Genomic DNA, 72,089 nt, shown 5'->3' on the forward strand with positions numbered 1-72,089 from the left:
CATTTATTTCCCTCAACAAGGAATGAACCAGATGTTTATCAAATAAAAGGTAAGAATTAAAGAGTCCACCAGTAAAAGAAAAGGAATTTAGCCTCTAAAAACTCTCATTTCAAATGGACTACCATCTCTTAAATTTCTAAAACAAAAATTATAACGATAGCAATAGCTGCCTATTGTACCCTCATAATTTGTTAAGCATAGTTGTCGAGCATACTAAAGTACTACTTTGCAAATATTATTTAATTTCTGATGCTATGTAATCAGGTATTTAAAACAGCCGAGGCAGCCATTTCTCCTCGTTTTATGGATAAAAAACTTGGACCATGATAAATTCAACTGAATATCAAGACTCAAATATGAGCCTCACCTTTTACTACAACTTGCTTAAATCCTCTGAAAACAATGTCGCAGATGCCGTGAGAAGATGGCATAGCTGTTGCTGTGGTATGCAGCAAGGACAGTATCTGAAGATATAGTAAGGAGGAAATAACCATGAAATAAAAGTCTGTTTCTGCTGGGTGCTGTCTTGTTCCTCCTATCATAGATATCAGGAGGAAAAGTCAGAACTCAAGTAATGAGAGGGGGGGAAGAAGCCACGGGGAGTTAGAATGGTTGCAGGCTTTTGGAAGCACCTGTCACCCACCAGTGTATACACAAGTGCCTTCATCACTGGTAAGACTGTGGGGTGTGCAGAGCTGTATCTGCTCCAGGCATGCATCACCTTGTGCAAAAGCTTCAGGACACTGCAGATTCTTTGGCCTAGATTCTGAGTTTTGTCCAGCCCCACAGAGCCTTTAATGCTCCAGAGTTATTTTCTGTTCTTTCCAGGAACCAGAAACATTTCTTGGAATTGAAAAATACATGTATCACAATAGAAATCATCTGTCAAATTCATTTATGACAAAGAACTAAGTGCTTGCTGCATGGCACATACTAAAAAAAAAAAACACAAAAAACAAAACAAAACAAAAAAACCAAGAAACAACAATGGTTTGGCATGTGGAAAAAAAAAAAAAAACAGTTTAAAGCCACTAATGTGTGAAATATACAGATTCCAGAAGGAGCAGAAATGTGTTATAAGCCAACTTCCTTCATTATCATCATCAGACATGTTTGTTAAGAGAAATCCTGTTACCAAAATGAATGATCCTTGAGGCAGTTTCTCCAAATCTTTGAAAAATGCCTAGGAGGTGATTAGACCCAAAACCTCAGGTTCCAATGGGGACCTAATCAAACTCTGCTCTTCAGATGGCTGAGAACCTTAGGGTTTGAGATGTCATATTTTTTTCAAATTCTGGCAAGTCCAGAATCCTACATTTAAAAAAACTACTATAGATTTCTAACATCTTCTGCAAGTGTAGGTTTTCTAAATTGGAATCTCTGGCAGCATAAGAAAAAGCTTTGTCACACATTATCTTCCATGATACCAACGTATTGTTGACAATGGTTACAATAACGGTTAAGCTTGTCACAGTATATGTGTAAGTCAGTATTTATGCCATTTTATAGATCTGATAAAATATTATGAAAACAGATGAGCTCTTCATATAAATATCATGTGAATTACAGCTAACCTACTCAAAAGTAAAAATACATTTTGTAGGGCAGATAAACTTGCTTCATGAATATTCACTTTCTGGAACATGCATATATATATGCTTCATATATGTATGTAACATTAAAGCACAGAAAGGCACACAAACATCACTCCCATATAAGAAGATTTAAAAACTATAGACATAAAAGATCAGTAAACTAAACAGAAATAGGGCTTTTAGCAATGCTGTCCTTAGCAGAAAGATTTGCACAGAAAAAATGTCTCCTCAATAAACTAAGTTAAACCCTGCTTCTATTAACAATACAAACTCACACAGTAGAACTGTTCTTCTACTTATATAGAAAAACATCCCAAGGGCAATTGATAAATATTAATTACATCATGTACAATGGACTAAAGCAGACAAGATTTTCAAGAGAGCTGGCTACCAGAAGAAAAGATAAAAGAAGGGGCCCCTTCTCTGAAATAAGCAATATATTTGATTGCGGTGAAATTGAATTTTAATGTAATTATTATTAGTATTTCTCTGATGACTAAGGATTTTGGAGATTTTTCCATATATTTGTTGGACATAAAGCAGGGTTATATAGAAAGTTCCTTCAAGGCAAACAAAACAAAAATAAAGAGACAATCTATGGAATAGCATCAGTACTTTCCAAGGCCTATGCAGAGTGAAAGCTCGGAACTGGGGAGCCATCATCATCATCAGTTCCCCAGGTGTGAAGTACTGGAGTTTTCAGAAGAGTAGTTGGCATTCATACATAACAGCGTGTAAATCTGACACAGGCCGCGGTGACCGGATTGCATCAGAAATACTCCTCATGGGGAATAGTCCTAATGCAAAAAATGAAACTGCATTGACTCTTCATGCCAATTCAGTCAAAATGGCCAAAGAAACAAACAACATATGATTGTAAGGATGTGGCGGGGGGGGGGGGGGGGGCCAGGCTGGAGATTCATACTCTACCAATGAGAGTGTGAGTGAGTCCAACCAACATGGAAACCAGTACAGGTGGAGGTCTCTCAAAATGCTAAAAGTGAAAGGAGCATATGATCCAGCTCAACTACTTCTGAGGACTTAGCTTACCATGCAGAGCCCTGTGTACTGTGTTTGCCATGTCGCTATTTACACCAGCCAAGTTATGCAGTCAGCCATAGTATCGGTCAACATGTAAATGCATAAGAATATGACATAGACACACAAGACACACTCAGCTAGAGGACTAAATGATAACTTCTTCATGATTGCCTTGTCGGTTGAAGAAAGCCAAACTAATAGAGATGGGCATCACATAGATGGAATCTAAGGGAAAATAAATGAAAGTGGGAAGGGGACTATTGGGGAAAAGGATGCTGATTGGAGGAGCAGGAAAACAAGGTGACGGTGAGAACAAATGTGATCAAAGTGCTCCATACTCATGCCACAGTGAAGATTAATATATACATGAAAAAGTGTTTATCTAATGCTTTAGTGTTGGTAAGTAGCATTGACAATTTCATATAGGATTGGGCTGGGCCCCCCCACACTCTCTCCATTATCTTAGCTACAAATGGTTCTGTATCACCTGGTTCAAGTTCATGGCATGGCCTGAGGCAGGTGGGAGAGCTGGCTCTGAGGTCATAAGAATGGGAGATCTGGTCCTGCCCCACATCAGCTGCAGCACCTATACTTCGCCTGGGCAACACAGTAGAGCTGGTCATGAAGGTATGGGTATGCAAGAATCAACCCTGAAGGCCACAAAAGCCAGAAAACTGATACACCCTTTGTCAGCAGTAAAAGATACCCATAGTAGACCATTAGTAGATGAGTATCTTTCCTTTAAAATATATGTGTATATATATATATATATATGTGTGTGTGTGTATATATGTGTGTATATATATATACATACACACACACACACACACACACACACACACACACGCACACATATCATCTTGTTAACACCTAAATGGATGGAATTGGTCCCACCTTGACTAAATGTAATTAACAGGAAATAGTCCTGTGTACAATCTGTATAAAGGTTAACAAACCCCCCCTCATTAACATTTTAATAAAGGAATGCTCAATGGAGTGACCACTGTGTTCCATCATCTTTATAATCAGGTAGAGGACACTGAGGAGGAAATAGCTGTCCTTTATTTCCAGACATTTGGAGCATTTACTAGCCACATGCTACAGCTGTTTAATACGATGGAAAATAAGTCCGTTGATGCTAATTCAGTCAGAGTGGTTCTCAACGTCGATGAATCAGTCTCCATTTAGTCAAACTTGTGTCACATTTTAAATTTCCTTTTTGGAAAATTCCCTTCTGCTGTTCTGAGGCTGTGTCTGCAGAAATTTAGTTATCAGAAGTCAGGTTATTGTATGATGGAACTCCTACCTCAGACTATTCCTAAATAGTCCTACTATAATTTCTCCAAAGGCCTACAGATAGAATTCTAATCTTCCTGCTCACCTCTTTTCATGTGCTGAAAGTTATCCAAAAGTGGAAACATTGAATTATGTGGACATGATGACGGGGTACTTTGGCACTTGCCACTTCCATTACAAAAGGTTTTCTCTCAGAGTGACTCATTTCTAAGATAAAAGTTGATTTGAAAAATCTAATATTAAACTTTTCTTTGGGTGAGAAATATCTTATCCTGAAGATAACAGCAGAATGCCTGCTCTTTTCCTCTCTGAAAAACATAAGATCAGCTCAGCACAGAAGGAGGCAGCTATCCTGTTGGTTTGTTCATGGGTAATTAATTATTGGCACTAAGATTAGAGATAATATTCATAGCTGAGTATTGCTGCACATGGTTTGTTTCATATAATATATAGCACATGTTAAAGAGTCATAAATAATCTCTTCTATGCCTATTACCTTAATATCATCCTAGCCATGAGAACTGGAGAGGGAGATGGATAGTTCATGTAAACTATAGTATTTGTCTTTAATAAGCTCATAAATGCCAATATCTTAAAATACCTACTTCATTGGATGCTTATATGTGGTTTCATATACTGAAAAGTACAGTGATCATTCTACAAGGAAAGTTTCCTGGTTTTCTTTTATACCAAGATCAAACTAAGTGGAAACTTGAGGCCTTGTTCTGAATTATCAGACAATGTTACCTCTTTGAATTCTAACTTCTTTGGCTGTAGAATACAATAATATCTACCCAAAAGAGTTGTGAAGATCCATCTTCTATGGTATATAATCACTGAGCCCTTGCATAATCCAGGTATTCTACTAGAATCTTCTTGTACAATGTCTATAAATCAGAACAAAGTCCTTCACTCTTCTGAAATCTCAAAGGAGCATGAGACATTAGGAAAGTGATTGCACAGCTCCCACAGGTTTTAAAATGATAAAGCGGGTTAAGCATACATAAACATGGTTTCACCCAATCAAATGCCTCAAAAAATGAATGTTTGAGACAAATCATATGGCTCAGTACTAAGATGCAATGAGAGGAAGAGGAAAAATAGCAAGTAAAGAAATTAAAATCCAGGGGGAACTTAAGATATTCAAGAAGAATGTCAAGGGACTTGCAGTGAGTGAGTAAATGACGTAAATAAGAGCAAATCATGTAAGCTCTTTCAGGTAGGACCAAAAATTGTTTGTGCTCACACAATAATAATAAATCTCCATTAGGGGCAAATATTAAAGTCTATTCTTAATAATGAAGAATTAATACATTTTATGTATTAAAGTACTAAAATGTATTTAGAGCAGAGAGCAAGATATATAAACAGATAAAATTCATTGGATTTAAAGATGGCTCAATGGTAAAGAGAATATACTGCTTTCATAGAAGACCAAGGTTCAGTTCTCAGCCCCCATAATAAGTGAGTCACAACTGTCTTTAACTACAACTCTGGGAATGCAACACCCTCTTCTCACGTCCATGAACACCCCACACATGTATACATACCCAGACACAGTCACATGCAAATATATATACTTGAAAAAAATGTAAGTAGAATTTAAGTTAGAAGAACCCATTATTTTTATATGACCTGTCACCATGACCTATTGAAACTATACACAGCTTCACATTAAAATGAATATAATTACAATAATTAATATAGTTCTTAAAGGTCGTATCAGAGACTTTGGCCCAGCCACATAATGCCAGGTGCAGGTAAAATTCCATTTTCACTGTGTCAGATTGCTCAATCAAAAGTCCATGGTTTAACTAGGATGTTCTGTTTGTCTTGTAAACTGTGAGGGCAAATAATACAAACTAAAAATCAGAAACTAACATTCCCGGTTGAAAATAAGGAAAGAGGCAACTCACAAGGCATTTGCTTAGAACAGGTACATTAGAAAACATGTAAACTCCTTCTATGATTCATTAAAATCTATATAAAGCCTTATTTTAAAAGTAAATCAACTTCATGCTATCTTTACAATTCAGGAATGATGTTTTTTTTCATATCTAAAAGCTTTCTTCTTGAAATTTCTCAACAAAAAAGGAAGACAGCCTTCCTAGTTTCTCTTGGAGAAATAGCCTAATCTCACCAAGTGCTTTGATCTGAAACACCCTCCTGTCTCAAACACAGAGAGATTCCAGATCACAAATACGGCAAAATTTTATATGCATGCACACTGTCTTACTCGAGGACTAGTTGCTACTTATGTTGAAAACATGTCTATAATGGTATGGATCTGGCTGGCTGCACACTGGGCTAGGGTTTCTTTCTGACTTTCACTCCCTCCAGCCTGTTTTCTTTTTCTTTTCTGTCAGCTTTGGTAAGAGTTTTTATTTATTGATATGGAGGATATTTGGTGCTTTGACTATATTTTCCCAATAACACTCACTTCAGTCTTCTCATTCCTCTTTTGTAGTCAAATACCTTGAGGGAATTACCCTTCAACCAGCATCTAAACATCAAGAACTATTTGGTACTGAGTTCCCAGGTCTTATCACAAGTCTGGCTGGAAACTGAGCCTGTTACTTCAACTTTAGCTGCCCCAATGATTGCGCTGGGGCTTTGTGCCTTAGACCTTCATCTGGAAGAGTCTAGATAATGCCTGGGAAGAAATGGTCTTTCATTCATTCTTTTAACATTCCTTTATTATACATGCTACGTGCTCATTTCCAGGCTCTAGATGTAAAAGAGCAAACCAATTAATCCATATTTTAAATTCTTCTCTACTCTAGGGAATGAAAGTAATAAGTAACTAATCATTTTTTTTCATCTTAACATTCTGAACATTTTGAAACTGGCTGTAGTGGCTGCAGAGATAACTTACTAGACAGACAGAGGGACTGCATGACAATCCTGCTTCAATTTTAACTTGGCCTGCTTCAATTCTCATTAGCCTGGCTTTGTCACAGTAATGACTTTCTCACAGCTCAAGTTGACACCTTGGATAGGATAATCTCACCCAGTATGCCACACTCTGTCAAGAGAAAATGAGGGGCACAGTACAAAGCCAGGTGGCAAAGCCATGGCATCTCCCTGTCAATTGCTAGCTGATTGATGGAGAACCAACCACTGCAGTGCAAACACAAATGTGAACTCACTGGATCTCAGTGTGGAGAATTCTCAAAAACAAATCTACCACATGGCATAGATATAGCACTCCTGCACAAATGCCCAAGGGACAGATACCTGCTCAGCCATATTCATTGCTGCTCTATTTACAATAGCAAGGAAATAGAAACAACCCAGATGTCCTACAACTAATGATGGACAATGAAAATGCATTACATGAACACTACGGAATGCTCTTCAGCTATTAAAAAAAGTGAAATCATTAACTTTGCAAGTAAATGGGTAGAACTAGAAGAGACCATATTGAGGGAGGTAACCCAGATCCAGAAAGATAAACACTGTGTTCTCTCTCATTAGAGGACCTTAACTACAAATCTTGTGGTGTGAGTACATGTGCTGGAATAACTGCAGAAACCAGAAAATTAGAAATGGACCAATGCTGGAGTATAAGGGTAGGGAAGTAATACAGGGGGGGAATAGCTGGGTACAAGTGATCTAATGTAGGAAATGGGGGAAAAGAAATGGAAGAACATAAAACATAAATACAGAAGGAGCAGGGAGGAGGGTAAAATAATAGTAAGGGTGTCTGAAAAGGGCATAAGGAATCATTCTATTAACTACCTAAAAAATCTTATAATATATGTAAGTCTGTGGTGTGTGTGCATGCGCGAGTACGTGTGTGTGTGTGTGTGTGTGTGTGTGTGTGTGTGTGTGTGTGTATAGCTGAAATGAAATCTCTCATCTAAGCTGACAATGCTCCCTTCAAGAGCCAAACACCACCTGTTTTCAGTTATTAGTGAGGATTGTCCAAGAGACTCCTCAAACATACAAACTATTGTTACTGCCCTTAATTGTCCCCTAGAGGTGGAAGGTGAAGTGCATACTGCTAAAGACACCATGCACTTCATGCACAGTGCCTCAAGGCCTCTGACACACATAGCCTGACAGAAACCAATGGCTCAGTAGTTGAACCCAAGACCCACTTGACAAGTAAGAAAACATGCCTGGAGCTGTAAGCTATCCAACTACCAAGGGTTTAGTAAAGTTGTGCATCTTGGAGGAGAACCTACAAGAGCTGCTTTACTACCCCGACACAACCCTAACTATATCCTAAATACATGTCCTCATATGACATCCACAGATAAGCATGGTCCACATCTCTCACTAATGAAATTTCTCTTTGCAACAGGCAGAGACCATTCCATAAAACCACAACCAATCAAAATTCAGGTGTGGAGCTCAGTCCCAGTGGATGCATCTGAAACCAAATCCTGTATCAAAAGTTCAAGAGACACTGTAGATGAGGGGGTGGAAATATTGGGAGGGCCAGAGGATCAGGGAGTTTTGTGTGAGACTGTGTCTTCCTAATAATGTTGGAAGCTACACCCATAAAGCCTCACCAACATGGCTGCCTAAACAAGAGCTGAACAAGAACAACAAAAGCAAGCATGACAAAGTGTGTGGCTGAAAGATCATGAGGTCTAAGAACCAAAGACTACTCAGCAATAGCCTTCTCCAGGGAAGAGCAGACCGATTGTTTCTAATACCCAGTGGTCAACCCTGAAGACGCATATGTAAGTAACATTACATAGGCTGAGCGGGTTATGTTCAGGAACATATATATGCATATAACAATGATTGTGGGGAAAGTGGCTGAGAACTTGAAAGAACAAAGAGCACTCTGTGGAAAGGTTTGGAAGGATAAAAGGGAAAAGAGAAATTACGCAATTATATTATAATCTCAAAAATAAGAGAAATAGGAAGTGGAAAAGCAGGGGCTGAGAATCCAGGAAACTGTCCAATGCAGTCTTTCATTTATATAATTCACACAATTTTGTGCCTTATATTAAATCCAATAAGTCACCAACAAGCCACATTGCCCGTTGCTATAATTTGTCCTGAGGCTATTGAAAGCTCATTACTTTTCTCTTCCATCACACATTTTAAATTGCCTGAACTCTTGCGGAACAATTCAGTCCCTCCAGGTTCCTTTCCTAATGAGCTCACACAGACATCCTAGAGAGGTCAAAGCCTTTTCACTGCACGGTGGGTTACTATAGCTGCAGACATTGTATTTGTAACTGGGTAGAGAAGTACCAACATGTTCTCCTGGCTTCCAGGTGTTTCCCTTCTTGCCCCTACTACATAGTCTGTCTTCCATGGGTACTGAGGACTACTCCACCCCTACAATAATACTGTTAACTCTCTAGAGGTTCGGCAGCATCAGGAAGTAAGATGGTAAGATGGGATGTGGCAGAGTCCTGCATTTCCTGATGGGAAACAGGACTCTACATCATCCTAAAGGTAGAATGCTTGGGAGTGGGGCCAAGTATCTTTTGGTTATCTTACTCACGTCAGAGGAGGGCATGGCAATATTCAGTTCAACATATGCGCCTAATTCTGAAAGACAATCTCAAAACCAGTGGTTAGTGAACTGACTTTTTGCCAAGGTCATTTCTTGTTCTAGGCTGTTTTTTTTTAAATTATCATTATTTTATATAATTTTTTATTTAAATTAGAAACAAGATTGTTTTACATTCAATCCCAGTTCCTGAACCCTCCTGTCCTTCCCTGTTCCCCCCCAACAACTGCCATCTCATCCCCTTTCTGCTCCCCAGGGATGGTGAGGACTTCCATGGGAAGTCTTCAAAGTTTGACATATTATTTGGAGCAGGGCCCCATGTGTCTAGGCTGAGGGAGTATCCCTCTATGTGGAATGGGCTCCTAAAGTCCATTCGCATACTAGGAATAAATACTGATCCACTACCAGAGGCCCCATAGTTAGGAGGCTCAGGCCTCCTAACTAACACCCACATTCAGGGAATCTGTCCTATGCTGGTTTCCAAGCTATCAGACTGGAGTCCACGAGCTCCCCTCTAGGCTGTTTTTAAACTCAGATGACTTTCAAGTCATGATAGAAAAGTCAGAAAAGTCCTCCAAGTGCATTACATGTCACCCTTAAAGAACATTCCTGAAGATCAACAACTAACTTATCCATGGAGCCCTCAACTAATGCCTGTTGGAAACAGAAGCAAACACCCATACATAAACACTGAGTCGAAGTAGAACTCAGATGCAGAGGGAGAGGACAAGACCAGGCAGCAGAAACACATAGAGACAGCTTACCTGAACAAGGAGGAGCTAAGGGCCCCCAGACTGATAGCTGGGAAGCCAGCATGGGACTGACTCAGGGCCCCCTGAATATGGATCTCAGCTAGAAGAAATGAGCAGAATAAGAGACCTCAGACAGTGGAGCCAGGATGTATCCCTGGAGCACAAAAGGACTTTGCGAACATATCCCCCATGGAGGGATAACTGCCTTAATCTAGAGACAGGAGAGAAGCCCTAGTCCCTACTTCACATGACCCCTCCTGGATGACATTCCCCTACATATGGAATTGGGATGGGGGGATGGGAGGGTGGTTAGAGTGCATATGAGAGGGCAGAGAGGGTAAAAGGGAGGGAAGGAGGGAGAGAGGTAGGGAAGGAGTGAGGGAGGTTGGGAGTGAGTTGGGAGGGAGGGAGGGAGGAAGGGAGGGAGGAAGGGAGGAAGGAAGGGAGGGAGAGGGAACTGGGATCGACATGTAAAATAATAAATTAAATTAAAAAAATGCTTTGACTCCAAAATTTAAGTTGAAGGACAAGTTACTGGGGAAAAGGATTTCTATTTTTGTTTCCACAGAAAATGAAAAGATGTGGATTCCTTCCAGACTAATGTGGTTTGATCAAGCCAGACCACCTTACCAGGTGATCCTACATTCAAACAGCTGGACAAAGCAGCCTGATAGACTACAGCCAGGATTTCTGAATCTTCTTCGAATCCCCCATGACAGCGCCCCTTACCAGCAGGAAGTAGTTTGGAAAGAACAACGTCCAAATTCCCAAATATTGTCTATAAATGTTTTCATTTAAATGGACTTGGTTATATAAAATAAAAAAAAAAAAGAACTTAACTGAAGACTGGGGCTTTTTAATGACAGAATGCCTGGAGTTCTCTGAGACTTCCTGAGTTTACCCTTCACCCTGCCACTCATGAACCCTAGATAACAGTATATACCCACTTCTGCTTAGCACATCCTACTAGTCTAACCAGCATGCCATTCTGCAGAAGGCTAGAAAACACATGGGTTATGAGAACTCTATTGTCACCAAGAAGCAGAGAATGAATGTGTCCCCGGACAGGATAATGACAACAGACTTGGGGAAATGGAATTGACCATGTCATGAGATGTGTAAACACTCTTGGAGGAAATTTTTTCTGAGCTTCCCAACATGACTATGAAATGATGAGAATAAAACTGAATCTTTCTGCTGTTTTTACATTCTTTCTCAAGCATTTAACAAAACTGACCAGCTTCACCTTTCCTGTCACTTGGCTAAAGTCAGTCATTATTTTAATGATGCCTCCTGAGGGCTAGCAGCATCCCACCCTGAACTACCCTGGGTCGGGGGTAGGGTGGGGTTTCACCACTAGGTTGATTATCAATGCCAGAGATCTCGCTTGAGGTCTGGTCAGAAGATACCAGAGCTTCTAATATTACCAGCTATCCTACCCTCCAGCAACAATGCAACACAACTTCTATAAAATATTTTTAAATTTGGAGACAAGCTCACACTCTAGAGTGTTTCCCTCAAAGGGAATGTTTAGAACTCCTAAATTCTGTCTGTGGTAACAAACTCATCTCATAGATGCTGTTCCCCTCATCCATGTAGCTTGGAGCATGTGTCAGAATGACAAAGTTTCACAGATGTCCCATGGAGATGTAGTACGAATGTCCATAGGAAGCAGATAAGAGTTCCTAATGCAGAGAAGAGGCATGTGATCAGATTTTACCTGTTCCTTCTAGTTTCAACAGCAAGGATGGCAGCAGGTAAGAAGGATGAAAATAGGTTGAGAGAATGGAGCTAAGGCACAGTGACCCCAGAAAGCCATATACCTATAAGAAAAGGAGGCATAAAAATTCTGGAAACTACTATCGAGTACACCACAGGGCACATTAAACTCATAGCAACACCACAGTCTGAACCACATTACTAAATATAAATATCTGTCTTATTTTTAAGAAGTGTTGAATGAATGAAAGAACAAGTGGATAAGTAACCAATGGTGTTTACCTGTATTATTAAACGTGTAACTCTTCACAGTCAAGTAATAGAGAACCCAAATATCTTACCATGCTTTATAAAATACATATTACATAGGCATCAACCTCATTCTAAATAATACATAAGAGACAAAATAGACCAATTTCAACAAGTTTAACCAATATAGTTAATATATTTAGGAAAAATATTCAGAAAGCAAGAGATCAAATTCTCAACTCACCCTCAGTTACAGAATTGGCCCTGCCACATAGAAATTTGGTGGAACTTTGCCTTTTTATTTTGTAAATCATTTGAGTTTATATCCCTGTTAACTTTCTTTCATTTTCAAATGACTTTTAAGGCAAAAGCTCAGATTGTGATGGTCGATATTGCTGGAAAAGTAGCCAGAAAAGAGAATTTTTAAAGACTTATTTCTATTGTGTGTGTGTGTGTGTGTGTGTGTGTGTGTGTGTGTGTGTGTTTGCTTGCATGTATGTCTGTACACTGTGTGCTTGCAGGACCCACAGAAGTCCAAAAGGGCACCAGATCCCCTTGAACTGGAGGTTAAGACTGGTTTTGAGCTAGCACGTGAATGCTCTGAACTCAGGTTCTGTGTAAGAGTGGCAAATGGTCTTAAGCACTGAGAAATCTCTCAAGCCCCCATAAAGTATGTCTTTATAGGAATAGTGTGGAAGACTTAAATTCTGATCAAATGACACCAAAGTCAACACTATTATCTCCAACTTTGGGGAATCAGAAAGTTTTAGGTATGCAAACGTTTTTTTGCTATCAAAAATGTATACTTGCCAAACCAATAATTACCCTTAATTAAATTTTCAGGTGGAGGTGTACCTCACTCATTAGAATATCTGAATATAAGTGGAACATTAAATTATGGAAAATATATCTCACCAAAGTCACTGCCTACTGGTGGCAAAATATGGGCATAGGAATGGGCTCTGGGTCAAGATTTAATTCCAAATTCAGATCCTGCTCACTATAATTCTTTGTACACCAAAGCTGTCTCATGTTAAAGACATTGTATTCTCTGACTGTTGTAAAGACTAAAGAGAGATTCTTATAATGTGTTTAGCATGACATATGTTTTTCACTATATGTTAATTAATGTTTTTATCAGTATGAATATAGACCTACTGACTGTTTGCAACTATCTGGCAACTTCATTCTATAAAAGAGTTGGGTAAAGTGCCTGAACTAATTTTTCTAGCCTGTTTAGGTTGCTTATCAAAGAGCATTTAGATTATAATAGCAAAGGAAAGAAATAGATATTACTATTTAAATCAGTATGTAGTCTTGGAATGTTTTGGTTAGTTCACTGATAATTTTATTAAGATATCAATATATTCTGTTGGAAGTTGACAATATTATTTCAAATTGGATATATAAGTTAACAATTAAAATATAATATTATATAATATTTAATTAAATTAATAACACATATTTGTATAAAATATTATATAAAATGTAGAAACATAAGTTAACCACTAAAAGCAGAACCTGATTTAGACTATCCCTCCTTATTCATGATACACCACAAATCAGCAATCCTTTTAATATGAACTCTGTGTTTCCATAGGCACTAAGGGTAACCAATATTCCCTTTAAAAGCTAATGTGAATTCTTAACAGCCTAAATGTCTTAGGTAATATATCATAAAGTCAACATAAGAGAGACGAGATAGAGGACATATAGTAAAAATGGCCACTGTTTTCTGTGTGTGTGGGGGGGTGCTGTTTGTGTAATGTTAACGCAGTTGTCAAGCAGTTACTCCCCAGGGTTCTCCCTGCTGATGAATGTGTGCTCTATGTCAGTGCCAGAGGCTGTTATGTTCTTAATTTTTTTGATTAAGCTAAAAATAATACATATTGATTCAGTGCTCCTAGGTACTTAACAGTTGTTTTTAAAAAAGGAAAAGCATACAAATTTTGGATTTTTTTTGTTGTTTTGTTTAAATATTTTTTAATTTCATGCATAAGAACTATTACTTCATTTCTACTCCTCTCCTCAACCCCAGCTTTTACTCTGCTCTCTCATACCATTTCACACACACACACACACACACACACACACACACACACACACAGCCCACAGAAGATTTCAAGCCATGCTACATAGCACAATAATAAAAGGCAGCCCAGAACTGCCATACACAGACTGACAGACCAATGGAACCACACAGAAAGTTCAAAAGTAAAACCAGTGTCTTCAGTCAACTGATTCACAGAAAGACAAAAACAAACAAACAGCAACAAAAAAATAAACAACAACAACAACAAAAAAAACCCCACACATTTGAGGAAGGACAGCCTCTTCAACAAATAGTGCAGGAATATTGGATACTCACATGTAAAAGATGGAAGCAACCTCCACCCCTCACACTACAGAAAATCAACTGCAAATGAAACAAATATCCAAAGGAAAGGCCTAAGACTACAAAACTACCTGACAAAAACACAATGGAAATACTTCAAACAATAGCTACAGGTGAATGGGGTTTTCCAGACCCAGGTGCAAGAACAAAAGCAAACTCAAAAGTATAAATGCACTCATAACAGGCTAAGAGGCTTCTGCACAGCAAAAGAAACAGCTGAATGAAGATAAAGAATAGGGGAAAATCTTTTCCTATCTGTCACCAAAAATGTTTTTCTTTCTTTCTTTCTTTTTTTTTTTTTTTTTTTTTTTTTTTTTTTTTGGGCCACACAATTTCAAAAGAAAAAGGGCTGATAACATGGCGAAACAGCAGCCTCCTAACTAACTAGCCTTAAGTAATTCTCTTTGTTTCCAACATTTTTCTAACACTCAGATAAGACACTACTGAAGTCTACCTATTCAAAGCCTCTCAAGGCAGGGTCTGTGTTTAAAGATTTGAAGTTGTCACTCCCTTTAGATTCTAGGTGTGTGTTAAATTGAGAGACATTGAGAAGAGCTTGTTGTTTTGTTTTTCTGGGCACAGAAACTTAACTTGAATAATCGTCAGTGAAAGGGAAGGATCGGGTGGAAAGCACATTTGGAACTTCTCACAGAAGTCATGACTAGGAAAATGGCTCCAGCAAGAACACCCTGAAATCTAAACCACCCTCTGTTCTTCTCTATATATATCAACTTCTAAGGCATAACTGCTGCCTCTGCTCCTAGCTACTGTCACAAAGGTGAATGCCAGAAGGTGTTGCTGAGAATGGAGAGAAGGGTGGACTCTTTGGGTAGGAATATCGATTAGTACAGCCAATGTGTAAAATAGCAGAGCAGACTCTCAAAACTAAAATTAGTGATTATTGGATCAAGAACTATGACATCCAGGTACATAGCCAAAGAACTGAAATCAGTATACCAAAGAGCTTTCTTTACTAATAGGTTTATTGTAGGATTATCCATAGTAGGAAAGATATGCAAGAAGGGTTAATGCTCATCCATCCCTGAACAAATGAAGGAAATTACATGTTTGTATATTTGTGTGTACATATATATATATATATATATATATATACACATATGTATATATATATGAGAGAGAGAGAGAACATTGTACTCAATGTCCTTAAACAAAGGAACGGAATCATTTGCAGTGTTAACGCACATACAAGCATCGTGTAATCACTATTACCCTTAGAATTAAAACTAAACAAGCCTCATATAAAAAAAAAATAAAAAGGTTGTAGGTATCAGAGGATGAGATTGGATGAGGGCAGGCTGGCACAGATATGTTTCTCAAAGGGCACAACGTTTCAGTTATGTTAGAAAAATACAATAAGCAATCTGTTGCACCACATGGTAATTACTGTTAGCCATTAAGAATTTCCAAATTGCTAAATAGATTTTACCATCCTAAATAATGACTTAGGAGCTGGTATATTGATTTAAAAGGTGGTATATCATAAAACATTAATATCCATTTCATCGGACAAACATTAATAGAATAAGGGCACACTGGCAGACTTGCTCCCAGAAAGGAGATCATTCCTACTGGAGTACAGTATTGGGTGCATTTTTCAGCAGTCTTTTACAGCATCGGATGCTACAGGTATTTTGGAGATAATGAGTGTAAGATGTATTACATTTCTGCAGAAGAGAAATGTGATAGAAAGAACTCAAGAATGGCCTTGCCTACTTCCTCTCTCCTTTGGTCTTCCCCTGCTGAGAAAAAGAATCTAAGTTTCCTCTAAAACTAATGGAGGGACAGAAAAACAAAGACGCTGTTCTGTTTTTTATATGCTCTTTAAGATTTAAAGTGTGTGTGTGTATGTATGTATGTATGTATGTGCACACGCGTGTGCATGCAAGTGCCCATAGAGGTCAGATACGGGCATTAGATCCACAGGGGTTGGAGTTACACATGGTTGTGAATGGCCAACACAAGTGTTTTGATCCAAAGACCAGTCCTCTAGAGAGCGGCAAGCACTTTTAAACATTGAGCAATCTCTCCAGCCCTAAATATATTATTTATAGGAAAAAGAAGCTTGTACATGTTCACTGCTTAAATATTTAATTAAGTGTATATTTCTGTAATAAATTCAGTTTCTACAACTGTCGCTGTAACAGACTCTGACTGAAGATTTGTGTTTATTTTTTTCAGAGTTTTCTTTACAACAGATGTACTACCAACAATTGTCATACAAGGTTTTGTTCAGGCCACTTAGGGAGTATTTCAGCTTAGGATAGTATATGATCACCTTGTAGAAGATTAAGACAAGTCACAAAAGTAAGAATTAAATCAATGCATCCGTGCTGATTTCCAGTTAGAAAAAGACAGATACAGGCAAGAGGATAGTTTTGGCAGCTTGTATGGAGATTTCTCAAGAGCATGCCCAAATGAGATGTTGAAATTCTTGCAACATGTAGTTTATCATTAAATATTAGGAGTGAATTCCTAAAACACAGATAAAGTTATAATTTTAAAACATGAAGGAATGGGCTGGTCTTTAATTGTATTGCAAGCACTCATGGAAAATAGTCTAAGTGTATTTTTGAAAAAACTAATTAGGAGAATATGACTGAAACACTGGGTAGATTCTAAAATATATTTATAGTGTAATCTTGACATGAAGAATATAAAAGTATACAAATGTGTTAACAATCATATTGATGTCTGTGTTCCTAGTAGTCTTGGTATTTTGGGACATCTGTTCCCAAATAGTTTGTAGTTAAGAATAAGATTCCCTTTAAATTAACTTTCCCAAGGGAAAGGGAAATTGTGAAGATTTGTCCTAGTCATGAAATTGATCTTTGCACAGTACACAGCTAGTGTGCGAGCAGGAAGAGCAGGAAGCTACCTCCCATGTGTCTTCACCAACACTTCCCACCTCTGCTGTGTAAGTTTCCACTGGCTTTACAGAAATACTTCCTGTTTAATTCTGCTCCATTAGATTTCCCAACTATCTAGACTCCATTTTCTGAACCTAACACTCATGTACTTTCCATAAGATCAGGGATCCGACTGAGAATGTAACTGTTTACTGTGGTTTGAGATGTTGGTGGACTCTGTCTGCACAATTAATCTTTAGCTGCTGAATTGATTAGTAAGGGTATTCAAAGAAATCTATCGTTCAGAACCCTGACATAGGATTGAATTTTAAATCTTCAAATGGATTCCAGATTTCAGTGATGCCTATGATTTCTCCAGACATTGTAAGCATGAAGAGCAACATTAATATGTGTAAACATGTGTTAGGTGTCATGCTAAGCTCTGCACATGGCTTATCTTAATTCCACACCAAAGAAGTCACAAAGGAACTGAGTTATGAATACATTCCACAAATGAACAGTGAGCTTAGAGAGGAGGGATAACCCCTAAGTTTACACAGCAATAAGAGCTAGGTAAGAATGTGGTTCCTGAACCTACCAGTACAACTGACACCTGAGCTGACCTCAGTGTGCAACATCAGCACCTGACACTTGGGGACAAAGTACAGGATCCACATCAGGGGTCTGCTTTTTTCTCTAAGATGAAGGCTTTGGTGTTCCACAAGGTCACTGTGAGTTCTCTAGTTACACTAGCATAAAACACACCTGTCACATAGTAATTGAGGGAACTCTAGCCTAACTGGAGTGAGTACAAATTTTTCACATGGTGTGTGTGTGTGTGTGTGTGTGTGTGTTTGAGAGAGGAAGGGGAGGGGGAGAGAGAGAGAGAGAGAGAGAGAGAGAGAGAGAGAGAGAGAAATTGAAGACAAGCCATTGAAGCTCTGCATTTATTATTTGCCTCACCTCAATGGCAACTTGGCAACTCTAAACATACATTCCAGGGCTTTAGATAGTATCCTAAACACACAAATACAATGCAACCAAAACTGTCCTATGACATTGAATTCATGAATTTAGGGAGTTTCCATAAATGAACTGGCTTCTTGCTCTTTATTCATCTTCTTGCTTAAAATATCTAGCCTGTGATAGCCTAAAATAATCCAAGTGGTAGACTTGGAGTAAGAGAGGGAGAAAAGGAGAAAAAGAAAGGTAGAAACAATCCCCAAATTTTCTACCAATACAGAAGAATGGTAGGAAGTAATCAAAGAAGATACATCTTTTCCTCCTTACAGAGGAGGAATTGTGCCCCCAGGGGAACATTAAGTCCATTCAAGTGGGAAAAACTGCAGTGGGAAAATAGCCTATGCTTTGGCTCTTTCCTACTGACAAAGTTAATGATTTAAATTTCCCAGACTCTCCTCCACACTTCCCTCGAGCTATCTATTTGCTTTGATGATGATATTTTCTTTCTTTGGGGCCAAGGCTGACAGTGTGGAGATTAATAATTGATGAGTTCCTAGTTAGGAGAGCTTGTAAAAGCAACTGGTAACTCAGTGCTTCTGTCCCTTTCACAGTGACCTGCAGATGAGAGGAGGTGCTACAGGACTTCCTGGACACAACATGAAGAGGGTCCTAGTTCTCCTGCTGGCCTTAGCACTTGGGCATGCTCTAGAGCGAGGTAAGGTTTCCCCTGGTGACTGACAACTATTATTATTTAATTTTCTAGTCCCATTTTAAAAACTGAAGAGGTAAGTAACACAGAAGAAATGGTGAATTATTTGAAAGACCGCATGAAAGAAGGACAAAGTGGGGTTGATCTGAGCTCAGCCGCAACACACAGCAATGGAAAGGAATGTTTCCCACACAGAATAAGTATCTCACTCAAGACAGAGCCAGATGTGGTGGCACAAGTCATCAACCTCAGAACACAGGAGGTGGGAGCAGGAGGAGAGGGGTTCAAGTCAGTCTGGGCTGCCTGAGACTGTCTCGAAGCAAACAATAAGACTCATGAAAGGAAGTGGAGTTATAGAAGCTTTCAATTACCCCTCACACATTGGATAAATAAGATCTATAATGTAACTGGAGACTCTGATATACAACTAAGCATCCCCTACCCCAATGTTTATCCTGGTTGGCAGCATTGTATTGCCAGTGGTACCAGGAGCTATTGGAGAGATGTCTTTGATCCTCATTAAGGAATATTACTCTTCAGCATTTGGAGGGAATGAAAGTTTTTTTTTTAAACATCTCTCACATTAAAAAAAAAAGAAATTTTGGTAACTGCAAGAAAATGATAAAATAATGGAGCTCATTTCTCATGGAAATTACCCTTAGATTGCAATATTCTGACAGTATTAGAGACTACATGAATCATGTCACTTTATAAACTCTGCAGCTTGAACTCTTTCCATAGGAGCTTCAATTTATTTTCCTGTTGATCTCTTAATCCTAGTTTAATCCATTATTGCACAATTTTGGTGTTACTTTATGCTTTTCTATGAGTAATTTTGTTTTGTGACTTATTTTGTGATGCTTAAAAGAAAATATGTATACACCCTTCTTTGTCAAATTAAGGTTTTCATATAGTACTCTCCTTTAACAGCCTCATCCAGGTCATCCGTTTATAGTCATAGTAGTAATATATTTAACCACTGATTTATAGCTTCCCAGGGATTATCACTTACTAATTATGGCATGCATGAACTCAGTTTTGACTTTATCTTATTCTTTTGCATTCGAATTTCTTTTAAAGATTTATTTACTTTGTGCATGGGTGTTTTGCCTGAATGTATGCTTGTATGAGGGTGTCAGATTCCCTGGAATAGAGTTATAGACTGTTATGAGCTGCCATGTGGGTTCTCTGGAAAAGTAGCCAGTGCTCATAACCATTGAGCCATCTCTCCAACCCCTACCTTCATATTTCTCCATGTTATTTTTTTTATCTGATTGTGCTAAATTCAGTTTTATCCATCCATCAGTGCATAAGTCCGATATAAGTCATTGGCTAAGACTACAAAATCTTGGGAAAGAGATAGAAATGAATAAATGAGTTGTGTATGTGGTACTTTCAGAAGTGTCTTTGCAGTGGAGTTTCTGGGGAAACAGATAACCTTGAAAAATTCTAGTTCAGACTGAATCTCCAAAATCCTAAGTCCAGCAGTAGCTAGATCTTAGAAATGTATGTGGAGAGCATAAGTTGAGAGGAGTCCTGTTGACTCAGCAGGTGCGACCTCCCCACCCCCACCCCAGTTCTGCCTTCTGTCACAGACATCCTCTGTCAACATGCATTTTCCCATCTCTATTGCAACATTCTCAGCAGCCATAGTCCAAGAGGAAACAAATGCCAAAGAGTAAGAAATCAGTAACCTCAACGATCACAGCAACTTCAGTCTTACAGCCCATATCCTATAGGCCGGACGATACCCAGAGCCATTTAAAACACATTTATAAAGGGAAGCCACTCAGAATTTGCTAGGAGATGCTTCATCCATAGTTCCCTTCTATAACATCAATCATCAATCCAGAGCCCAATTCCCTAATCAGTAACACGAAACGCATGTATCAGGCAGACATGCTATGATCTTTTGGAGGCTGAGCATGCCCTCTGCTGGTTGGAAGTGACAGAACACAGTCTGGGGGGGGGGGGGGGGGGCACAGAAGTCTCCTAGTTCAGAATAACCACAAATGCAGGTTTAGGGGTAGAGATGGGGAGTGGCTGTTGTTCTCTAAATTTGTCACATTCCGGGAGACCTAACAGTTTCCTAAAACACTGTTCTAACTACTACGTGCTAGAGACACATCTTGAAAACTGCTCCTATGACCTAGCATACTTAAGGAACCAGCCACTCTTCAGTGGTTCACCATCAATGCCTTCACCGTCTTCAAGGCTCTGATAGTTTTCTAAACACCCTGGACCTTTCCTGAGTGCTGATATTTTTGGAGTTGGTTTTGGAAACCGGGTCTGAATGATATCTGCTGCAGATGCCCTATCCTATTCCGCCAGAGGGCACTTGGGAATTAGACACATCTTGGGAGAAAACGGACTTAGCAAATCTGCCAAATCATGGTGATATCTTAAGTCACTCACTTCTGTTGGCCCAAGACAGGTACAGTCAGTTCTTACTAGCTGATCTATGTTCTTTCCCAAGAACTAAACTGCAGCCAGCAACAACCTACTGCTGTCTTTTCTTCACCCCTTCTCACACCAAAATAAGAGAACTAATGGGCACAGCTTTTGTATTTACTAAGGTAATGCTCACCAATAGGAAATGAACAGCTGCAGGCTTTTAAACTATTAAGTATAACACCACAATGCAAAAAAAAAAAAAAAAAAAAAAAAAAAAAAAAGGAAGATCCCTTAGAATCGGGAAATGAACTGCCTTCCTTCTTCTTCCTCTTCTTTACAAAATAGCTCCAAACAAGTTAGAGAAGTAACTACTGTGATCATCAGAAGAAGTATTAGCCCACTTGAAAAATCAACAGCAATGTCACAGTTCACTGTTACAAGGCACAATGGTAGGTATGCAGCCACCATTATGTGCATAATACAAGAATCAACATGCACACCCTTTAAAAGATCATGGGTTCAATCTATGTAGGAAGAAGATAAAGATGTCTCTCAAAATAGTATATGAGGTTTCCCCTCCACTGTCTGTTTCCATCTTGTATTACAGACTACCTCCATTCTACTTTTCCATATACTCTGCTCCAGACACAGTGGTCTCAACCATTCCATAGTGTCTATCTCTGCATCCCAGAGCTCATCACGAACTCTTTCATCTCCTAGGGAATTGATCCTCCAGAATCCAGATGACTACGACAGCTTTCAGTTGTCTTGTTAATGTCCACTTACAATGAGGGTCTCCAACCACCCTCAGTACCAACCACTCCTGACGTCCATCCATTTATCCTGATTCCTCTTTCTTCTTACCATTCCCTACCTCACCTTCTCTCCAGCTACTCATGTATATTATAACACATGTATCATATGATTATCAGCATGAAATAGAGAGCTAGATTTTAGACCCCACTGTAATTTTCTGGCTCAGAACTCTGCTTAGCGACAATGAGTAGTCAATAAAATTTTCGTATAATACCACAAAATTTGAGTACCAACTTCAAATGTAGTTTTTGTTATTATAGGAAAACTTAAAGCCAGATTGTATGGTTCATGCTGTAATCATGGAATTTCAGCACTACAAGTGGAAGGCTATGACAGGAGTAAAATCAAATATTAGTATGTAATTTATGTTCTAAAAAAATATAGTCTGCAAAAGTGTCTACCATTGTTATCATGCTTATGAGATAGAGCATCTGTTAAGACACATTAGACTAAGTTCTATGTTCTTTTTTAAAAAGTCTCAAGACTTATTCCTCCAATCTAACTGAAACTATTTGACCAATGACTCCATTCCCACCCACACAGCCTGTAGTCCCTAATAAACATGATTATGCTCATCATTTCTGAGTTTGAATCTACATTCAATGGATAGAATCGTGTTATTGTCTTAATTTTTATGATTATAACGTTGCTGCAGTATGAACATGGAAATTCAAAGATTTCATCAATGTGGTGACACCATTTCTTTGTCTCCCTACCCAGAAGCAGTATTGCTGGATAATACAGTACTATAATTGCATCTTTAATTCTTTCAGGAATCATTAGCATTGCTTTGTCTCTGCATCCTTACACTATCTTTTTTCTCTTTAATGATCGCCACTCTAACAAGTGTGAAACGGCATCTTTCTGTGGTTTTGGTTTTCATTTCTCTGGTGTTTTTAATGATACTGAGAATGCTTCAAATAACTGTTGTAATTTTTTTGTATAGCTGCTAGAAATTGTTCATATACCTGTATTTCTTCTTTTATGAAATTCTGTCATTTTATGCTTTTTAAGTTTTATTATTTGTTTCTTGATATGAAGAGGAGTTTCTTATATTTTGGTTAGTAATCTCATATTTAAATACATAGCTTTAAATATTTCTCTCACTTAGTGGGTTATCTCCTCATTTTTTTCCTTTGCTGTCTTAAATACTAAGTGTGGGGAGGAGCTGGAGAAGTGGCTCAGGATTTAAGAGCACTGGAAGCTCTTGCAGAGAACCTGGGTTCAATTCCCAGCACTTGCATGGTGGCTCACCACCATCTAAAACTCTAGTGTAGGTGATCCAATACCCTCTTCTGGCCTCCTCAGGTACCAAACATGCACATGAGTACACAAACATACAATCACAGCCCTATACACATAAAAATAAATGAATAAAAATAAAATACTTCTCATGGGTTCCTACTTCAATTGTTCAATTATTTTGCTTTGCATTTCTTGTTCTTTTGAAGACATATAAAAAAACATCATTGCTAAACCCAACATGATGCTTCTCCTATGACTGTTTTTTTAGGAGTTTTATAGTACTAAGTCTTTTATTTGATATTTAATTTATTTTAAGTTATTTTCTGGAGTTATGAAGCAGATCAGACCATCAGCACTTGCCATATAAGATGTACAATACATAAACAAAATCTTGACATCCTCATTGGACAATTCTTAAAATTTCACAATGAAGGGTTAATAAATTGGCTCTGTGAAATTATATGTGCTGTGTACAAAACCATGACAGGCAACAAAGATTTAGAATTTTACATTAGTTTACTTAGTTTAGAAGTTTACTTAGAAGTGTATTATAGGGAAGTTCCCTTTCCAATAATGCCTTTTATAAAATAGAAGTTTGCTTAAAGGGAATATAATTAGCACTAATCTCCTTTATAAGACTCATTCATAAAGACCCAATGTTATTTCAAGTCCTTGTATCTGCTGAGACCAAAGAAATTCACTGAGAAATTCAGTCTATTTTCCTGTGCCAAAACCTGTTAGTTTGTCTTTTAAAAACAGAAGTGAGGGTTGAGTATGAAAAGTTATAATGAACTTTTGAAGACATGATAATCATAACTAGAACTTCAGAAAGACATTTTAATGATGAGTCTTTCAATATCGTAAAGAGAATGGTGCCGAATCTAAAAGTGATTAACTCACAGAAACAAATGTATTACAAAAAGTTATGCTAAGTGAGAAACATAATTTTCTCTAGAAACATCTCACAAACAAAGATGGAGTTCCTGGAGCTGTAGAAATGTCTAGGTAGATAAGAGTGCTCATTGTTCTTGAAAGAGAACAGAGTTCATTTTCCATACCAAGCAGCTCCCAGCCACTGTAACTTTATCTCCAGTACATCTGACGCTCTTTCAGTACTATCTATGGATGCCCACAAACACATACACATTCACATGTGTGAGGGAGAACACACAAGTAACTGCCTTGAAGTTTCTGGAAACCCACATGCATGTAGCAAGCATGCACGCACACACACACACACATATTCAAATAGTACAATAAATCTAATTTTTTCAAAAAGCATTCCATTGTTATGAGAACTCAATGTACAATAATTATATTACAAATCAACATATCTATCTACACTAGATATTGTCTCCTATATAAATTAATTTTGTCAAAATCTGAAAGATGATAACAATACCTCCCTCTGCAGGTCATTTAAGATTATACTTTGTACCTTAATTTCTATGCCATTGCCACCATTAAGATTTCATTTGTGCCCTCTCCCACCCAAGGCTAAATGCTCCAGCAAAGACAGTTCCAAAATGATGTTCTCACACAGTCCAATTTCTCATTTTTCTCTCAGTAGTATTCTCCCTAAGTAAAGCAGTACATAATTCCTATGAGATTCAAAACACTTGTGTGCAACAAATATATTTTAATTTACTCAAAACTACTGAGGAGGTTAATAAGTAATACTTATTTACAGTACCTTCTCATGCATTCTGCCTTCCTGTAACATGTTAAATGAAACTCGACATGTTTAGTGAAATGAGAATTCTGAAGTTGAAAAGCTAGAAACAACATATTTCTCAAAATATGCATCAATACTACCACACTTTCATACAGAATTTACTATGCATATTACTGGATTGTCAATATAAGTAGCAACACAAATCAGACTTGTTTGATAGGGGAAGTTTATTAAAAAAAAACAGTTTCTTAGTGTTCATTAAAAGGAAAACCGTTTTTTAACAGAACTGTTTAGTGGTTTTTGAATACTAGAGGTTTAAGGGAAAGTTTTACAATTTCTACCTGTGACTAACTGCTTGTCTCTAGGAAGGAATCATAAAGATCACAAGGATATTCTTGTACTAAATACAGGACCTTGAATCAATTATTCAAACCAATTTCAAAATTTTCAGTGACTAAAAAATAATCTCATTTTTTTTCAAAATGCTACACTTTTAGTTACTCATGAGCCATGATTAGAATAAGGTTTTCAGATTGATTAGATGACACTGCCATACAAGTACCAGCCGTCCTTCCTAATTTTGTTTTAGGAATGACACAGAATACCTCTGTTGATGTCCTAAAGTATAGCTCTTCTTCTCCTGAGGACAATTGTATACTGTATTCTTTTGCGCTTCAGTCTCCAGGCCTACTGACTACCAGCATTGATTAATGAAAATTTTTTTTGCCTTGCTTTAACCTTTCAAACCTGTCACAATGTCCAACCTTCCTAACTGCAAGAAAAGTTTCAGTAGGGGATGAATGTACAGGTCTTTAACTAGAGCTGAGGATGTTTGCCTGGATCGTTTGTATACCAGTGACCACTGGCCTTACCTTCCCATGGCTGCATCCTCATTTTCAGGGTTCAACCCCAAATAGAAAGAAACCTATCAGTTCTTGCATAAAATTTTGATGGCTTGTGATTTTGTCCCTCTTTATAAAATGATGTGAGAGGCAGAGACTATGAAGTAGAAGCCAGTCTGGGCTATGAAAAGAGACCCTCTCTTTAAAAAGGTTTGACATCTCTCACCTCTGATCTTTCTTACTCTATTGATCTATTTTGTGTGGGCCACCTGGAAAATGTACACTATTTTCATCAAAAATATATTAATACTAAAAAGAATTTTAAACACACACACATAAATATACTCGCAGGTTTACAGCCATCCATCACCGGTGCCATTTCAATAAACACACACACACACACACACACACACACACACACACACACACACACACAAACACCATTTCCACCCAAGTCCCTCCAGACTAAGCCAAACTTTGAAAGGCAAGGCCATCTTAAAGATGGAGCAGAGTATTGTGATAACCTTTAAGATAGCTTCCCTAGTACTTTAAGTAAAGTGGATACATCACTTAAGGCTATGTAGAACTGAGACAAAGCCTTCTTATACTTGTTAACGATTATTCAAAGCTGTAGTATCCAGTGTGCTGAGAAACTTCCTGGCTTTATTGGTGTAGCTATTGAGTCACAGAAGGAAAACCCTGATGGACTTTCAGTATCCACCCTCGGACACATGGGAGTATGTGCACAAGGTCTTATAATCAGTAAGAAACTCATTTCTAAAAACACAGAAAAAAATTGTGCCTCAGGAATCTTGACTATTCTGCTGCTCAAGTAGACTTTAGAAGGAGTCTCGTATTTTTCTCTTCATTCCCCAACTGCAAACAGGTCCTCTTGTACTGCTGAACCCTGAACATCAATGTCATTGATGGTGTGAGAAGTCTTGTTGCATTTAAACCCAGGTCATAAATTCATGGACATTGACGCTGCTTTCCCAGTCAGGCCTGTGATGGGAAAATATGAGTCCTTCATGTCTTTTCTGTCTTATCCCCCTTTGCACTCCCCCCTATCTAAACTACTTCTAGTATCCCTTGTGAAGACACTGGCAGGTGAGGTAGAAGCTTCTCTATTTCCTTTAGTTTTTTTGTCTTGTTGAGGCCATAAGACAATAAAAAGGAAGAGAGAAAAAAAGGAGAAAGGAGGATGGAAGAGAGAGAAAGGAAGAGGGAAAAGGAGGGAGAGAAAGAACAATCAATCCCTTCAGCATTTTATAGACTAAGGAGGATGGTTTTCAAGTTGGTGATTCTAACTCCCTAACCAATGTGTAACATCTGACTCATTCTTAGCATTCCTTTAGCTGTTCTACCTTTTTTTCTTGCTATACAGTAAAAGATAATAATAATAATAATAATAATAATAATAATAATAATAATACAGAACATTGAGGCTTATTGTGAGAAAATAGCTGAAAACATTCCTTCAAATGGAACCGATATTAAAAGATGCCTTTACCACAGATCATTTTGAAGAGCACTTTATATGTATATATTTAGTGTAATATTCATTAAGATGAAAGAGTCACCTATTTTCTATGTCTGATTTCTAGGTCGAGAATATGAAAAGGATAAGGTTTGCAAGGAATTCACCATGCTGGGGAAAGATGACTTCAGATCTTTGTAAGTTGTAGTATCCATGTATTTCTCTTGGGTACTTGACCATGAACAAAACCGAGTACAAGTTAACTTCCACACTGCTGTCCTGGTCTATGAGATGAGGAAAGAGCCTTGGGTCGCTGTGGACTAACCAGTCAAGCAGGTAGAAGTCAGCCAGAGATACCAGCTGAACTACAATTACTGTAGTCAGAGAAACTATGACTTGTAAATTTAAAGAATGAGTAAATACAAGCTTCTGGGGTGAATTAGAACTGCCCTCTTTTTAGACTCTGGAAAACACAAGCAATGACCTGCATAGTATGTTCTGTGGAGTAAGCTCAAAATAGACTCCATGCTGCTTTGATGGCAACTACAAATCCAATTTTTACTGTATACAAGATGACTTTTCCTAGAGCAAATGCCTGACATGTAACCTCATACTCTCACCATTAGTCAAATAAAAAAGTTAATGTATGAAATATTTCTTTTCAAAGCTAAGTAGATATCCTATTCGACATGAGTCAAAATGCCCAACCAACCAATTCAACTCCAATTAACATCATCACTTTTCCCTCAGATCACTAATCCTATACAGCAGGAAGTTTCCCAGTGGCACATTTGAACAAGTCAAGCAGCTGGTGAAGGAAATTGTAGCTTTAACTGAAGAATGTTGTGCTGAGGGGGCTGACCCCAACTGCTATGACACCAGGGTAAGTGTGTATCTGGCCATCTCTACCATGGCTGGGAGAAAGCAACTGCCAGAGGCCTTTATGTCACCCATCCAGGACACTCTAGATTCCAAGCCACCTGCACCTAGTTGCAAGGAAAAGTAAAGGATATTATTTTTAGCTCTCACGTTCACTCCAGTGCAATGTTCCTTTCATTTATTGTTGCTACAAGTTTCAAAAGAAAAATAAGTGGGATAAAGTAACTTAATGCCTTACTAAATATACACTGCTAATGAGAAATGGGTATAGGATTAAAATCCAGTTTGGACTCTAAGAAACCATTTTTTAAATTACTGTAAATTTGAACCTCATAAATACACACTCTTGAATCTCCTAAAATAATTTAAATACACTCGGTGTAGTTTAAAATCCTGCCTACATCTTTAGCACTATGCTACAGAATAACAAAAAGTTGACCTCAAATTATTTGGGTCACTAAAATATTGATAGGCACTCAACTTGTATGTATGTTATGTTCTGAGTATTATTAAAAAACATGTGTCATTTGGGTGTGTGCGTGCCTGCGTGCATGTGTGGTGTTTTTCTCCTCCATAGCACTTACATAGAAACTGAAACCCTAAAGGGAAAAGAATTATAGTCAAAAGTACTGACAGTAACTGATAAAGGTGAAAATAAGTCGACAAAACTTTAATAATGTATTAAACTTTATTAGAGTAGATTGAATACAATGAACATCCTTACCCATTGATTGCTATATCTGCCTGCTGCCCCCCCCCCCCCGGCCTCTATTACGTCATTTCTTTCACCGCCAAATTCACCAATACTCATCATTTCAGCCTCACTCTGCACCACGTCAGACTGAATATGCTTCAAACTGTCAACTACACTCAAAAGAACAAGGCACATTTTCATTTCATTGCCCTCTCACCCCATGTACTTGCTGCTGTATGTCTTGCTCAGATATGACTAGAGCTTTCAGGAGAGATAACATGGACAGATTTCGTGTGACACCTTTATCCTACTCATTCTAAGCCTTTATTTACTATTTTGTACTGATATTTGTTTAACTTTTATTTTCATTTTGGGATAACTGAAACCAGGAAAACCCAGTGGAGTTTCTAGTGAAACTAATAAAAAGAAAAGGAGATTGGCTGAAGACAGAGAAGTTTTCAAAGGCAGATTAATTCTTAATTTCTAAGAGCAATGGAAGGAAGATATGCACGAGTAATGACTATTTCTTTGACCTACTAATTCAGCATGTTGCTTTCTTTCACTGTTAGGAAAGGTCTTTAGAAAATGTACCTTGAAAGCATAATTAATACATATCAAATTACTTTTTGCTACATAAACACCAAAGTGACTTTTCCCATGGTAATTTCTACTTCTTTTTCTCTTTTATGTTCTTTTATATCGATTTTTTTTTTTACAAACATCAAATTATTTCCAATGTTTTCCCTACAATGTCTTTGGTTGTGTTCTATCCTTCAGCAAGAATGAGAGGAACAGGGTAGAGGCTATAAATGACAGTGACCACTGGTTCCTAGCACTTGCCGAGGATAAGACCTGAAATGGGAACACAGACTTTCAGTCCCCATCTTTGAGCTACTCTGCAAGTGTTTCTTGATGAGTAATTATGACATAAAATCCTGCTGCAGAGATGATGAGCAACTGCAACATGCAGCAAACTAAAGCCAACCCTGTCAAGAAGTTCCTCATTTAGTAAAGGGAGAAAAGGCCAAGGGAGGTCCACCTTGCTCTTGGTCTGCATACAAAAGTAGGTGGGAGAGGAGATGAGGGTCACTACTAGAACTCCTCCAAGTGCTTCTCACCTCAGAGATGCTGAAAACCCTTCATTGAGAAACACCAGGCTATGTGATAAAGGTCAAATGACTGCAGCCTGATAAGCAAGGTCCATTTATTAATGAAAGTTATTTATTTCATGTTTTACACTGGAAAGTGTCATTGATTAACATAAATAAGACTCTATACTTGCTTATAACCAAAATTATGCAACTTTACATGTCTATATATATAAATCATGGTGTGCTAATTTGATTACTAATTAGATTTTTTTAAATTACAAATTATGTATTATACTTAATGGAGACTCATATGCTAGCTACACAGGTTTTCACACCCATCCCTTCTTTCATTCCAGACCTCAGAGCTGGCTACCAAGTCATGTAAACGTGATGCTCCCTTTCCCGAGCACCCTGGAACTCTTGTATGTTGCAAGGAAAAGGGCCTATCGAGGAAACTCTGCATGGCTGACCTAGATCATCATCCAAAAGAAATTCCCACTTATGTGGAACCAACAAATGATGAGATCTGTGAGGCATTCAGGAAAGATCCAAAGGGATTTGCTGATCAGTAAGTGATCTTTAAGTCTAACTACCACTCTTCCACACCAATCCAGATGCCTGCCACTGGGAAGACAAAGGAAGGGCGACCACAACAAGGGCCAGAGTAGTCAGGCCTCATAGGAAGGCTTTCTCTCAAAAATAGAAGGAAAGGAATCAGGAAAGGAAAAAAAAAGGAAGAAAGGAGGGATGGAGGCAGGGAGGGAGGGAGGGGAGGAAAAGAACCGTGCAGGCAGGCAAAAATATGTGGAAGGGCAACTCACGATAAAAAAAAAAATCATTTCTTCTATGCAAAGATAAAAAACAGTAATATTACTTGTGTGAGGGAAACCTACACATGTTCTCAAACTCCCACACACTATCCCATGGCTTATTTTTATACATCTGCAGGTGCATGTGGTGATTCCCCTTATGCTAATGATCTTTGCATCATGCAGATGTGAAACCAATTTAACTACTGTGCACATTTTAAAATACTTTTCAATAAAGCACAGAAATAAATGCCCTCCATCCACACACATCTTAGAAACAGCTGTGAACATGACATGTATTACCAAATAAAAATGTAATGTGGACATTTTTATTGTTTTTACTGTATATGAGAAAGTGGTTATATGCTGAAAATGATACTCTTGGAAGGTTATAACCTGTACAGAAATGAATCGGAGCATAATCACAAAATCCTGTTATGCCTTAGGGATTACAGTGGAGACAAAGGCATGGGGGGGGGGGAGTTTGCTGCAAGTTTCAGGCCAGCCAACGCTACATATAGGGTGAAAGATACTCCTGGTGATGAAAATATCTATATGCAAAATAAAGGGCAATAAAATTAAAACTATTCATAATTTCACAAAAATGGGTTGGTATGCCCATTTCTGTTACTTTTCAGATATTTTGCTCAAAATTTCAGGTGTCTTCTATCGTTTTTAAGCTTACCTCATTTGTATGTATATACTGGTGCCTGCACAGGCCATGACATCCCCTGAAACTAGGATTACAGGTAGTTGTGAGCCACTTGACTTGGTTGTTTGAAACTGAGCTCAGGTCTAGAAGAGCAGGAAGTACTCTTAACCATTGAACCATCTCTCCAGCCCTCAAAATGTCTTTAAGAGCCCCAGAAAATCGTGTAGCTAAAAACCAAACTGACTGCTCTTGTCACATAAGTTCACTATTCATGGGAATTTTTAGTATAGTAAAGTTAAATAGAAAATGAAGAGTAAATCCCCTAATTATAGTCACTATCATTAATTCAACAAGCAACCTACAAAGCAGCTACCATAAGTGATGCTTTTAGTGAGATCATAAAGAAAACAAAATTAAAATGAACAAAAAGATGGCCTCTCACTTGAAACAGACAACATGGAAACTAAAGAACCCATTTTTAAAAATTTAAACATTTTTTTATATTTGCCAGTATTATTGTTATTTCTTTAAATTCATAGTGATTTTGTGACCTAATGGGCTGGGAAGATGTTTCCATGGGTAAAATGCTTGCTGTGCTAGCATAAGGACCTGGGATCAAATCCACAGAACCAACATCATCTGGGATAGGGCAAAGGCAGACAGATACCTGGGGCTTGCTGCCCAGTCGATCTAACCAAAATGGTAAACTCCAGATTGAGTGAGAGACCCTGTCTCAAAAACTAGAGAGCAATAGAGGAAGAGATCTGATGTCAACCTCTAGCCCACACACACACACACACACACACACACACACACACACACACACACACACACACTACACATACAGATATACATACATACATACATGCATACACACACAATAGAGATGGATGGATAGATGATAGATAAATGGATGGATGATAGAAGATAAATGAATAGATAGATGACAGATAGATAGATAGATAGATATGCCTGCTTTCTTCATCAAAATACTAACAAAAGTACTAACAATGCATTTAATCCATCCCATGTCTCCTCACAGATTTCTATATGAATACGCCACTAGCTATGGACAAGCTCCTCTATCACTTCTAGTCGCTTACACCAAGAGTTATCTCTCTATGGTTGGATCCTGCTGTACTTCTGCAAGCCCAACTGTATGCTTTTTGAAAGAGGTAGGCTCCATTTACTTACTACAGTTATATACTATTTTCCCTTCCTAAACTGGAAAAGTTGGGATTTTGTAGTTAGCAAAGGTTTTGAAAATTACTTCATTGCATTTTGTTAATTGAAAGATTTCATGCCATTAAGGAGATATCAATAAATTACAGTGGCTGGTGCCCAGCAAAATTATATTGATTTTAAAATGTCAAGCAACTAAAACATCCCTCCCTGCTATGTATACACACAGTATTCCTCTGGTTTTGATTATCTAATATAATTCTCTGTGTTATATTCTAGAGACTCCAGATTAAACATTTATCACTTCTCACTACCATGTCAAATAGAGTCTGTTTACAATATACTGTTTACGAAAAGGAGAAATCAAGGCTCAGGTAAAGATTCTGTACCTTCTTCATTCACCCTGCACTCTGTAGCCCTGTGGAATATGCCTGCCACACAAACACCCTGGGGCACTTTCTCTAGTCTTGAATTTATTCTTCTTTTACACTGAGAAAGCATGTTTTGCGAGTATCACATATATAGTCCTAATACAGAGGTATCATATATATTGCTTAATTTACCTTGGGTTATACTCGCATTGGTATCTAGGAATTTACTCTAAGGGATTAACATGTGATGTGAACAAACATTAAGTTTCAAAATATTGCTACCATATTTTTAATAAGGAAAATTTAGAGATCCCTAAGTGTTTCTAGAATGGAGAATATCTCAACTATAGTAAATAAATAAAATGTATCAAGACTTCAAAATTATACTGTAAAATTATGCTCAATGAAAAGTATAATACATTGATCAAAGAAATCAAAGATGACACCATAAATGGAAAGACACTCCCTGCTTGTGGCTTAAAGACTTAAAACTTTTAAAAATGCCACATTAGCCAAGTGAGGTGGCGCACACATACAATACCAACACTTGGAAGTCTGAGGCAAGAGGGTAGACATACATCAAGGCTAACCTAGGCTACACAGTGAGTTCCAGACTGGTCTACATAATGAGACCCTGTCTCAAAAAAGTAATTTAGTAAATATTAAAATTAATAAATGAAATAAAGTGTTGTATTATTTAAAGCAATTTATGTAGTCAATCCAATTTCTTAAAATCATGATGGCATTAAAAAAAAAAGTCTTTGTTAATCAGCTTTTTGTTACTGAAACAAATCCTAAGTTAATCAATCCATACAAAGAAACGTTTACTTTTCTTATAACTTTTAAGGTGTTGGTCTACAGTAAGTCAGCCCCAATGTTTTGGCCTCTGATGGCACATTGAGTGGAAGCATATGGTAGTGCAAACCACTCACCTCTTAGCTGGCAGCAAATGGCAAGAGGAGGTGGAGGAGGTTCTACAATGTCCTGTGGAAGTCGATTCTTAATGACCCAAAGACTTCCCAGGAAGAACCATCCTTCAAGGCTCCCAGCACCTTTTGGCACCATCACCTGAGTTCAAACAGCTGCCCTGTGATAGACATTCAAGCTCCAAACTTTAGTGCCATCCAGAAATTAATGTTATCACAAGGGAACCTCAAAGAACTCCAGATAGACAAAACCCTTTTGAAAAAAAAAATAACAGTGCGGCCTAAAACAACTACCATGCAACAATAATCAAGTTAATGTGATACAAACACAAAAAGAGATATAGAGATCCCTGAGCAAAAAGAAGGCCTAGAACTAACCTAGTATATTTAGTCAAATGATTTTCAACAAGGGTGCTAAGAATATGCAGCATAGCAAAGACAATTTCTCTAAGTGTTGAGAAACTAGATAGCTACATGCAAAATAATGAAGCTGGACTCTTACCTAACACCATTTTAAAAGCTTATTAAAATCTTAATATAATATCTATAATTATAAAACTCATAGATGAAAACAGGAGAAATATTTCAGGCATTGGCTTTGACAATGATTCTCAAACAGAAGAAAGGCAAAACCAAAAATAAGTATATCAAACTTTGTAACTTCTATCCAATGGGTGTAATCGACAAGGGAAAAGGTAATTAGGGAAAACATTGACAACCTCTATCTATTAAGGAGGTAATATCCAGGATACATAAAATATTCTATAATGCAATGACAAAAGTGCTGAATTAAAAGTGATTTTTTAAGACATCTTAAAAGGTAATGATATGCCATATTGTCATTATGGATTGCTTTCAGTTCAACATATGGTGAAGGTCTGGCTAAAAGAGAAGCTATGTCTCAGTGCTGAATATTTCAAAACCTTCACTGGAGATGGTTTAGTCTTTAGAATTGCAACTTTACTATGTAACACAGATCACATGGCCGGTGTGCTCCATTCATCTGTTGATGCCAGAGACTACAGTATTCCTCTCAGTAGCATGTCTATAATGAAAACTAAAAACACTAAGAATATGAGCTAGCTAATAAATTCATTTTTAACTATCTAGCCATCTCATAAAACTAGCCCAAAAAGTGCCAACTGCTAACCTGGAGGATGTTAGGCCACTAGTTGAAGATCTTACTCAAATCCTGTCCAGATGTTGCACGTCTACCTCAGAGGATTGCATGGCTAAAGAGGTGAGTAAGGTGGTCTGCAGGATCAAGGTGATACACTGAGTACAGTGGACTGACTGCCAGTCTTCTCAGCTGATTTCATATGCATTATTCTAGCTTCCTCACATGCTTGACTCACAGATGAGGAAACAGAGTAACGGGGGGGCAGCAATTTGAAACCACCAACCAGTAACAAAATCCACATGCATACAAGGACAAGATTGTCCTTGGATTCCCAAGCCCAGCACTGTTCAAAGTATTCATTATCCACACATGGTTATTTAAATGTAATTATAGTCTCCAGTATTATATTTAAATTGAACACAATTTAAAATTCAGCTATGGCATAAAGTCTTATTAGGGCTGACACTATCCAAGCCTGGTAATGTTTTTATTATACTTTGTACAATTTGGTAAGCATATCAGATCTTTTTACTTCCTAAATTTGCATAATTTTCTCAAGTTGATACAGACTCAGGTAATTACATTAGATGAAGATCACTCTCCAAGGTCTTACTGGCATATTTAGCACTAATATATTGTGCTGTGTAGTCTTTTTCCATTACAAACACAAAATTGTGTGTATAGTTGCTTTACTATAATGATGCATGATGTCCAGTAGGACTACACGGTATTGTCAATTGTATGTATTACATCACCTTCCCAGGTGCATCATATTTTTAACTAATCTTCAATTATTGCATTTGTGTTGGCTTTTCAACATTTTAAGCAATGACATACCTTATGGCATTATAGCTAAATATTCTCTCTATCCTAATTATTTGAAGGATAAATTATTCTGTTTTATTAGCATAAAATATTCAGTTTCAATATGGAATTTTCATAAACATCACACATGTTCTCTCTCTCAGAGGTGAAATTGAGCTTTATGTGATAAACTTTCACATATTAACAAACTCCCTTCCCAAGTATCATATCAATTTGTTTTCTAAGAGCATTCTCACAAACATTTATAAATACCATATCAGGACTTGAAAGCCTATGTTTTATTTTTAGTAAGACCAATAAAAACACTAACTGCACAAATCTACCATTCTCTTTGTAGCTGCCTGAACACACATTAAAAATCTGTGACAACTTGTCCACAAAGAATTCTAAGTTTCAAGAGTGCTGTCAAGAAAAAGCACCCATGGACATTTTTATGTGCATCCACTTCTTGCCAGCAGCTGAGCCACTTCAATTGCCAGCCATCAAGTTGCCCACAGAGACAGATCTGTGTGGTCAGAGTACCAGCCAAGCCATGGACCAGTAAGTAGAGCAGTGAGTGGAGTGTTTCTGTCCCCACAGGGGACCAGGCTGAGGGAGAGCAAGCTGTCCCTGTTTTTAAACATAAATCTCTTTATATGGCATCTATGGAGTTTAAGTATTTGTTACTGATTTTAAAGCACTCCAAGTCTTTAAACTTGGATAAGGAAGAAGGAATCTGTGGTTCCTAAGTGTACATTGACAGAAGAGGATTTGTTGTTCTGACTTATATTTGTCTTTAGCTGACCTGAGCATGGCAACACTGCCTTACTTAGTGCAGAGATGGCCAGTAAGAAATATATCTAGAAATGAAGGTCAACATAAACGTCATACACAGTAAAATGTTCCATACACATAATATATACATCATGGCAACATAAATGGGTATCATGTTATTGTCCAGTTTAACCACACTCTATTCCAAATCACTCACACACACACACACACACAAACATACACACTAACTAAAAGTCTATCAAATTTCCAGAGAATAACCTCTTGATAACAAGTAAAATTTAGAATGTCCTTTCCTTAACAGTGTTGATGATATTCACTGACATTTAATATGATTAAATAGAAATAATGAAATGTAATCTTGTCTTATCTAGCTAATGAGAGCCAAAACAAACATACAACATGTTAAATATATTATGAATATCTTCACACTCTTAGCATAGAAAACATTTACACCAAGATAAAAACAAAAAGCCAGGCTTGTCAGTACATACATGCCTGTAATCCCAGCATGAGGAGATTGAAGCAGGAAGTGAAGTAGGAGGGTCCAAGGATGAAGGAACCACTCTGCTGTGAGTTACAGAATGATTTGGGCTGCAAAGTAAAATTATCTCAAATAAAACAATACAACAATCAGAAAAAAGATGTTCATTCTGCCTCTATAGATAGATAGAATAGTAGCAGATAGTAAAGGGGTCCCATTTCGGATTCTTAATCCCAGACACACATTGAAAAGCATTCTTTCCCTTTCTCTCTGACACCAGGTATGCATTTGAACTAAGCAGAAGGACTCAGGTGCCAGAAGTATTCTTCACCAGTGTGCTGCTGAGCATCCTGAAGTCCCTTGGTCGATGCTGTCATGCACAGGACTCCTCAGCCTGTTTCAGCACTAAGGTACACTTGGCTAAGTTTCTTTATCAACAGTTGTTGCCAGCATTTTCTTTCCAGCCTGGTCCCACAGCCGCTTTGCCCCAAATAAACACACGGACACTTTATTAATTAGAAAACTGTTGGTTGATGGCTAGGCCTTTTCCTGGCTAGCTCTCTCTTAATTATCAACCCATAACTATTACTGTATGTATTTCTACATGGCCTTATCTTACCAGAGAACAACTGGCATGTCCTATCCTCCAGGTCTCTACATGGTGTCCCTCAAGGTCTCTCTGCCTACGTTTCCCAGAATTCTCCTCCTCTCCTAGTCCTGCCTATCCTTCTGCCTCTATTGGCCAAACAGTGTTTTATTCATCAACCAATAAGAGAAACATATATTCAGAAGAACATTCCCCATCAAACAGTGTCAGCCAAAATTGCAAACTGAAGCTTATGGATCAAGCCTGGCAAGCTTGCCCAAAAATACAAATATGATCTATGGTACTTTTGTACTTTTGTACTTTTGTGCTTTTGAATTACCAAGTCAAAAGAAGATTGATACTTCATTGTGTGTAAATTAAATAAAATTAAAATTGCAGTGGCCACTGAGTGGCATTGGAGCACTACCATGCATGTCATTTGTTCATCATCTGTGACCACTACTATGCAGGGTGAAATATCTATAATAAAGATCATAGATGACCTAAAATAGTCACTAACTGGATTATATATATATATATATATATATATATATATATATATATACTTTTTTTTCTTTTTACAGAGTCCCATATTGAAGAAGGAACTAACTTCTTTCATTGAACTGGGGCAAGAAATGTGTGCCGATTATTCTGATAACACATTTACTGAGTACAAGAAAAAGTAAGTGGCTGATTTTATTATTTCATTCTTCAAATGTGTCTATCCTGCCTGTCCAATTCTGGTACTGAAAAGTTCAAGTGACAATTTAGGATATACTGCATGAAAGATAAAGAAGGGTTACAATTTTAAGTTTTAAAAGGTAATCGGAACTCTTTTCTAGAGTACAGGGTATGTCATGGGCATTAAGTGAGTGGTCAATTAAAACAGCCACAAGAATTTAAATTATAAGTAAGCTTTCATGCTAGCTCAATGTCAGCCATCATCAGCACATGATCCTTACGAACCAGAAGTAAAAAAAAAAACGCTAATTATCAACAATATGGTACAGCAGTTATTTTCTCAATTAAAGCAAAGAGGAAGCATTTAACTGTTAAGTTGAAATTAATAATAAAATAATTGACCATAATAACAAAAGACATGGTGTTGGGTTCTTAGGGGACATCTTTGTGTAAAAATAATCCATTTTAAATCAGTTGGAATCTAGGACTCAAGCAAACACACATATTCACAAAAAGATTTTCATAGAGAACCCCAGACTAGGACTTCTCCTTAGTAACCTCCATGAAAACCTCTTTACCATGTGAAAGTATTATGCTTGGAAGTGTTTTTCCCTTTGCCCCTTATTGTTCACTACTGGTTTAGAAGTGTATTACTTGGAGAAGGTAATACACCAAACTAAGTGGGCCACTATGAAGGGGAAGTGGCACCAAGATCATAGACAGTGCAAGCTGGAAGACATTGAGGCATCAAGTCCTGTCAACATCTTGAAAATGAAGGGGTAAAACCCCTTAGAACAAGGGCCAAAGGACCCCACTCCCATTTCGGCACATCCTCATAGTGAGTTCCAAAGAGGGAAAACTGAGGAACAACAGAGAGGAAGCATAAAACTGAAATCAAGGTCTATGAAGTACACATTTTAAAGGAGCTTGACATTTAACACTGGAGAAAGATGAAAAGACCAGGGAAAATAGAAAAAGCCACCACTTATGTTGAAATAATGAGCTGCCAAAAGGGCTATAATTGGCTTTTAAATTCAGTGGCGATTTCTATGTTTGCTTGCACAATCTTGCACGAGGTATAGATTTCAATTCTAACCACAACATGGCTCATGGAAAATCCATTCTACCAATAGTTTCCTAAGACGGGCAAGTATTTCTATTTCTATTGTACATGATATGAAATAGTTGTCATCTCACATAAGCAACTACCCTACAATACCTCCAGCAAAACCTTACAAAGTATCATTTTTTCAGACTGGCAGAGCGACTGATGACAAAAACACCCAACACCTCTCCAGGGAAGCTGAAGGACATGGTGGATAAATACTCAGACTTTGCTTCCAAGTGCTGCTCCATAAACTCACCCCCAGCCTACTGCAACACAATGGTAGGAAAGCCTCCCCCCTGCTTCTCATATTCCTGACAGGCTTTCCGGAAGAGGTGGTAGTGACCTTGCTGGTTACCTCAGTTAAAAAAAAAAAAAGTAAGGGAAATAGTTTCCAAGTTTTACTCCATCTATAGGTTAGAACCCAATGAAATAAATGAATAACAGAGCAAGTTTGAGAGTCCACTTTACATGGACTCATAACATTTTATTTCATGTGTGTGCATATATGTGTGTGTGTAAATCATATATACACCTGTTTATCAGGTAGACTAACAGAAATGCTTGTAGGAAAATGGGATCAGCTGATATCTTGTATATTAACCTATGAAATGCTACATTTAACTTGTTTTAGTATAATAAGAAAATGGCCACATCAGTTTATTCATCATGAGAATTACTTTATGGAGAAATACTTTTGATGCTAAAATGGGAATCACTTTTAAATAGTAACCTTTCTTTTAAACACTATCGGTTGGCTGTCATTCTTCCTCTGTCCCTTCCTCTTCTCTCTGTTCTTGAAACATATCACCAGAGTTTCCACACCATCATTGTTTAACTTTGTACAAGAGATGACTATGCGTGCAGTGTTCCCCTATTCACTACTACAAAGGTATCTTGCTTTTCTCCTGGAGGCCACATTGGGAAGAGTGAAGGCTATATTGTGTTCTCTCTCTCTCTCTCTCTCTCTCTCTCTCTCTCTCTCTCTCTCTCTCTCTCTCTCTCTCTCTCTCTCTCTCTCTCCTGTTGCTGAAGTTTTCTTGTCCCGTCAGGTTCCACCAATTCAGCCCCAGATGAACACATATAGATGATACATTAATTATAAAACTGTTGGCAGATGACTAGGACTTCTTATTGGCTATCTCTGTCTTAATTACTAACCCATTTCTATAAATCTGTGAATTTCCCACATGGTCTTGGCTTACTGGAGAATGCCTGGACCTGTTACTCCTGTGGTGTGTCTCCATGGTGTCTCTCTCTCTGTGGCCTCTCCCTGCCTACATTTCCTAGGATTCTCCTCATCTCCTAGTCCCACCTATCTTTCTGCTTCTATTGGCCAAACAGTGTTTTATTCATCAACCAATAAGAGAAACATATATACAGAAGGGCATTTCCCATCACCCTCCTTCTCCCTCCCCCTCCTTGTACCTCTTCCAGAAGACAGATGTGAGAGAAAGGAGCCCAGTTTAGCTGGTGATCTCACTGGTATTAGACCTCACTTCCAAGATACTGAATGATTATATTCATCTTAGTGAATAAATCAGTACTTGCCCTATTCCACCAGAAGGTAAGTGTTAGTCATTGTCAGAATTTAGGGATTCCATTTGTTTGCATTTCTCATTGCTCCTATTACTCTCCAACAGTCATTTAAGTTATTTACAGGAGACCAAAGGTCAGAGCAACACTCTTCTGTTATTGAAGGTATGATAGTTCTGAAACCTTTGATGTCACCACTCCATCTTTGGATCTTAGTGAGAATAATTTAGCAAAACACATCTGCCTCACAGAGTCAGAAAAATGTTGATATTGATGGAGTTGTTCACTAAAATCTATCAAACAAACAGCTGCCAATAGCCAAGTAGGTGTTAGGCTGACAAATTTCAGTTATGTATGATTTCTACCTGTTCTTTCTCAGTGCAGACTCTACAGGATAGTGTGTTTCTCAGTAAAGACTTTATTATATGGTAAACAGAATCAATAGCTCTCTGTGGAAACATTTATAGAATAATCTAAAACAACTATATACATTAAAATGCATGTTACAGATAGATTAAATGAAACAGGTCCTTACTGCTCTAGAAACCATGTGTTTATTCTTATTTGTTTCCCTTGTCTTTTCCTCATGCCATCATCATAGCTTCCAGCTCTGATTTTGCTGGTCAAGACAAAAGCCAAGTCCTAATGCCAAAAACTGTCACTGACTGAAAATTCAAACTTGCTATTGTTAAAATATTAATAGCAAGAACTGCATCTGGTTGGTAGTATTCACTCTAAATTCCATCTAACTCTTTTCCTTGATTCAGTTCCCATTTCCTTTTTGCTAAATTGTTACAATTTATACAAAAGTTGTTTTTCCTTATATCTAAACTAATAAATACAATACTTTAAACACTTCTTCTGAGTTTTCTTACCCCTTTTCTCATTATTTTCTTGGCCAAAGAGTAGGTCCTCTGACTTACTATACCTTCTCAGAATTACTCAACTGTTGTGTCAGAATGTTTCTGTGACTGTGTTGGTAATGGTATGGTACCACCATAAGGTAGATCATATGACTACCAAGACAGTCACACCAATAGTTCTTGCTAACCTTGAAAAACATCTTTCAGTGCCCATCAGCCTCCACTGTGAAATATGTAGTATCCACAACTATTCCTTCCTCTTTGAAGTGATGTATTGTGTGTGTGCTAATGTGTGCATGCACATATATGTGCTCTGGTGTCTATGTGGATGCATGTGCATTTTGATTAGGCTACACTGGCTGGCTAACAAATTTTGGCATCTCTCCCATCTGCACCTCTCCAATGCTAGGATTTCAAGTGTGCTTCTACATTCAGCTTTGCATGTGGGTTCTGGGACTCAAACTCAAGTTCTTGTACTTATGTAGCAAGGAAACTCCCTGTGCTGTTTCCCAGCCCCTTCATACATTTTCCCTAGCATCAATGTTATAATTTTCTGCTGTTAGGCTATGATCTTCCTTTCTTAAACTATTTTATATTTTCTTCATCCTATACTCACTCCTTAAATTGCCATATTTATTTATTTATTTATCTTATTTTACATATCGATCCCAGTTCCCTCTCCCTCCCTCCCTTTCTCCCACCCTCCCATGTCCCCTAACCACCCTCTCATCCCATCCCCCCCACACTCCACAGGTAGGATGATGTTTGCCAGGAGGGGCCATCTATATCTGTCAAGTCATTTGGAGTAGGGACTAGGCCCTCCCTCCTGCCTCTAGGTTAAGGGAGTATCCCTCCATGGGGAACATGATCCCAAAGTCCTTTTGTGCATCAGGGATATACATCCTGGTTCCACTGTCAGAGGTCCCTTAGACTGCCCAGGCCTTCTAACTGACACCCATGTTCAGGAGGTCTGAGTCAGTCCAATGCTGGATTCCCAGCTATCAGTCTGGGAGCCCATTAACTCCTCCTTGTTCAGGTCAGCTGTCTCTGGGTTTCTGTAGCCTGGTCTTGTCCTCCCTCTCCACATCTGGATTCCAGTTTGGTTCAGTGTTTAGCTGTGGGTGTCTGCTTCTGTTTCCATCAGCTACTAAATGAGGGCTTTATGATGGTGGATAAGTTAGTCATCAATCTCATTATCATGGAAGGGCATTTATGGTAGCCTTTCCACTGTTGTCCAAATTGTTAGGTGGGGTTAGTCTTGTAGGTCTCTGGACATTTCTCTAGAGTGAGTTTTCTCTTTAAACTGATAATGGCTCCCTCTTTTATGGTCTCTCTCTCTCTCTCTCTCTCTCTCTCTCTCTCTCTCTCTCATCTATTCCTCCCTTGACTCAATCTTCCTAGTCCCACATGCTTTCCTCTCCTCCCATTCTCTTTTTCCTAGCTCCCTCTCCACTCACTGCCCCTGCACTACAAATATGCTCAGGAGATCTTGTCCCTTTCCCCTTGTGTGAGGGACTTTGCAGGAATCTCATACAAGATTCCTCCTTGTATCACAGTTTCTTTGGCGGTGATCCTTTGTGCTATGTCTAAAATCCATATATGAGTGAGTACATACCATGTTCCTCTTTTTGTGATTGGGTTATCTCATTCAAGATGGTTTCTTCAAGTTCCATCCATTTGCTAGCGAATTTCAAGAGTCCATTGGTTTTTTTTTTTTTTTCTGCAGAATAGTATTCTATTGTGTAAATGTGCCACATCTTCTTTATCTATTCTTCAGTAGAGGGGCATCTAGGTTGCTTCCAGGTTCTTGCTATTGCAAATAATGCTGCTACGAACATAGCTAAACAGATTTGTTATATGGATGTGGATCATTTGGGTATATGCCTAAGAGGCAGATTGCTGGGTCCTGTGGTAAACTAATTCCCATTTTCCCGAGGAACCGCCATACTGATCTCCAAAATGGCTGTATGAGTTTGCACTCCCACCAGCAGTAGGAGTGTTCCCCTTTCTCCACATCCTCTCTAGCATAAGTTGTCATTGATGTTTCTAATTTTAGCCATTCTGGCAGGAGTAAGATGGTATGTCAGAGTTGTTTTGATTTGCATTTCCCTGATAGCTAAGAATGTTGAGCACTTTCTTGAGTGCCTTTCAGCCTTTTATTTCCTCTGTTGAGAATTCTCTCTTCAGTTCTGTAACCCACTTTAATCTTAAATTGCCATTTTGCACAGTTTGTCTTTGATTATGAAGTCCACAACACATTTTCCTGAGTGTTCTTCTCCCTCAGTGTCGTTAGTGTTTAAACAGCCACCTCTGGCCAACATTTTGCCTCTCTACACCATTGCTTATACCACAATAAACTCATACTCAGCAAGACCAAGATTCTTCCATCTAAAATCTTCTGTGTTTCATCAACTGATGATCCATATCAATGTCATTTACCCATTGTCTCTAAATGAAAATTTAGTGATAATTCTTCATCTTATTCTAAATATATCAAATCAAATCCTTAGTCCTTCCAATTCTGCCTTCTAGATATTCCCCAGTCCCCATCCTATATTGGTCACCTTTGTTGTCCTAGTTTCCTGCAGTCTGCCCCTGGATTACACCTTCACAATAGACTTCCCACATCCAGTCTTATTCCACTGCCTCACACTGAATCCCATTTCTATGCTGATGTTACAATAAGCCCTATAAAAACACAAGGTTAATATGTTCCCCCAGTGGTTCTTCATCGTTTTCCTATAAAAGCCTGATCTGATTTGATTTGATTTGATTTTAACAATCAAGAGAATTTGACCCTTCATTTTTTCTGCATGCAGACCTCCTATGGCTGTTTCCATGCCTCAGTGAGACATGTCCAAACTTCTTTCAAGACTCCAAATGTTAAACTTGCTGTGTTCCCTCACCCCCCACCCCGTTGTGTGCAGATAATGACTACCCTCAATTCCTGTTTCTTTCACCAGTTTAAGGTTAAGAATAGGCCTCTAGGACTCCATCCATATGCACAAAGCAAGCTCCCCCATTATCTGTTCTGTGTGTTCACTAATCAGCACTTCTTAAATTCCATTGTTGTTCTTATCAGACTGTAAACCATGGGAGGGGCTATACAAAGCTAAACTAATAGGAAGTATAGTATGGCTAATGAAAATTCTAGTGCAAACTTGTGTTTTCATTATAATCTTATCTCCCGACAAGGTTAAAAAATGCTGTGCACCCTCTGCATGATCTGACAGCCTACAAGTCAAGTGTCTGATAAATTATAGAACATTCTTTTTCATTTTCAGATTTATTATGAAATGGAAAAAATCCACAGGACTGATCCAATGCATACTACTATCTTGGGTAAGTACATTTAATACACCTACCTCATCAAAGGATCTAGAATTTTATCACATATCTTATAAATCATAGATTAGGAGGCAAACTTTATCCTACTTCTGTATCCTATTTATTATCCATTCCAATTCATTTTTCAGTTGAGCATATTAAGCCTGGAGGAAACTCTTGGTGCTTACAGATGTACACAGATAACTTCTGACATATTTAAGATTAACTCCAGATTCACAGGTACCCAGCCTAGTACTTCATCCATCCATCATAATACCAGTATCTAGGCTAATGACACTATAAACATAATGTTTTAAAGGCAAAGTAAATTTTCTCCTTCTAGGGAATAGAATTCAAAATACAAGTTATTCACGGTGTGCACGTTAAAGAGTTAAAATAGTGTCCGGACCATTGCTAATATATTATCTACATCCCCATTTAAGTGAACTCAGTTTCCTTTCATCACAATCTGTACATAAGAGTTTCCACAGATTGAGAATTCAAGCACATCATGGCTACCTCACAAGCCACCCTTCAAGACACCTGAAGTTTTAATTAAGATCCAGGGTTGCTTGGAAAGCCTTATGATCATTTCAGTTTGAATTTGTTTCACCAAGATGTCCGTCCCCCCCCCCCCAAGTAACTCAGAATACATTTTCTCAAAGTTTTAGGAAGATAGTTTTAGCCTCTCAGAGGACACATTGAAACAGGTGGAAATATCCATTTAAGAAAGAACCTAACAACTTTCAGGGATATTTTAATGTTAATTAAGTCAAGGGATAAACTCAATTTTCATATAGTAACACATCAATGAAAGTTCTGAAATACTGATTATTCTGGTTGATAGTAATTATCTTCATCCTCTATAGATATTCCATGTCATTTCCCCTCAATGAGAATTTTTCTCTAACCTTTAAATAATCTTTAAGTTTCTGTACTATCCAGTCATTTGATCACTAGAATGTATTTTGAACACCTGATGAGAAACTCAAAACTCACACCTTTCTTCTGCAAATTTCTACAAAATGCATTCAATGTTTCAACCTCAATTTTAGCAATGTCTTGGTGGTCATAACACAATCTGGAATGAAGAGCTACTAAAAGTGAATTGTATCAAGATGATTGTGTGGCTCAGAAAAATCATTACACCTTCTTCACAAGGTTACAGTATTGAGATATAGAGACAAAGTATTTGAATAGAAGAAGCTGATATATTTTCTCTCTGTGTGCTCATCCTTATTTACACCTCCTATCTATTTCTTCTACAGTCCACAGAGAAGTTCTATTTCATGCTTTAAAGGTGTTATCATACCTTGAGTTGTCATCCTGACATTTATTTTCTAAGGCAAGCCTTCAAGGCCCCAAACTGATGCTCTATTGGGGAGGGAGGAAGTTTTCAATCTTACAAAATAAAACAAGGCTCTTTTTTTTTCCTGAAAGAAAATAAATTAGTATTCCCTCCACTGTCAAGATAAGCAGTTTATTTACCTTGTAGGTGAAAAATATTTTAGAATCAGAATCACACCTTGCACGGCTGCTCACAGTGTGACAGACCTAAGAAATGACACTTAAGAATGTGTGCCTATCTCTTGTCACACCCTCTCTCAGGCATAACCTTAGTGAACAGAGTACAAGATGAAGGGTTTCTTCCTAATCTCTTAGAAAAGAAAAAGAACAAGGGCAAATGAATTTTGCTATATTACAAATTTTTTTGTAAATATAAAAACAAAACAAAACAAAAGCCAATAACTCAACAGCAGCAGCTAAATAAATAAATTAAACACAGAAAAAGAACCATCTCATACTCAACAGTGTCTTACTAAAGTAAAAACCACTGAACTGCTGTCTCAATTCCATGAATAGGGGCATTGGTATGCAGCTTTCCATAATTGTAACAAAATCCCAGGCTTTTTTTTTTTTTGTAACAACCCCCCCCCCAAAAAATAGGTTGATTTTGTCTAATTGTTTGAGGTTTTCTGTCTCATAAGTTTCATGGAGTCCCACTGCTTTTAGGCCTCTGTGCAGGTGTCAGATGGCAGTGGTGGGGGGACATGTGATACAGTAAATCCTGATCTCATGGTCAGGAATCAAAGCGAGAAAAAGTAAGAGGAAGGACCTGGTGTTCCATACTCCTCTTCAAAGACACACCTACCCTTAAGCCCTTAATAAAGAAGGGCTTTCTACCAAACTCCACCTCTCCAAGGCCCCAGCTCTTCTTCCCTAGGGACCTGTCTACTGAAGGTTTCGACTGCTGCAATGAAACATCATGACCAAAATAAGTTGGATAGGAAAGGTTTTTTTTTTTTTTTCAGTTTACATTTCCACTTCACTGTTCATCATCACAAGAAGTAAGGACAGGAGCTCAAGCCGGGAAAGAACCCGAAGGCAGGAACACAGGCCATGGAGGTGCCCTTGCTGGCTTGGGTCTCATGACTTGTTCAACCTGCTTTTTTATAGCACCCAAGACTATCAGTCCAGGAATGGCCCCACCCACAATGGGCTGGGCCCTGCCACATCAATCACTAATTAAGAAAATGCCCTACATGCTTCCCTACAACCTGATCTTAGAGAGGCATTTTCTCAGTTGAGATTCTCTCCTCTCAGATGATTTCAGTTTCTGTCAAGTTGACATAAAACTATTTGGCACACGACCACATGACCTCTATGAGGTAGCCAATACTCAAAACATAACCAGGATTCTTTTATCCAGTTTCTTCTTTGTTCTGTCAGTAATTATTTCCATATAACAGTCACACAGGCCTCACCGGATCATTGCATCTTGGCATAGCAATTGAAATAACGTTTTGCTTTGCATATTGGGAACTTCTTATTTGTAAATTTTGAGTTCCCACACCCCCAAAATGGGCTATAAAGGATATGTGGGTCATGCTAGATAGTTTTTTGTTTATCATAAACATAAAAAGAATATGGCCTTGTATGGATCTGATGTTTCTCAAATGCACCATTGATTTCTATTTTCTCACAGACCAAGAAGAGCTGGACTACCCTGGAAAATAGCCACTGGTAGCAAAATCTGAGCCAAGCCACTGAGCTTCCAGGAAGACCACCAAGATAATTCAATTTTCCCCAGCTATAATGTTTGTGATGAATTATAAAAAAAATAAACAAATTGATATATAGTGCAATCCCTAAGTACAAAGGAGAGTGATGTTGATCTTCAGAACTCCTGCTTATCTAGCCAGCCTCAGAAGCCAGCTTCCCACTAGATCTATTTCTCTAAAACACTCCCAACATTAGCATTAACTCTACAATTCCCAGAAGACTTCTTTCCCTGACTACTTTTCAGACTTTGTAGATACCATTAAAGAAAAGTTAGCCTGCTTGCTAACAGCCTGGGATATTGTACTATTAAAAGAAAGACAAAACCCCTCCTGGGACCACCCTTTCACATCTAGCTGAGCTGTAGCAGTTAATTCTGAAGGATCTTTCTGCCTTGCAAATGAAAATTCTCCTCAGCAGGAATGGAGAGGGAAAGTTTGGGGGTTTTGTTTGTTTTGGATTTGAGCTTTTTACTTTTGCTAATACAATGTAAGTTTTAAAATAGCACACATTTTCAGCTTAGTTCAATTTAACATGTACTTACAGTACTCATGACTTTCTATGTGTGCATACTTTGCTCAGAAAAAAATAAAGGTGCCCTGATTCTATATTCTTCCTGGAAGACAGATACACTTTTGAAATAAATGTATCTGTAAAGCTAATAAAAGCCAAGGAAAACTTTCTCTAGAGTTAATTGAATTCACCTTGGCCAATGCAGTTATATACAAAATAATGAAAAGTGTTCTATGGCATATATAAACAGATTTAAGTTAAGTAAATCACATCTGTCACTCTCCAAGATTCTAAGTCCAGTAGGAGAATGACGTTAATCAAACCAAGTGAAGTGTCTGCACCTTTACCAAGGGAATGAACCATCTGTTCCCTATGGCCCCTGTGGCAGAAAGTAAATGAAATGCAAAGGTTCCAAGACAAGAAACTAACTTCAAATGGTGTTCTTGAGATGCCACAATGTCAAAAACCAATAAAACTATCCATGGATGGGCAACATTTCAGACTTTTGTTTCAAATAATTCCAAGTAGTTGATCACTGATTTAAAAACAAAACAAAACAAAATGAGAAGACAGGTTCCATTAAGAACATAAAAAGTGCTCACCTAAACCATAGTCAATGTCGTTCTTTACTGCACTAGTAACTGCTGCCATGATGTACTCAAAGCCTCTATTGGTCGCATTTTGGTACTATGCCAAGGTTGAACTGACTCCCCCAATCCCTGCTGAAGTCTCTGCAGCTATTCAGTGTGTGAAAAAAAGTAATTCAAAGTGCTAAAACTGGTAGCTTCAAACAGCTTACAGTTAAGGAAGTTATGCTGAATGGTTTGGTGGCCACTGAGGTGTGAATGTGGTTTTTTATCAGAGAGATCACTCATGGCAGCATTGGCTAAGATGTTTGCAGACTGATCTTTAACACCTGATTTTATTTGAGTTTTTATTTGAATGTTCTTGAACCACATGTAATAAGACTGCTATCGGAATAAAATACCAGCTGATGAATGAGAAACAAAATAAAAAAGAACTAGTGCCCAGCAGGGTGGTGGTGGTACACACCTTTAATACCAACACTCAGAGGCAGAGGCAGGTGGATTTCTGTGAGGTCAGCCTGGTCTTCAGAGAGATTTCCAAGACAGCCAGGACTGTTACACAAAGAAACCCTGTCCTGAAAATCAAAATAAAACAAAAGAAAGAACTAGCATTCAAGGTCATAGGAAGCAAAAAGCAGGACAGACACACCTCCAATTAACATTCCACTCAAGCTTAAGTGAGCACATTTGACGGACAGATTCTTGAATCAAATCTGTTTTGGAAATTTAGCTCTCCTTCAGAGAGCCATAATTTACTGTATGTAATTCACCATTTCCCAAATGTATTTAGCTACCAGCCCCTTTGTGTGAGTGCTGCCCAGAATTACTGCTGTCAATTTTCGAGAAATCGTGCCCTGTTTTCAGTCATATGAGAAATTGCATTCACAAATCATTTATGGATGAATTGATGCAAACTGTTCCAGTTTACTCAGATATTGTGATGTTTGACCAGACAGAACTGAGTACCGACAACTGGGTACTGAGTACTGACAACTGCATACCTTTGTCACTAAGGAGCCAAAAAATTTGTCATGGCTGACTGAAAAGCTGTTTTCACTAGTTTTATTAAACTTATATTAACTTTATTTAATATCTTTATATTAAATATATATATTATATATATAATAACTTTATATATATATCTGAGTCAACAATACTTGGGAGGCAGAGGCAGGGAGATCTCTGTGAGCTTGAGGCCAGCCTGGTCTACAGAGCTAGATTCAGGACAGGCTCCAAAGCCACAGAGAAACCCCGTCTCAAAAAAACAAAGAATCCTCGAGTCAAATGTTCCTTCACTGTTCATGTGCATGGGGCTGCCTCAACCATGGTGGCTTAAAAAAAAATTACTGAAGAAAATTTTCCAAAGATTTAAAATACCTAAGGTAGTAAAATCAGACAATGATCCAGTTTTTGTTGCCCGGGTAAGTCAGTCACTGGCCAAGAGATATTGGGGACTGATTAAAATTACATTGTGCATGCAGACCCCAAAAGCTCAGGTAGAAAGAATAAAAAAAAACATTAAGGAGACCTTCACTAAATTGAGCGCAGAGACTGGCATTAATGATCAGATAGCTTTCCTACCCTGGACCATTTGGGCTGAATCCCTATAAATGGCTCTATGGGGGGAGGGCCTCCATAGGTGGAAATTGCCTGTGTACATAGTGCTGATGTGCTGTTCTCCCAGCCTCTGTTTGCTAGTCTTAAGGTGCTCGAGTGAGATAGCGAGCATGGAAGCAGCTCCCGGAGGCCACCTCGGTGAAAGGAGACTTGGAAGTTCCACATCACTTCCAAGTTGGAGATTCAGTCTACGTTAGATGTCACCACACAGGAAACCTTGAGACTTGGTGAAAAGGCCCACTTTGCAGCCAGTCCAGAATATGTTCTCCTCCTCTAGACCCACCCCTGCGCCACTCAAGGTTATAGGACCCAGGGACAGCCTCTTACAACTCTTCATTTGTATTCCTCTCTTGTTGCTTACTGTTGGAAAATATGTTACTTTTGTTAAAAAAAATAAGTAAGTGTGGCCCAGATTATGGTACTAAGACAACAGTACAGGAGAAAAGAAATTAATTGAAGCCCAAATAATTGGAATCCCAGGTAGAATTTGCTAACCAGCCCTAAGCAGGATATCAAGAATTCACACTGCCCCTCCTTTCAGTGAGTTAGCAGGTGGTAAATAGGGTCCTTAAGAAACAAAGAGATAGCTGCAACTCCAGTTTGCTCAGATAAGATTAATTAGCACACCCTGAGGCCCTAAGGTATGCTGACCCTAACAGCAAGACTGTCCGGCCTCAAAGGGTCATGTACTCAATGGACAGAGGGTCACACCCCCTCCCTAAGCTTGTGAGTTTTGCCTTTAAAAACAGCTGTGCCTAGAGAATGATGCTACTCTCTAGCCTGCGTGTTGAGGGAGCCTGTTTGCCCAAACGTTTCCCGTTCATTAAAGCCTCTCGTGTATTGCATCAACTGGACTGGCCATTGAGTTCTTGGGGGAGCCGACCAAAACTGGGAGACTCCTCATTCTGAGGGTCTTACACTCTCAGGGTGCTTAGGTCCTTACACAGGTGGTTCTTATGTGTGACCTTAATCGTCTTAAACACTCTCCACGAGGATTAGTTTACTATTATCTCACAATGAAATTCTTCAGAAGCAAGGTTTTCTATTTTGGAGATTTAGATTTTGAAACATGAGAAAGGCATTTATATCATTTAATTCAAGGGTGATAAACACAAGTAATACACAAATTTGATCTGAGTTGACATTTATCAATTTCCATTGGGAAAGAGATGGCTAAAAGGAAACAAGGGTTTGGAAGGTTGTTTGTTAAGTCTGTGATCCCCTCTACAGAGCCCCACCTATAGTAAAACCCCATCTCACATCAGAATCACATGGAGAATGGTACGGAAACACAAAATGCTCTCTCCCAAGCATCACCTCCAAGGCTGAGATTGATCAGGTTTGAGTAACACCCACTGTGCCACCATAATTCCTGATAACATCCAATTCATGGCTCTCACCTACTGGCTAATCACACTTCAGCAAGGGTGAACTAATATGGCTGCATCACCCATAGCTGCAACTGCATTTCTAATTATTATTATTATTATTTTTTTAATGACAGGGTGACACATCTTCTACTAAGCTTTTCCAATTGTGGGTAATCAAATAAAAATGTTTCCTTTTCCAAAGGCTGTTTCATTCTTGTTTATTTCTTCCAATATTTGAAAAATTGTTTTTCCTATTTGAAAAGTAACTAGTTACCAGTTTGTGGGGCCACTGGTAGGAGGACCAGGATTTATCTCTAGTACATGAACTAGCTCTTTGGAGCCCATTCCATATGGAGGGATACCTTGCTCAGCACAGATACAGGATGGAGGGCCTTAGTCCTGCCTCAATGTGACATGACAGACCTTGTTGACTCCCCAAGGGAAGCCTCATCCTCTCTGAGGAGCAGATGTGGGGTGGAGTGGAGGGTTGAGGGGAGCAGGAGTAGGGGAGGGAGAGGGAATAAACTGGGATTGGTATGTAAAATAAAAAAAGTTTTTTTTTAAAAAAAAAAAAGAAGAAAAGTGCCTAATTATAATCGTTCTTTCCACCATCATTCCCACAGTGCTCCTATCCATAACCTAAGCTTGCTAGCTAGTATCTGCTACCTGGCTCTCGATCATAGTGGATATTCTTATATTTTTCTAGCCTTTAAGTAAGTGTTTAATGTCTAAATTAAATGCCTGGCACCAGTCTTCAACATCAGAAGAGTGGGTTGCTGCAGACTCAAGAGTTTGCTTGGTTCAAATAAAACCCTTTGTCTCCACCCTGTGGATGACATGTCTAAATGCAGGTAAGTACAGAAAGGGATGCAGAAATGAGATCTTTTCCATTACTCTAGATTTTACTTATTCTTAAATGTATATGCTTGATTCATTTGTTTTGTTGATTCTCTTCTTTCCTTTTGTTGGCTTGCCTGGTTGCCTGGCACCCTTCAACCCTCACTAGCCTTTTATCAGTTTTCATATGCAGTCTATGTAGTCTACTCTTCCCACTTCTTCAATACCTCCCTTTCTCTTTTCACCATCTTTTCTAATTCCATAACCTGCACCTTTATTTATACACACACACACACACACACACACACACACACACACACACACTTACTTTAGTGTTGGCTGTTTTCCTAAGATCTATTTTAACATTTATATAATTACAGTGTGCATGTATATGTATACACAGCATATTGTGTACATATAAAACATTAAAACAGATCTTAATAAAATAGTCAACACTGAATATATTTTACACTATAACTGTTTACAAAAGCATGAAAAACAGCTAGCAAGAAAGAAATTTCCAACGTTTATTCTCTATGTTCCATTTAATTGTGAATTTGATCACTTTTTACACATAAACCAAATGTGTTTCACTCCAAATTTTTCCCTTACTTCCTGTTCCAGAGAAGTTTCAAAATTTTATAAAGCATTAGATCCATTTTGTTTCTTGGCTGTGGAAATAGCCAGTGGTAGTCCATTTTCCTAGTATGCAGGGGGCCCTAGATTCAAACCCCAAGACAACAACTACAAAGTCCTGACCAATTTAAGATCATTTTTTTAAAAAAAAGTTTTTAAAGAAATTCTAATACTTTTTACAGACTTCATTTTTTATATTATTTCCCAGTCTGTGACCTCATCTAATATTCATCCAAATGACCTAAAGGTAATCCAGGTCCTATCAGAGGGAACGAAATCCCACCCAGCAACCCCAGACTGCACCCCCTCCTGGCTCTAGAAGACTTCTGCTTTACCAGAGGACAGGCCTGATCTAGGGACGCCAAGTCTATTACTTCAAAAGAAGACCTCAGTTTTATTGGAGGCCAGGCTGTTCCTAGGGACCTCAGAGGCCATACCAGATCTAGGGACCCCAGTCTGCACTCCCACCCACAGTCTACAACTTCAGAAGACAACTTCGGTTTTACCAGAAACCAAGCTGGATCTAGGGACCTCTAGTCCCTCAAACTCCAGAGAGGTCATCCTATTGAACCTAAAGACATGTATGTCACCAAGCCAGAAGACCAGAGAGGAAAGAGAAATCAAGGAACAAAACACCCATCAAACAAAGACAAACAGGAGAATTAACACCTAGTTCTAACCCCAAATCTAGATGCCCAAATGCTAGTGTTAGAACATAATTAATAACAGGAGAGGCAATACAGTATCACTGGGGCTCAGTTATCCTACAACAGCAGGACCTAAACAATCCCACCCAGCTGAAGCACAAAAAAACTGTTGTGTCCAGCCGACCTGAAAGGGGGAGTGAGGACTGAGAGAGAGAGAGAGGGAGAGAGAGAGAGAGAGAGAGAGAGAGAGAAGAGGCAGCAGATAGTCAAGAGGGCACTCAGTGTCTACTGGAGATGCCTTAAGTTTATTATTCAAAGCACTTGCATACACTAAGCAAAAGGAGAGGGTAAAAGACTTGCTTACCATGACACAAGGAACAAAAAAAAAAATGTAATTACATTCCCAATACCCAAAGAAGTCTAGTTACCATGCCCTAAGTCAAACACCCTCAATTTGGTCTTGAGGGTCAAGACATCCAGTAGACACACCTTAGGCCAAACATCCTCTCATTTAACCTTGACTAGCAAGAACAGACTTGAACTGTCCGACCTTAAGTCAAGAGGGACAGGAGTCAATAACAATGGACCTTGAGAGAAAATGATCATAAAAATTACTTTATGAAGATGATAGAAGCCCTAAGGAAATTGAGAAAAGACAAAAAAAAATTAGAAGAATCAATAAACCCTTAAAAAGAAAGCAGGGGAGGGAGAACCAAGCAGATAAAGGAAACTGTTCAAGACCCAAAAATGGAAATAGAAACAATAAAGAAAACACAAATGGAGGGAATCCTAGAAATAGAAAATCAGGGTAAGCAAATAGGAACTACTGATGCAAGCATGACCAACAAAATACAAGAGATGGAAAAGAGACTCTCAAGTGTTGAAGATACCATGGAGGAAATAGATTCATCAGTCAAAGAAAACCCTGTGGATCAAATGCCTAGCAGCTTGCTATCCTGAAAGAATAATTTAAGGCAATAACAATTATAAACAGTTAAATGCAATAACAAACACATCTGCTGCAGGTACAGGCAGACTGTGACCAGCTTAGTCTAAAAGATTCCATTCAGCCCTTGGGCTGGAAGGAATCAAGTAGGTGGGGTCTGGAATATATAAGGTTCTGTGGTAGTCTCTTCCCACTGAAGACCCAGGCTATGGTGGCTTTCAGAGTACACTTCCTGTAGCATTTTCCTTTCTAATTGAGTCTCAAATGTAGATTGCATTCTTTTTATCTCTATTCTACTTACCAAGTAAATCCAAAGACTTATCCAGGCCAAGGGGAGGAGAAACTGGCTGTGATTTCTGGTAAGTGAAGTAGCCAAGTTTGCAGTATTCCAATGTTACCCCACATACTATATGTTCATTGCCTCTTGAGGTAGGTAGTGCTAGTACCCTCAAATTGTAGATGAGGACACCGGGGAACAAGGGGGCTAATTAACCCTTTGAAGGGTAATTGCACATGCACACAAGAAGGATGCTTTAGGGCTCCATACTGTAGTATAACTTAAGTTCTGTACATGCTGTCTCGACAGTGAGACTGGTGAATGGATATACACAGCTACAAGCAGTGTTTTGACATTCCCTACAACTTTCTGGTAAAAAGTTTCTTGGTAAAAGAATTCTCGCCAGGCATTGATGGCACTTGCCTTTGATCCCAGAGACAGAGACAGATCTCTGTGAGTTTGAGGCCACCCTGGGCTACAGAGAGAGTTCTAGGACAGGTTCCAAAGCAATACAGAGAAACCCTGTCTCAAAAAAAATATTCTCAAGTCAGCAAGGCTGCCTTGTAGAACACTAATCTTTAAACATCTGCGAAGCTTCTAGGCAGCATTTACCAAGTTTAGCCCTTAGTATTAAACTGGTTTCCACTGTGCTTGGGCAGACAGACAAATAAATCAGGGAGTGAATGTAGATGAATCGGGCAAATGGAGAATGACTGAGAAGAAAGTGGGGGGAAAGTGGCCCACATAAGTATCCAGACTTTAATACTGGGCCAGGCTCTTTGGAGTAGAACAGGATTCTTTCTGTGTGCGTCTCTCTCTCTCTGTGTCTCTTGCTCTCTGTCTCTGTCCCTCTGTCTGTCTCTCTGTCTCTGTCTCTGTCTCTGTCTCTCTCTCTCTCTCTGCTATTCAGTCAGCTCCAGACCTTGGTGTCTGTGCAAGGAGTGTACCATGTGTCTGTCTCTTCTGCATCTCTCTAGCCAAGTTCTCTTGACTTTGTATCTGGGAACTGAAGCTCATGCAGTAAAAACAGTGCCCCCCTTGAAGAAACCATCCTGAATGAGATAACCCAGTCACAAAAAGAGGAACACAGTATGTACTCACTCATATATGGATTTTAGACCTAGATCAAATGACACACAAGTCCTTTTTCCTCAGCCAACCTTGTCAGCATCTTAACCACTATACAGGATTCCCACCTCAAATGGAATTGATTCAGCACTTTCCAGGGCACAGTGTCCTTGAAAGTGTCAACTCATTGAAACATGAAAACAAATGGGAAACAAATACTTTCCTAAGTTGTGTTGGGACGGGAATGATGATGGTGAGATTCCAAATACCTAATAATTGGGATGGCATCTGTCTTCACTAATCAGAGTAGGACACTGGTGATCTAGAACACACGATGGCTGTGAGCATCTGGTCCCATCATAGCAGCATACAAGCCTGAACAATGCCTGGCTGTTGGGAAACAGAACAGCCAAGGCAGTTGGGGAATTGCTTGAAGAAAACAACATATACAGTGGCAGGATCTCATACACTTCATTCACTTGATTTGATTCAAATAAATTCACTGTTCTCAATCACGGGCCATTCCAGAGTCAGTTTTCCATGGCACAGAGTCAGTTTTCACAATGTGTCTCCAAGGGTCTTGATCAGGGACACAGTGAATGAGTTCCTGCAGGTGAAAATGTTTTAAGCAGCATTGTTGTCATCAATCACAAATTGGATAGAAATTCACTTTCCAAAAGCGATAGACAGCTCTTTTCCCCTCCTTTCTTTCTTCATTTCTTGTTATTCCTGAAACACAACTAAAGTGATCTAAATACTAATTTGAAAAAAAGCACCAACTCTCTCAGGAGCCTGCCTATGGTCACTCTAGACTCTGCTGTATGGGGCATGACAAATGACTGGGCTTGTGCACAGAGAGGAGGTCTCTCAAGGTTCCTGCAGCAATACCCATTCACAATCTCCCTTTTCACCCCGAACACACAAGCCCATCAACATCACCTTTCAAGAAGTTGAGACCCAGGAAAGACCAAGAAAAAAAACAAAAACAAAAACAAAGTAGTGAGATATCCACCTGGCCTGCACCTGTAGCATTGACCACGCCCATCTGGGTGTGGCCATGGGTGCGGACATGATGGAGGGAGGTCAGGTCCTAGCTGGACCCCAGTGCTCTCTCTTGGTTCCTGTCAGGTCACTTGAGAGCAGCCTAGGTGTGGATCCTTGGAGGGAGATCTTGCAGGTCATCTGTTTCTGGTGTAAGTGATTTCTCCCCAGATAAAATCAATAACCTATTTTAAACTTAGTCCCTTGTATCTTAATCTGTCCTTCTATACAACAAAACAAACACCTTGAAAACTTCAGCCTCTGAACTTGCAAACCTATAACATTCTAGCATCCTCTGTCAGTTGCTATGATACACAGCGCTCTTACTACACCCAGTCAATAATGGGTTTGAGGCCGTCCATCCCAGCGCACAATGTAAGGTTAGGAACTAGAAATAAGGTTCTGATTTTACACCCCATCCCTGCCATAGTCCTTAACAGGAGGCTCCTTTCATCCTTTACATAAATTATAAATAATATCAGTGATGGAGAAATTTTTTAGAGTTGGGAGCTCTCATCGATAGCCACATAATTAATTTGGTAACTTTTTTTTTTTTTTATTCAAGAGCAGGGATTTTTAAAGCAGCTAACTGAATTAAGTGGGGTTTTAAGCAAAGGTTATCTCTTTTCCCCACACTCTGTTTAAGGTTTCTCCATCCTCATTAAATAGGGAAGTTGAGTTCCTATTTGCATGATGTGGGTAGAACAGAACAAAAAGAGATTTCCAAGGAGATGTCTCTTCTCATGATCATTTTACTCCCGAAATAAAAAGATCACCCCTGTACCACCTCAAGCAGCAACTAGGTCTCCTGGAAATGAAATGAAGAGAATATTTCTTTGGTGCCTAAAACACATGATCCATCCCTACATTAAATGCCAAGCCCCAGCTCTGGGCAACACTGGGAAGTCTATTCCAGCCTTCCTGTAGCCAGTACCCTCACAATGAGTTCAGACATTAGAGAAGTACCCCCAAGAGTCCATCTTCCTCCTCCCACTTTCATAGACAGAATTCCATACAAACTTCCAGCCCCTGCACAGGCCTCTTCTACAGCAGACTTCACTGCTACTGAACACCACTAGCTACCCATGTGACCAGAAGGCACTTGTAGCCTGTAGAGTTTATAGGTAGGGGTGTGTGTGTGTGTGTGTGTGTGTGTGTGTGTGTGTGTGTGTGTGTGTGTAAAGACTGACACAGGGATTACACATGAAGTCCTCATGCAGATGGGCAAAGTTGGACCTGAGGAAAGAAAGGGACAGGCCATAAGCTGGAGGCTGACTCATGTTCTGTTATGAAGGGGCTGGTGAGTCAGCACAGCAGGTGAAGGTGCTTTACCACCAACCCTAATGGCGTGAGTTGCAGCTCTGTACCTCACATGGTGAACAGCCAGAATCAACTCCCAAAAGCTGTCCTCTGTCTCTTTGTCTCTCACTCCCCCCCACACACACATACACAGGGGAGGGGGTTAATGCTCAGAAGAAACTAAGATTTTAAACTTAAACTTGGATTTCCAGATTGTTGTCACCAAATATTTGACTGGTTAAGAATATGTAAAAAAATGTCTAGATATATACTGTGTGTGCCTTCCTTTGTTCCTTATAGCAGAGTCTGCAGAAGCAGGGGCAGGGATGTATGTAGTTTAAAGATACTGAAATGGATAGAGTACACAAGCGGCCTTCCCACCACAAACAGATGAAAACCTAACCATCTATCCAAACAGAATTATTTGGGAAAGGGAGCTGTGTTCCACTAGGTGGAGAGCTTGAGTGGTACACAGAAGCCATAGATTCAATCCATAGCATTGCAGAAAGAGAGTGAAAGAGAGGGAGGGAGGGAGGGAGGGAGGGAGGGAGGGAGGGAGGGAGGGAGGGAGGGAGGGAGGGAGGGAGGGAAGGAAGGAACGATGGAAGGAGAGAGAAGAATGCCAAAGAAAGACAGAACAATGCATGCTGTCTTCCACTTGAACAGAACAGTGTGAGGAAGGGAGTGGAATTGTTATAGAGTCTCCTGGGGTGAAAACAACTGGGAGAGAGCTTCCAAAAGTCCACCAGGCATTCTCGGAGAGGTTTAAAACTGACAAAATCACCAAAGATCATCTGACTAATGAAGGAAAAATAGTTCCTACTCCTGAAGTGGATTACTTAATATAAAATATTGATTCTGTTCAAAGGCATCTGTAAATCCAATGCAATTACTACTAAAATTGCAAATGAATTTTCCTGAGCTCCTCTAATTCTTATTTGAAAATTATGTAAAAATACAAAGTCTACATCAAAACATGCCTAAAAAGCAACACATAGGAATGTCCATAACCACACAATTCAAAACAATATAAATAATAACTAGCATGTATAATACACAAACAGATACATGGAACAGAATAGAAAATAGGAAATGTGTGGGAACTTAAAATGCTGTTATAATGGTACCAGATACCAATTAAAAAGTTGATTCTTTTGTATAGTTAGTTAGTAGAAAAAATAAATTGAAATCAGCACATACAGGAGAGGGAGGAAATGCAATGACAAAAGTGTCCCCTAGAGTATGCAAGTCCCCTAGAGTATGCAAGTCCCCTGGAGAATGCAAGTCCCCTAGAATATGCAAGTTAAATCTAGCAATAAAATCCATGCACGGGTGTGGGCTTCTCTGAGTTGCAAAATGTAAGACACACTCAAGCATGGGTATGGAGTGCTCAAGGGAGAATTGCTTAGTTCAGCTGTCTTAGCATTAGCATATGTGTGTGTGTGTGCGCGCGCGCGTGCGTGCGCGCACACGTGCGTACATGTGTGCGTGTGTATGTATGTATGTATGTACGTATGTATGTATGTATGTACGTATGCATGCATGCATGCATGCCTGGTTCTTAGAGGTTCTTAAAGGTTGCTTAGAAAAATTTCCCCCTCCTCTCTCTTTTGACAAGTGAGATAAGAGAAGTTGCTCCCAAGATGGAATCATAATCTGATACAGTGAATCCATGAAACCCATCATTACACAAGAGATCTAGTCTTCCTCCTCTCCCTGCAAACAAGATTCTGGCGAGATTCCTAGAAAACTGCAGGTTTGTTGCTAGGAAAAGGGGAAGACCTCAAGCAGTTGCTCATTTGGTTGTAATCCTTGCCTCACAGTTGGTCAGAGGAGAGAAGGGGAGAGAGAGGGGGGGAGGGAGGGAGGAAAGAAGGGAGGGAGGGAAAGGAGGGAGAACAGGGACAGAGGGGGAGGGGGAAGAAAGGAAGGAAGGAAAAGAAAAGCCACAGAAGACAGCACAATGCATGCCAAAAGATTACAGATAAATTGAAAATTTTAAAAACATAAATTCTCACGAGAAAAATGTATCTGTAACATGTGTACAAGAACATCTACTTAAGATTCAGACTAGTTTTATTATGAAAAATTAAAAGTGTTCTATCCAACAAAGGGCTGCAAGGATAAAGTCCACAGGCAAATGCAAACATGGGGAACACCTGTACCATATTCAGTTGGGAAAACACCTAATACCTTTATTATATAACCAGATTGAGAGCAACGGAAATCAGTGGGGAAGAAAACATTGGTGGGCTCTGTTAGCAGCGAGGCGACAGAAACACAGCTCCACACTGCCACCTTCTGCAGCTTGAAGAGTTTTAAGGACATTGACCTGAGGCAACTGTGGGTTTGTGGCTTTGACCCTGAAAATGATTTCAGAACGAGTCAGTTTATGAAGCAGAATTGGGGATTTTATTGAAGGCATTTTAGTACAGGCTTGAGCACAAGGGTCAGGATAAACAGAATGCTTGAGGAGAAAGAACATATACCTGAGAGCATGGGTGTGGGCTTCTCTGAGAGAGTTTGGGGAAATAAGACACATCCAAGAATGGGTATGGCGTCCTCAAGGGAGAATTGCAGCTGTCTTAGCAATGACATCAGTATGTATCGTTTCATTTCGGTGGCTTTCAGATCACATCTTCAAGCGCCACTAAGAAAAATTTGCCCTTCTTCTCTGTTTTAACAAAACAGCTAAGTGTGGCAGCTCTGGAGGGTGGAATCCTAATCTGATGAGGTGAAAACTTAAGATACCCTATCATCATACAAGAGGTCTGTCTAGTATGGTTCCCCCTCCTGCAAATGGGATTCTGGAGAGACTCCTAGACAGCTACAAGTTTACAGCTGGAAGTGGAGAAGGCCTTAAGCGATTGTCCATTTTGCTGGAATTCTTGCTTTACTGAGGGCCAGGGACCTCAACTGGACTCTACAGGGAGGGACTTCATTTCCTTCTCAAGTTCCCCCAAAATGTTTCTGCCTTTCTATCCTGCCTATCCTGCATCCATCCACTCCTGTCATATCAAGAGGTACATCTCTAAAAGATGGGGGATGGGGGCAACTACCCTTTGAGGTGGGTGACAGTGGAAAAGCCCGAGGTTAGCAGCAGGAAGATAGATTTATACCAAAAACACCAAGGAATTTGGAGAGAGTCAAGCAAAGGAAAGGATGCTTCTGGGTAAAAAATGTGGAGTGCACAGGAGCTGAAGAGAAGACTGAGAGAAAAACATTAAAAAAATAAATAAACAGGAGCCTCAGGTGTGAACAGACCTAAAACCCCAGCAAATGGGGGAGTGGGGCTTGGAGAGATGGCTCAGAGGTTAAGAGTGCTGCCTGCTCTTCCAGAGGACTGGAGTTCAATTCCCAGCAACCACATGGTGGCTCACAATGCTCTGTAATGAGATCTGGTGCCCTCTTCTGGCTTACAGGGATACATGCATAAAAAAGAATGGCCCCTATAGGCTCACTAAAAGGGGAAAAGAGACTCAGAAAGCTGATCTGTGGCTCAGTGCTGAGACTTGATGTCTAACCAGGCAATGATGAACACTGAGAAGGTACAGGTGGTAGTTCTCTCGGTCCCCCCATTCTGCAGGAAGCTATTTTGAGAAGCTCTACCATGAGGTTCTGCTTTGGAAGTCAAAAGTCCATTGGCTAGCCCATCCCTAGATGTCCTAGCAAGGGTCAGGCACTGACCCACCAGTGCTGGCATGGAAAGTTAATGCAGTTACTTGAGAGAGACTGAGTCAGAAGCTGGAGACCTCCATGCCTGGAGAATTTAATGGGTGAGAGTTGGAGCTCACTACTCACCTGTGCCATCCAGTTTGGAGGCTTACCAGAAAAGCTGCCAGGTGATTTCCAGGCAGGTACGTTGTGAACAGTTGAAGATTCCCCCAGGTGCCCAGGACAGACTCCATGTCAGGATGGAACACTGCATCCTCATGCCAACCCCTCCCCCACCACATCTTGCACTGGAGACAAGGTTGGATCCTTGGAAAGCTTGTGCACCTCTGGGTCCTAAAATCAGGGCAGCCCAGAGAGATGGCATTCAGCTCTGCACACAGAACAGACCTTTGTGTGAACGCTACATGGTGAAATAAGAAGCTAACGGAGACTACTCCCACCAGGTGCCTCATAGGTCAAGTGGCCACAGAAAGATGAACTTGTCCACATGGTAGACCAGCCACAAGGCTGGCCTCCTTAGCCCTCAAAGGACTGGAACCTGTCATTCTTCTTTTTTAAAAGTGCTGGCTCTTTGGAACCTATTCCCTATGGTGGTATACCTTGTCCAGCCTTGATGCAGTTCGGAGAAGCTTGGTCCTGCCTCATTCTGATGTGCCATGCTTTGCTGAGTTCTACTGGAGGCTATACCCCATCTGAATGGAGATGGAGGAGGGGTGGATGGAGGAGGGAGAAGGGAGGTGGGGGAGGGAATGGGAGGAGAGGAGGGAGGGAAAACTGTGGTCGGTATGTAAAATAAATAAAAAATGATGAATAAAAATAAATAAAAATTGAAAAATATTTTTAACCCTTCCCTTTCAGTGTTGTGCTTTGGGGTGTTCTCTTTCCTATACAGACTTAAAAACAGACGGAGGGCTTTAAATATTTACATAGAAGGTTTTATTGCATTTTTTTCTTTTTATATTGTCCTTTAAAAGATGGGTTCTTATCTTGTTTTGTCTTGTTCCCCCTCCTCTTTTTGAGTTGACATTGTTTATTTCTTCTGCTTTGCTCTGCAATCTATCATGTATCTTGCATCTCCAGCATCCTGGGGACTCTACTGGACCTTACTCATCACATTTGCAGTCACCTCAGGAACTCTACATACTGTCTACACCCCACTACACACAGTCTACAACCCACTACACTGTCTACACCCCACTACATACTGTCTACACCCCACTACACACTGTCTACACCCCACTACACACTGTCTACACCCCACTACACACTGTCTACACCCCACTACATACTGTCTACACCCCACTACATACTGTCTACACCCCACTACACACTGTCTACACCCCAATACATTCTGTCTACACCCCACTACATACTGTCTACACCCCACTACATACTGTCTACACCCCACTACACACTGTCTACACCCCACTACACACTGTCTACACCCCACTACACACTGTCTACACCCCACTACACACTGTCTACACCCCACTACATACTGTCTACACCCCACTACATACTGTCTACACCCCACTACACACTGTCTACACCCCACTACATACTGTCTACACCCCACTACATACTGTCTACACCCCACTACACACTGTCTACACCCCACTACACACTGTCTACACCCCACTACATACTGTCTACACCCCACTACACACTGTCTACACCCCACTACACACTGTCTACACCCCACTACACACTGTCTACACCCCACTACATACTGTCTACACCCCACTACATACTGTCTACACCCCACTTCATACTGTCTACACCCCACTTCATACTGTCTACACCCCACTACATACTGTCTACACCCCACTACACACTGTCTACACCCCATTACACACTGTCTACACCCCACTACATACTGTCTACACCCCATTACACACTGTCTACACCCCATTACACACTGTCTACACCCCACTACATACTGTCTACACCCCACTTTATACTGTCTACACCCCACTACACACTGTCTACACCCCACTACACACTGTCTACACCCCACTACATATTGTCTATACCCCACTACATACTGTCTACACCCCACTACACACTGTCTACACCCCACTACATACTGTCTACACCCCACTACATATTGTTGACATCCTGTTACATATTATCTAGCTTCGACAGCTCTCTGGAACCATGACACAAGATTATGTGAACCCTCAACACTGCATCTTTCATGCCTATACAACTAGTACCATGTACACCATGCTCAATGCTGCCATACTCTGCTACCAGCTCGGGATGGACCCCGCCCTTGCTGGGCCACAGTTCCATTGGCTTTTGCATGCTGACACTGGGGAAACACTTCCCTGTATGTTGTTTTTGAGAGGCATTCTCAGTTTAGGCTCTCTGTTTTCAAATTTGGACTTTTACAATATGAAACCATCCATGGGTGGGGTGTTAACTCGAAGAGTACTTTTCCTATTGTTCCAGTGAAAAGAGTGGGATTTTTCTTTAATAGTGTTAATTTTTTTAAAAATTACAGATACTTTGTCATCCACAAAAACTTTAAACTTGCTCACACATCTCACCAAGTCACATATTCCATCTCTTTCTGTTCCACGCTCTCTTTCACTATAGACTTGAGTAAGAGAAGTGAAAGGCAACTGTAACTATGTGTGACGATTTGAAAGAGAATAGTCCACCTAGTCTCAGAAATTAAAGTATTTGGTCTCCAGTTGTTTTTTGGAACTGTTTAGGAAGGACTAGCAGGTATGGCCTTTGAAAAATCCCCTCCTTCAAACAACTTAGTCCATTTCTTTTAAATTTATCCTTACTCACATTCTCAAATGTGTGGATTAAGCACATTGGTGATTAACTCTGAGTCACCAACAATGTGTCTGTGCTTCATTAAGGAGAGAAAGCAAAGCACTTCCTCTTGGAACCATTTAACCAAGACAAGTTCAGATTTGAATTCTCTACTTCATTCTGCCTGCATTTTCTTTCCTCTGTTGCATCAATCTAATGGCAAAGGCTTCCTTGGGGTTCTGAGAGTGAATGGTGACAGTATGTGCAGTATGAATTGTACTTGGTAGGTTATGAGAACCAAGGAGAAAGGGGAACAAGCAGTTTTGGGCCTGTAAAGGCTCTAGGAAGAATTAGAGGGAGAAGTAGGGAGTATATATGATAAAATATACAATTCATGCATATGTGAAATTCTCAAAGAATTAGTAAGAATATTAACCATAATAAAAACATAAAATGATTGGTGTGTGTCAAAAATTATTTCACTAAAGGCAAACTAAACTGCTCCAGTCACTACATACTAATTAATAAAATTCTTTCCTGTGATGATATGGTATTAATTTTAATACTGACATACGTCTTTATTAAAATTGAACATAATGTCAGTAGGTGTAGTCAAAGTATGGATTCTCATGAATGTAGTGGAATACACAAATAAACAAGGGGTGCAGGTTGGAACAAGCTCCTGGTGCTGTAGTTATATTTTCAAAGACAGAATCACACAAAAATTATATATCCAGACCCACCATAGCATTCAACAACAGTGTGAAAGATATATTCCAAGCATTATAAATAGGCAGAAGATGCCATAAGATGGACATATAGTTAGATGGATTTTAAAATCATAGGGTTAACAAAATAATAAGTAAAATCACAAGACTTTTTAGCAAAGTAATTAGGTTTTACTTTTCCAGACAGAAAAGATTTAAGAAGAAAACTAACAAGTGTGGCCAAAACAAGAACCTACTATTTTATTCCATTATTCTTACCCATACTTACAAAACTGCTCTTTAGAGTACTATAAGTGTTAATTGAATGTATCTTGCAATATTATTAATATGCATAATAAATTTCAGAGGTAGTATTGCAAAATTCTCTGGCACTCTGATTACAACAGCACTATGTATGTTTTATAATATATGTATTTTGTATGTTTACATACTGTATATATTGTTTGTATGCACTGTGTGGTCTGTATATTGTATTATTGTATGTATGCACTATGTGCATTTGTATACTGCATGTATTATGTTCCACTATTTACCCTGTAATATTCTTTTCTTTTATTGTGGGCAACAGAAGCTGAACTTTTTTTCTTTTCTTTTATTCTTCTTTTTTGAGGGAACATCACAAAGGAGGGATGGACTAGGAAAAACTTGGAAGTGAATGTGAGCAGGGTACAATCAATAAAAATATTAGGTTGGAAAAGTAAGCAAATAATAAAAATTTCACCAAAAGTCTACCACTGTCAATTCTAGTTTTAGGAGCCCAAGAAATGGAAACTTAGATGAGATTACTTTAGAAGATTCTATATAAACAGATCCAAGCATAAATATATCCAGACATTGACATAGCATGCTTATATTGCATACAACCTCTTTCTTTCCACAAGTCTGAGAGCTGACATAACAAAAATGTGCTTCATACTGTCTATGCTAGAGGATGCACAATCCTTCAGGAGAGAAACTGAGCTTTGGATCCAGGAGTGGAAAGGGCTTCTTATTCCTATTTGTGAACTATCAGAGGAAAAGAACATAGAGTCTGGAGTTCAAAGTCTAGTTTTCTATGTGTGAGCTGGGAGATATTATTCAGTCTTTCCACGGTCACATCTTATTTGCAAAAATGTTGGCAAAAACTACAGAAATTACAGGAGGACTTCTCCACAATGATAACCACATTCATTGATAACACTAAACCACCTGGGAGAGAGAGACACACACAGACAGATATGGTCTAAAGACAGCTGGCTACAAAATATACATTACTCAGTTTATCCACTAGATGGAAGCAAATTCCAGATAACTAAATGATTTCACCAGTCAACATGGATAGCATCCTGAAGGTGGCTCTTGGAAAGTAAGGTAAAGAAATTTACCACACTCATCAAAACCTTGAGTTATGCTCATGACTCTGAGGTTAACCACTTACACTATCTTCGGCAAATAAACCCATCAATGTTTCTAATTATCCTAACATAAAATTGAGTCTCTTTAAAGAGCTCAGTATAATTGTGATAGCAAGAAGAAAGCTTGTTTAAATAGATGACACAATCCTCTTTGCCTGGGTCGTTCAAACTATCTGAAATTGACACAAAGAAAAACTTAATTTCCTATGTGAGCTTTTGGGCTGTTAACATTTTTATTTTAAGTTTATTCTGGGATAAAATGGGGAAAGTGACAGTGTCTATTTCTTAAAGTGTACTACAATTAAATAAGATGCCCCACGGAAAGCTGCTAATAATATTCATTACTTTTGTTGGTGGTGGTTTTAGTGTGTGTGTCTGTGTGTGTGTTGCATGCGTGCGCATGCATGAACATGTGCATGAGCAGGTGTGTGTGTATGCATAGACATGCTACTTTTTTTTCATAGTATAGTGACTCTCTCATGGTATTGGCCTCCTCTCTGTTTTGGTATTTGTGGTCATCAATCAGTAACTGCAAATTGTTTTTTTTTTTTTTTATGTTCAAAGAGCACACAGCAAAGCCATTGGTCCAGAATATCCAGTAGAATCCATTCTGATAGCACTGCTGCAAAATGTTCAAGCATCAAATCTACAAGTCCAGGAGCCTAGATCGGTTTTGACTTTAGTCAGTCCTCATGAAAAGCCCTATTAAGGGCCATCTCCAGGCTGTTTCGTATAAAATTTCAGGCCATAGATTACCATACTAAAGAAGACTGGAGTCCCTCGAAGACTTTAAGGTACAAATAGTGAGCTTCCAAAAGGAACAAAAGTCTACAAATACAAGTAATCAAATGATACCTCATCTAGATTACAGAAGCCAGAGTACATGGTTGGTCCTTGAATTGGCTCTGTTTATTCATATTCATCAATTACATTGTTTCTACAAAAATGAAAATGGTGTTATATAGTTTGAAGAGAGCTTCCAAGTCCTCTTATGCAGTAGTTTAAGGAGTGTGTGTGTGTGTGTGTGTGTGTGTGTGTGTGTGTGTGTTATACATATTTATATGTGTACTCATGGATGTCTGCCGGTCTAAGGTGCCCATAGAAACCAGGGGTCTGATCCCCTGGGGCAGGAGTTACAGGTGATTGAGCCCCTCAACATGGGTGCTAGGAAATCACCTTGGGTCTTCTGGAAGAGCAACAAATATTTTAACCACTGAACCATTTCTCCAGCCCCTCGTATACTGGTTTAGACTGGAAAGAAAATGCTGGAGAACTCAGAAGAACCAGCTCTTTGAAATAAATAAAATTCCTAAGGTCCACCCTGATTCTTTGTCCTTGTAAGCTGTCATCACTTGTTAAAAGCATTTGATATGATAACCTAGCAGGATTAAGGTGAAAAATGGAGCAAACACTGGCTATAGTTACTGCCAGAAACCTTCCCCTTACTCCACCCTCAAAAAAAAAAAGCTATATTAAAACAAATCTTTCTGTTCTCTTTTTCTGTTGTGATTCAGTGTCAAGCATGTAACTTATCAACAACGACATAGGTGCATGGGGATAGGGTGACAAGATCTGGTGATCAGAGGGAGTAATCAGAGAACTTGGCGAAGCCTAGGGCAAATGAGGTGGAAGACACAACCAGAACACTCAAGATTGCTCAAGTAAGAAGAAATCAGAAATAGGCAAGAGCGGAATCTAGAAGCATCTCACACTTCTTATCCTTAGATGTCAACAGAGATGAAGACAAGAACCTGGAGGGTTAGCAGTCCTCCAAGATCTGAGGCTGGCTGGAAGGAAGCAAACCTGGGAAAGAATGTAGCAATCTAATGAGGCAGAGTGTCTGGCTCCATTGCTGGTTTTATTGGACAAAAGATGCTCCAAATATGCAAATAGGATTTTTGATAACAGTTCCTCAATGCTTACACCATCTTTAGAAAGTGTAATAGATACAAATCAGAAGGAAAAGAACAAGCTGGCCTCTGGTTTTGTGTTCTTTCACTTGGAGGAAATTCTATAACACAAATCAGTTACCAGTGACTCATTCCACAGGATCACCAGGGGCAGAGAGTCAGCCAAATCCAGTGATCAGCCTGGAGCTAGCCACATACACTCTTTGAGAATGTTTGTCTTTATTACTATTGTGAATCACACAAATGAGAACATATCAGTAAGAAAGCCTGTGATGGTCTTCTCTGTGACCAAAGTGCTAGGCAATGAACCCTCTACCTCTAGTCCCTTCTGGCCTTCAAGCTGATATTTTAGTATAACTATATAAAAGAATTCAACAGCTTGAAATAGAAACTAAGCCAGAATACAAGTCCCAAATGGTCATAAGTCCCTGTGTGTCTATTAGAGTTGGTAACTTGGAATACCCAGAATGTCATGGCAGCTGTAGAAAGTAATACCGAGTTGCTCAATAAACAAGACACAATAGGTAAGAAAATGGGAGACAGACACTTTAGATCTACAGTTGGCATCCACTATCCACAGGACCTGAAAAAAACTCATCTACTGTTTGTTCTTCTTACTCATATGTTTGGTTAATTGTCTCTAAGTCTATTTCAGAGTAATTTCCTTACTCTAAGCTGATCATTGGGAGGAGGAAAATCAGACCCAACAGGGTCAGCCAGCGTCCATGACGTTCATCAATTCCCACACAGAGTTTTCCCACCCTAATCCACATACTTTTCAGTGTGTGAGCAACTAAACTGCTTACAGGAGATTTTCTGGTAACATAAATGCAAGAAGGATTCCAGTAAATCACGTGTAACCATCTTTGGTACACTTCAGAACACTGTTGTCGCTCACCACTTCAACATCCTCCTGAACTGGCTAGCTTACCTTCTGAAAAGGAAAATTTAAGTCTTAGAGTAAAGCTGTAGAACTTACATGAAACAGTCTTCAAGCTTACTGGCAGGTGTTACATGAAATAGTGATGTAACTGGCAAATATTGACGAAGCAAGCCATCAATAGGCAACTACCTAGGGAAGATAGGTTTGTCAAAGTGGAAATCCTGCAGTGTGGTTCTGTGATCCCATGGTTTACAGAAAATGATTTTTCTGAGTTGAACCACAATTCATTAATGTAGGACTTTCAGGACAGCCTGGTAGTGACAGGAGATGATGAGTGTGGGAGTTGGGGAGGCCCTGGGTGAAGCTGTTTAACTCTGATCCCTAAATAATCCAGTCAGCACCACCATTCCCCAGGGGTACCGAGAGTTCTCCGCCAAATTTATAATTGCAAAGGTCATGCAGTTCAAAGCACACAACCCTCAAATTTCATAACATTTCTGCCCAGTCCCAGAAAGATGAAGTAAGCACACTGTACCATTTAATTCCCACTAGGTGTAGTATAAAACCTACAATCCACAAGTTTTAAGACAGAAAAGTATGTAGCTTTTCAGAGGGGAGGAAGCTTTTAGTGGGAAGGGGGCTTCAAATTGCCACTGAAACACCAGTTTGTAATTCATATTTCCATATTGATGCCCTATCCTCAACTCAAGCCACCCTGTCTCTAAGTGGGCTCAGTGATTTGATAGTTTGTCTCAATTTCCAACTTGATAGGATGTAGAACCCTAGCCTATGGGCATGCCTGCAAAGGGACTATCTTGATACGGTTAATCAAGAACTAAAGATTTTGGATAGTGCCATTCCCTAAGCTAAGAACCTGGACTATATAAAACAGAGAAAACGAGTTAAGCATAAGCAGCGGCTCTCTTCTCCTTGGCTGCAATGTAATGGGGCCAGGGGCTTCCAGCCTTCTCCCTGCCTTGACTTCCCTATTGTGATTGGCCCAAACTCTGCAGGGTATTTTATCACAGCAACAGAAGAGTAGGTAACAGGGAGCTCCAGGGTGAGTATTATTAATAGGCTCCCAGAATGAACAAAGATTAATTCCCAGAATTCCTAATTCTGGGGAAAGAGAAACTTCCTTTCCACTGGGAGAGCTCCAACCGCAAGACATGAGAAGATGGGGGAAACTCACAGTCCTTCTTTTGCTCATCTAGAGACGTACAAGTTTCAGGTAAAATAAGGGTTCTAGCTGTCTGAGGAAAAAGAAACTGAAAAGGAGAATTTCAGAAAACTGGAAAATGATGAAGTCATGCAGAATCAAGAGCTTAGAGCTTCACCTCCTAGGCTCATCCCACACTGTGCTTATATGAATCTGGCCTTAATCATTCCAGAGCCTCTGAAAACTAAAAGTCA

General features: G+C 39.1%; 1 protein-coding gene across 1 annotated transcript; it reads left to right on the top strand.

Moving 5' to 3' along the window:
- The first annotated feature begins 18,970 nt into the window (after positions 1 to 18,970).
- Gc (GC vitamin D binding protein) lies at positions 18,971 to 48,565 on the top strand. The gene is made up of 13 exons (XM_051198408.1): positions 18,971 to 19,074; positions 27,645 to 27,714; positions 28,268 to 28,400; positions 30,538 to 30,749; positions 32,685 to 32,817; positions 33,104 to 33,198; positions 35,232 to 35,361; positions 36,404 to 36,606; positions 37,602 to 37,731; positions 38,492 to 38,589; positions 39,843 to 39,975; positions 45,377 to 45,434; positions 48,406 to 48,565. The coding sequence occupies exons 1-13, from the start codon at positions 18,981 to 18,983 to the stop codon at positions 48,435 to 48,437; spliced, it is 1,521 nt and encodes a 506-aa protein (XP_051054365.1). The 5' UTR covers positions 18,971 to 18,980; the 3' UTR covers positions 48,438 to 48,565.
- The last annotated feature ends 23,524 nt before the right edge of the window (positions 48,566 to 72,089 follow it).

Source organism: Phodopus roborovskii, unplaced genomic scaffold (genome assembly GCF_943737965.1).
Source record: "Phodopus roborovskii unplaced genomic scaffold, PHOROB, whole genome shotgun sequence".
In the NCBI taxonomy this organism is placed as follows: domain Eukaryota; kingdom Metazoa; phylum Chordata; class Mammalia; order Rodentia; family Cricetidae; genus Phodopus; species Phodopus roborovskii.

Coding starts and splice junctions, on each gene's coding strand:
- Gc (XM_051198408.1), top strand. CDS start 18,981: ATGAGAGGAGGTGCTACAGGACTTCCTGGACACAACATGAAGAGGGTC. Junction 28,401..30,537: donor CCAACTGCTATGACACCAGG/GTAAGTGTGTAT, acceptor CTTTCATTCCAG/ACCTCAGAGCTGGCTACCAA. Junction 35,362..36,403: donor AGGATTGCATGGCTAAAGAG/GTGAGTAAGGTG, acceptor TTCTCTTTGTAG/CTGCCTGAACACACATTAAA.